The sequence below is a fragment of the Salarias fasciatus genome, chromosome 1, assembly GCF_902148845.1.
Source record: "Salarias fasciatus chromosome 1, fSalaFa1.1, whole genome shotgun sequence".
In the NCBI taxonomy this organism is placed as follows: Eukaryota; Metazoa; Chordata; class Actinopteri; order Blenniiformes; family Blenniidae; genus Salarias; species Salarias fasciatus.
The window spans coordinates 7164096-7236184 of NC_043745.1; the positions used below are offsets into that span (position 1 = coordinate 7164096).

Below are 72089 nucleotides of genomic sequence, written 5' to 3' on the forward strand. Positions count from 1 at the left end.
AACCACTGGCCGCTGCCAGCAGGGGGGGATCAATCCATGCAACATGCATGTTCACTGTACACTGTGGGACGCAGTGGGAGGACGACCTCCCTCTGCTGCCTGGGTTTAAAAAAAGAAGAAGAAGAGGAAGAAGACAAGGAAGAAGAGAAAGAAGTGGGGATCCGTCTGTTCAGCTCAGGTACAAATATAGATCTGACGTCTATGTTTGAAGGAAAGAAACGCTCCCCAGCGCGGGAATGTAAAGGAAGTTTAGGATCGAACGGCAGCCCTTTGTCCTCCTCATCTCAAATATGGCTGCACTGCAGTGGCTCTCAAGCCGAGGCCCGGGGACCCAGCGAGGGGCGCCAGCGTGGTCAGTTGGAATCGTGTGTGTTCAGGGTGTAATCTGTGGGGAACCAATCAGATCGTTCAGGGTGAAGACGGGATTTGGCTCTTTAAATGCGACACTTCAATAAAAAATCTGGATTTTATGATTCCAACATGATAATTGGTACAATTGCCCTGCGAACTGTACGCAAAGAGCCACTTGTGTCTTTTACAGACTTTCAACCTTGGATAGAAACTGAAGTTTCTCCATTTCTGCTGGTTAAGAACTTTAATAATCATGGGAGAAGAGTAGAGAAAACCCCAGCAGGTCACACCCTGAACATGTCAAAGAAAAAAAAAAACCTACAATAAGTCACTTTCTTGAGAGAGTGTCCATCGCATGAGGGGTTAAGCAGACTTTTACCGCAGGCCTGATTCCTCCTGCAGGGACGCAGGAATTACGGAATGCATATTAAAACTCATCATTGTTCCGTTATTTGGTATCGTTGGTTTGGAGGATTGCTGCTGAATTTGACAGTTTTAACCCATTCAGACCCGAGACGTCCCTCCATCAGAGGCAGCAAGGTTTTTTAACTGTTTGCCTTCGTATATAAGTTTGTAAAACTTTGGACTTTGAATTTGGGAATAATATAACAAAACATTACTGGTAATCGATCACGACTGTATCGTGTTACATTATTACACTAGAAACAATTATTGTGCTGTAATGGGAAAAACCAACTAGTTATGATGATTATTTAATCAAAATTTACTCTAAAATATTCATTTTCAATCAAATATTTCTGAATAATGCTACCATCTAAAAAGAATTCATGATTTAACATGAAAAGATTGGCGTTAAAATGTCACATTGATCCTTTTTGAGCAATATTTAGCTTTTTTTCATATAATAAATTCAAAAATGAGATTAAAAGACCTGTCTTGGTGTTTTCTAACTGAGCCACAGCTTTCTAACGTCTCTGTTATTTCAGCAAATATTCGATCGGTGATGAACGAAACTGGCCCGACGCGACCTGCGTTGGATTTTAGCGCTCGCCGTTCCCTGCTTCAGGCTGCGATGGATTTCTCTGTAGCTATGGGTCTCGCTGCTCCGGGATCAGAAGGGACTGTGTGAGTGACACTGCGTCTGGATGGGCTGAGGAGGGTTTACCGCTCGGCCCGGCGGCCCGGGGCTGCGGCGAGGCGGCGCACTGGTCAGAGGTCTTTGAGCGACTTGACGGACTTGGCCAGGTTGCCGTAGAACTCGGACATGCTGGAGGGGAAGAAGGAGTCGACCACGGAGCGTGGCAGCAAGCCGCCCAGGTCCGTCTGGAAGAAGCTGAACACCTGGGTCTTGTTGGGCTCTCTGGGAAATGGACGAAGCAGACAATCACTACACGTGGCAGTTAGGGTGAACCAAACACCACAAAGCCACCGAATCGCTCCTGTTCTCCAATAAACTCTCAAAGCAAACAGATGAACTTCCTCGAGCTCAGTGTTTGTTCTCATCTCAAATATCATCAGGGTGTCTATTGATTAAACATTACTTGATATCTCAAATCAAACAGTGATTTATGCCTCATGACTTGAGTTTGTGGTTGTTTGATCACAGTCTGTGTCTAATTTAGTGAAAACTGGATGAGATGTGTACAAGATAAGAAAATTCACAATGTCAGGAAATCAGAGGCGCCTTCAGATTGATTCTTCTGAATAAAAAATAATTCTTTTTCTGTCAGTCGAATAAAATCTTTCACCTAGTTAGGTCGATGATTAGAGGGATTTATTTCATATTTAAAATGGGTTCTTTTTGAATCTTCAGAGCGTTAATGCATGGCAGCATCATCTATCACAGTACAGTCAGTATTATGTGACAGGATGGGATACACTGTGCAGCTCTTACACTGAAACAACCAGCTAAATGAATAATTTCTACTTAAAGATGTCTGTTTAGCTCAAATTTAAAGGGAACAAAAGGCTGCTGGTGTGACGTCTTTGCTTATGTTAGATCAGCAAACTGGAGAAATCCCACAGGAATCCTTCCATTTCCAAGATATCTATCGTTACATTCTTGGCTACTTTTACTTTTAAAGGATATTTCTTAAATGCTACTCCAATTACCAACATTATTTGCAAAATGCTATGATAATTAATCAGGTAATGCATTATTCTACAGGTACGTTGTTACATTTTTGTCTTAATGACATTTAAAAGGAGCAGCTGCGCTGTGGCAGATACAAAGATGCATTCGTGTGTGTGTGTGTGTGTGTGTGTGTGTGTGTGTGTGTGTGTGTGTGTGTGTGTGTGTGTACCCTGAGATTGGCACACAGATGCAGCCACATGAGTGGTTGAAGCCTCTCACGTAGCCGGACTGAGGAGGACAGCTCTGGTGAGTCACGTTGGAGGCTGGAATCAAACACACACAACACACACACAGCTGTGAGTTTCTTTGAACGTGGGATCAGAAAACACACATTCCGCGCTGCTTTCCGTCTTTCACATAACATTTCATTATGCTGCTTATCTTACAACCACATGAGCCTGAATTTTAATTCAGATTAACATTATAAGCTGCAGCCTGAACATTAAAGCTGGAAGTGACAGGTTTCTGTCACACACCACCAGGATCACACACACACTGCTGCTGTGTTAAAGCCACTAATGCATCAGGCGCTTTTCACTCTGAAGTCATTCAGGTGTAAAGGTAAACACAGCTCTGTGTGGAGAACACACTGCAGTTTGGCTTGATGTAAACCAATGAAACTCAATCTGCCAGTGGACCCTGACTGCTTTTCAGACAACTTCTACTTAAAGGAATATACATGACCCCATTTACATTGATTAAAGATTATTGCTTGGAAGGAATTTAAGGTGAGAAGATTCAGAGAGAAGCTGTGATTCTAAAGTAAATGACTTCCTTCTTTTGAAGAACTCAGTGGATCTAAGAAAACAGTAGAAGTGACAGATGAGTCACTCCGGCCTTGTTTGACGGGGAACCAGATAGTTCTGATACCTCTAATTGCACCTTAATGTTGTAGTTAATGTAACTTCTGTATGCAAAAGCAATAAAGTGTCTCCACCTGTGGATATGATGTAGACTTTATAAGGCTAACACAAACGCTTTGTTCTGATCGGAGCATAAACATGTCAGATATGGTAAAAATGGTTTCATGGTGGCACTATAACAGCATTCTGATGTCAAACAGTGACATCTAGTGGTCTCAGAGGGTCTGAACAGGTATACTTTTATATACAAACTGCTTCTGAATTTCAAGTTTACAAAACTACACTATCAAAACAATGTTGGTGGATTGATTTGACATTCAAGTTGTTATCGATCCATCTTGATCGTCTGTTCATGTGAATGTCCGTGTTCTCGCCATTGTTAGTGTTTTCCATTATTGTTCTGTTCCCTCGTGTGTGGTTCTATTATAAAAACCATCAACAGCGCCCACTGGTGGCCCGACATGAAAACTACATCGTTTTAAGCATCTCTGCCAATTCACACATTGTGAACACATTGTTTTCAAAAAGTTACCGTGGAAATACAAAACTTTTCTTAAACAAAAATACATTTTCAGCCAAACAACTAAAAAAATAAAATAAAATAAAATAATAATAATTGTGTCCAGAAAATACAGACCTCATATATGTGAATAAAAGCAATTTACTCGTTCTGTAGTTTCCATATAGAATACTGCATGTTTCGGAAAAGCTGCATTTTTGCTCAGGCTGCTTACAGCTGACTTCATTATAAACAAACATATTTAGACCTGCAGCATCTACGGACAAACAAATAACATCAAGAAACCTCAAACCCAGCTCGAAATCCTACCTCAACTTAAAGCCACTGATAAACAAAGCGTAGAGGAAAGGAGTCGTCGTTACGCACCGTTGGATGAAATGCTGCCGTCTTCGTATTGCTTGATTAAAATAACGTCTACAAAGTCGCGTGGAGCGATGATGCCCATCGCTGCTGAGGGCGTGACGGTTCTGCAGACAGAAATGTCCTGCCAGGCAAAAGGCAAACAATCAGCGCTCACATCATGTGCGCACGTGTAATGCTGCATCCAGAAAATCAAGCAAAAATTCACAAAATGTGAAAACAAATGCATGATGGTGGTAATAAGAGATATTTGAACAGGTCTGAAGCTTTAACACAGCTCACCTCTGTGATTTGCTCCAGCAGCTCAAACTTCTTGACGTTGTTGTCCCACTTGACTCGGAGCCCGTTGGGGACCGGCTTCAGACACTCCCACACCTTGTCAGGACTGCCGTTGACAATCCCCTCCCCCTTATAGCTGCAACGCAATCACACCGAAAACACACAATCACACCAAACGACACAAGACCCGATGAATCAGCTCCATCCTGCTTCAAATGACATGGATGCATTCAGAAGTTCAGTGATGTCTGATTTTCAAACTAACTGACGATAACTTAGATTTTTTCCAAAGCTGCTGACACCACACTTTTCCAGAAGGAACTCAGTGAAGGCCTCCATAACGAAGGAGAGCCGAATGAGGGAGCTGAGGTACAAGTGAGGAGGAATGGGTGCCCCTCTCCACAGTACGATGGAGAGGGGCAAAAAAAAGGTGCAGGAAATGTGCAGGAAATAGGTGAAAACCCATGTGCGAGTGGCAAGGATGACGACTTGGCAGTGGTCGAGTGTGCACCCACGACTACTGCGGTGAATGAAAATGTCCAAATATACGGGGAATGAGCAGACGAACGGAGAAAAGACAACAGGGGAGTGTTCATGTGGGTTTTAATATGCGCCGGCGCTGCGCCACGGCCACTGTCGGAGTGACTGTCACACCAAGCAAAGAAATGGACTAAAACTGTGCAACAATATGGAGCTGAAAGTGAGCAGGAAATGGGGTGAATCGTGTGCATGAAATGAGTGGAGTGTGCAGGAAAAAGGATGAAAAGTGTGCAGGACAAGGGTGAAAAGTGAGAAGGAGATGGGTGAAAAGTGAGAAGGAGATGGGGCTAACAGTTTGCAGAAAATGGCCAGAAAGTGTGCAGAAAATTAGCTAAAAGTGAGCCAGAAATGGGCTGAAAGTGTGCATGAATGGGGCTAAAAGTGTAAAGGAAATCAGCATAAAGCAAGCAGAAAGTGTTCAGGAAACATACAAAAAATGTAAAAGAGATGCAAAGAAAACGTGCTGGAAACAGGCTAAAACAGGCTGTGCAGGAAATGGAGCTAAAAGTGTGAGAGAATGGGTCTAAAAGAGGAAAACTTTTCTCACACATTCCCAGGGAACTCTGCTGAAGGGCGCCAAGAGACAACCACGTCATTCTGTTGAAGAAAAGAGAAAATTCAAAAGGACATCTATCAGGACTGTGAAATGACTCGTTCAGCTACATTTCTTTGACACTCTACAAAACTAACATGAAAAGTTTGGCCCCGAATTACATTATTATTGACACAATCCATTAAAAGACTGCCGTTTGTGTTAATAATGCCAAACTTTCTCCCCTGACGTTACCAGCTTTCTCCCACTGGGATGTTTTCTTAGAGAAAGCTACCTGGAGCACTTTCCTCACCCTGAAGTGGGAAGATTCCTGCTTGCTCATGAACGCATGGTTAGTCCCAAAGTCCAAAAGAGTTCATGAGTTCAAACTCCTAACACTTAGTGTATGTTTCTATGTCTCTCTACAAAGCTAAACAGGATAAATATGTCCAGAAGAAGTGTTTCAGCACCTGTTTTAATGCTCAGAATTAGAGAGGTGTACCTCAAATAAAATCCCTTCATTCCTCCCTGTCAGGTATTCTTCATAATGTAGGCCACAATAACGTGGCCCATTTCAAAGGATAACTCCCCAAAGCACCAGAGAACAGCGCGACACCAGAGGATCGGGGCCATCCAGAAACTGTAGAGTCGCATGTTTTCACTCCGACTTGTTCTCAGTGTCCAGAGATTAAAGCCAGAATTAACAGCAAATGACCAAAACCTGACTTCATCTCTCAGATTGTGAGATACAAACAGGAATCCGACCATTTCTGGAACTCTGCGGTGGAAGAATTTTGGCTTTTATCTAAAAAGTCAGCATTGTGATTTGAATGTGAATTTTAAAAAAAAACAAACAAAAAAAAACAAACAAAAAAACAGGTGATCCTGAAAATTCTGAGGCAGAAAATTCTGAATTCTAGGGGGGAAAAGTTACTGATCCAACTTTATTCTCTGAATTCTCAGATCACAGCAGAATTCTGGGGAGAGGGGCCTACTTCCCGACATTGTAGAAAGTGTACAGAATGTAAAGAACTATGACTTTAATCTCAGTTTGAAAAAAACTGAGGATTCTGGCAGAAAAAAAGTCACTATTCCTATTTTATTCTCAGGAATTTCTGGACATAACAGCCATAACTCTAACTTTATTCTGACAAACAACTATTACAGTTAGAATAACTCACTTTTCCAACTTTACTCGCTTGATCACAGTAAAGAAACAATAATCATAATCTCCTCAAAACAAATGAAGATCATTTTGGGGCAGAAAAACTCAGTAACCCGATGACAGGAAATGGCCAATACTCCCACTCTATTCTCAAACATCTGAGCAAACTTTGACGCAGAAGTGAATAAACTGAGAGGATGAAACCAGAAATCAGACTTTATCCAGAGAGAAGTGAGGGTGGGAAAAGACAGAATTCCGACCTAAATCTCTGAATTCCGAGAAAAAAGTCAGAATTCTGAGGAGAGAAAACTGCCAGTATCCCCACTTTACTGTGAAACATCTGACTAAACATTCTGAGAGAGAAAACTCAGAAATTTTACTTCATCCATAGAATTGTGAGAGTGGGAAATGACATAGTTCCGACTTAAATTCGGAGAAAGCAGTGGGAATTCCCCGAGGTTTTCGGGGCGGCCCTTGTCCTCCTCCGTCCAGCGGGGTGAGAGGAGTGGGCAGATCTGATTTGATGGCGTTACAGACTGAGATCAGAGGAAACATTTACCGACTTCTTGCAGACTTTCCAGCCGGACTCGTCCCTCTTGTAGCCCATCAGGCAGTCCGCCACGGCGGCCGCTTTGTGCTCGTAGTCCATCCTGCCCCGGGATGAGGTCCCTGGATCGAGTCCCTGGAGGCTCGCGCTCACCTGTGCAGGTGTTTACAGCTGCCGGGAAAGAGAAGGCGACGCGTCTGGAGAGAGAGAGAGGCTGGAGAAGGCGGGCAGCGGGACTCAGGTGGGACCAAGCTAGCGTTAGCCACAATGAATGAACCGCAGCATCGTCGGACGAAGAGGAAGCCAGCCGGCGGAGAAACGCGTCTTCCAGGCCGCTGTCAGTCACCGCGGACACACGCTGGGAATCCTCCGAGGCCCGGGCACCGTGACAGCCGGCACATTTCACTCGACCAGCGCGTTAACAGCCTCAAATAGTCCAACGGAGTCCCTGAAGTCCGAGCGGCATCGAGACATGTCACGCCACCGCGACAGGAAATCAACTTCCGGTCCGCGCCTTCAGAGTAAAAGCCGCCCCGCTGAAAGATACAGTGAACGGCGTGAACACGCAGCAATTACAACGTTATCAAAGGAAGGTAAAAATTGTTATTTAAATTAGATTTAGAAAAAGAAGGAAGTCTGGTGAAAAAAGGGTTATTCCCATTTTAACTTCCAGAATTCCAAGGGGAAAGCATGATTTCAACTTTAATATCAGAATAAAAAAAAAAAAAAGAAAAAGAAAAATTGCATTTAAACACCACTTTGATTCTGTTATGGGTTTGGGGTGGGATCAGTGATGTACTGCTTGCTTCAACAAAAAGGCACATTTAACTAACCTAAAGGCTAATACTATTTTTATTTTGAAGCACAAAACCTCGACTCTCTGACTGTTTCCTGTTGTTGCTCCACCCCTTAACACAAAGCCTGCTGGGAAATGTAGTTTTCACAGATGTTTCAATCCACATGCTTTATTATGGCTGAAGGAAACCCAGTGTGATCATGTGAATTTTATATATTTTTACAGCTGCGAAGGTTACAGGACAGGAAACAATTAAAGTGTTTTTTTTTTTATTCTTAGCGAAAAGCTGGTTTAAAATACAGCACCACATAAACAGAGACACAAAATCACACCCAGAGTTATACTCATTGTGCTTTCAATGCAATAAATACCCATAGCGTACAATATCTACACAGTTCTGCCACTGAAGCGCTTCAACAATAAATACGTTGAGGAGGAATGTCAGACATTGGAGCAGACCAGCTCACTGGACTCAGCGGTATTGAGATCAAAGTTGGTTTTTGATTTCTTTTTGCCCATCTTTCCTTGCCTGGCCTCAGATTTGAGATAGCGCTCCTTGTTGTGGATGACTTGGATGTACTGGTCAGTGCTGCTGTTCTGCTGGTCGCTGCTGGAAGCCAAGGAGGCCGAGTCCGACTCGGTCAGCGGGGTCTCCAGCTTCGTCCTGGCTTTGGGCTTCACGTAGGACTCCCCGTGCCGGGTCCTGCCCGGGGACTGACTCTGCCTGGCCGGGGAGTGGATGCGACGCTTGGCTCGCACAACAGGGTCAGCCGCTCTCCCGCTGGCCTGAGAGCGACAGTGTGGCTCTGCGTCCCCCCAGTCCACTTCTCCCTCGCCATCTTCCTCTTCGTCGTCTCCTAGAGCTCCGTATCTTCCTCGGGCTGTGAGGCCATCTTTAGCTGTGGCCACGGGGCCTTCCCCACGGTCGCCGATGTAAAACTGCGTGGACTGGTGGAGGTCAGACAGGGAACGGGGTCGATGGGCTTTTCCCAGTGCCATCCTCTTCCTCCCTTTCCCCTGCCCCTCCTCCTCTTCCTCCTCTTCGCTCAGATGCTGCTGTGACTGGTGTGAGCGGGGAGGATGGGGCTGGTGGTGGGCGGGGCGCGGCGTGTAGCGCCGGACGTTACGCGGGTACAGCTCCAGGATCTCCGCCGGCTCCTCCATGAGGTAGTGGCGAGGGATCCGCGTGGCCGAGCGCAGCAGCTTCTTCCTGGGCTCGTGCTCGTTGACGATCACGTACCGGGTGGTGGGGCCTCGCCGCCCCCCGTAGCTCTGTGCCGTGATGATCCCAGTGGCCTCCAGGGGAAGGACGGATCGTATGGTCTTCCTGTACAGTGGGTCAGAGTGGATGCTGTCAACATAGTGAGATGGGGGTTTGTACGCCATGTGGTGGTAGGATTTGGACCGGCAGGCTCCACTGGGACCACCAAGGAACGGCCTGTCATGAGAGATGACAATAAAAGCAGTTTAGCTTCTGATTCTGTTGTTATTTAATACATTTTCAGGCATCTCAGGACTGCATGAAGCGTTTCACAGGCATGTGTTCATGAGAAATGTCTGCATCACCTTGCAACTTATGATTCTGACCGAATGAAAGCAAACGTTCATGTTAATGGGGAAGAGAGATGAACGAGAAAAATGAGAAATCCTAAATTATGGGTGATCTTTTGGCATGCATGTTTTCCCAAATGCATCCTCTTGCTGTCTCTATCATGCTCATCCGTTTAACTAAGAATCAGGTGGCTCCACTGTGCCTCCACTGAGGAGCCTTGCTGTTGTGTTAAAACTCCTGCTTTTAGTATAGTCATTCCAATTATTTGCAAAGTCATCCCACCAAACATATGGACCTTCTGTTGGGCCACTTGCCGAAGGTTTGACACCCCCAGTCTTAAACATGCTAACAGAACCGTATGATCCAGTAAAGCTGGTATCTGTGAGGTTTGTGTCCATGCCAGAAGCCATTCCAGTAACTTACAAGTTGTCAGTGGTTTCCACAGAAAATTACTCTTAAAAAACAGAACTGAAAACAACATTCTGATTACTCTCCTTCACTTGTTGCTGACATCAAGGAAAAAAATCATTCTATATTAGTCTAGTTTTAGTAGTTTTCAGAGTCTAATTCATTTTCAATGCGATGCTCAGATTATGAGTCATTATGTTCAGACTACTGCATCTGGAAACCTCCACTACTACAACAGGAAATACACATGTAGTAATGAGTGTGCTCACATTAAAATGTAGTTTAGTCAGAAGTACTGGTGCATTCCAGGCAAAACTGCACTATTGACTTAAGATCTGTCCGTTGCTTGATTTAAATAAGCACACAGATTAGTGACAGTCATTGATGTGCATTCTTGTTGTTCAACAAATGTTTACACATGTTGTCAGGAACGCCTACAGTGGGGAAAAAGAACATCTAGTGCTCCATTCACAGTTTAGGAGAAACTAGCTGCCGGCTGTCTGTGAGCATCTTTGAAAAGAAGAAGTGAATCATTTTTCACCTGCCAGCAGTTAGTTTTAATGTAACAGCTAACCTTTCGTCACTTTCACTTCTGGTTGACATTTATCGTCATGGCTTAGTGCAAGGCTCTGTTCGCTCTACAACTTTTCCAAGTGAAAATCTTTCATAGTAGATATGACAACAGAGCTCGGAGCCACTTTTTGAAAACAGCTCCTAAGATGGAACATTTTGAAATCTCGGTTGAAATGGGGTGAATCCAATTTTTTAAGTGCTGCTCACACACGTGGACCACAACCGTAGCAATTAATTCTTCAGCACGTGTGTGGGTGACTGCACAATCATTTAGACAGGGGGCAAAACTCTTCAGTTTATGAAGCGACGTTGGTGAGTAAGAAAGAAAGCAATTAACAGTTTGGACAAGGAAAACAACTTTTACATCAATATAAACGCTCTCTAATGGAGTCAGATGTCTTTGCTGAAGCCTCCAATGTACAACGTTCACACATGTTTCAATGCAATTTGTATTATCCCTGAATTTAAAAGTTAAAGCTGAGAAGATAGCATGGCCCGTAAAGTCACAACATGATAAACAATCCATTCAATTCTATCAAGCGTTATAAAGTTAAAAAGGTAAATTGTAGTTGCTTGAATTTTGTGATTGTTTGGTTACCACTGTGGTGATCAGTTAATCTAATACTGAAAGACCATTTTTAAAAATTAGATTCTTGCTTTAATGGTTTGGATTCATATACACAGGCCAGTGGTTATTTTTCCTACCTTGACATGTTTCGGCTGCCAAGCTGCAGCCTTCCTCAGAAGTGTCCGACATTGGACACTTCTGAGGAAAGGCTGCAGCTTGGCAGCCGAAACATGTCAAGGTAGGAAAAATAACCACTGGCCTGTGTATATGAATCCAAACCATGAATACAAAAAAAGGCCTAATGAACCTGATCGGACTAGATTCTTGCTGAAAATCTTTTATCTAAAGTAGACGTATTATGAACAACATGAGCCCTGAAGATGTTCTTCTTCTGTAAGACTGATAAATGCCAATCTGCTCCACTGACGTCGGTCAGAGTGTGTGTGTGGCACCTGTTGGGGATGTGCTCCAGCCGGTGTCTGGGCAGCACGGTGACGGCCGGACTCCTCACAGACCCGGCCATGCTGCCCCTGTTCAGGTCGGACCGGGACGCCGACTGGGTGATGGTGCGGATGCTGTTCCCGCGGTGGACGGGGGACTGGAAGTTGGCCACGCTGCCGTTCCTGCGGGGGGACGGGCTGTGGGTGGACGCGTCCTGGCTGGTCACGTCGCTCTCCTGCTGCTCGGGTTTATTCTCGGCCGCCGCCTCGGGTGCTTGCAGCCTCGCTGTGGGAGAGAGGGAGTCACGAGGTCAACGCTCAGCATGAAGTCAAGCAAAACACTGGAGAGGACCGAAGAAGTGTTCCCAGTACCTGCAGCCATCTGGAAGACTTTCTTCTTGTCCTCTGTACGCTCCTGTCACCAGCGTAGAAACAAATCCACCTTAATACACACTCTGTATCATCAGATTCTAATATTGATGGACAGTTGACAATCGTTTTTTCCCTTGAGAACCACAAAATGACTTCAAGAAAGGATGTGGCTCTAATTTTTATGACCTCATATGATTTTGCAAACTTATAAAGACTTGTCCAAAGGTCCCAAATCTTTCTTTGAGGACTACTGTCAAAAAGACTGATTATAGTCTTGACTGATAAATGGGCAAGTGTCCTGGCCTCAGACGGCTGGGGAAACAAAAGGTGGCCAGGTGGTCATAATGTTATGGCTGATAAACAGCTAAACTCACAGTCTGGAGCTGCATCCTCAGCTGGTTGTTGGTGAATTTGAGGGATCTGGCGATGGCCTGGAGGTAGTATATCAACATGCTGAAACGCACATCCATACAAAGAGTCAAAACGGCACCATGACAGCTGGATTAATGTGTGTGTGTGTGTGTCGTGTGTGTGTGAGACGTGTGTGTTCTTACAACAGCAGCAGCAGCCCCGGCAGCACGACGACCGGGCTGGTGATGTAACTCATCACTTTGCTGAACCACAGTGGGAAGTCGCTGGCCACAGTCTCAGAAATGATGTCGTAAATCTTCTCCTGGCCGCTGAAAAACACCATTCATGCAATCCGTGATAGCATTTTACAGTCACACATCTACATACAAGCATGCAGACACGGTGGTGCATTTATTTTCAGCAAGCTGGATTATTGTAACGGCGTGTTTACAGGTCTCAATGAAAAATCTGTAAATCTGTGTATTGCTGAGCTTCAGTCTCTACTGGTTGCCTGTTAGTCAAAGGATCCACTTCAAAATGTGACTGCTGTTCTATAAAGCTCTGAATGGTCTCAGGCCTTAATGTATATAAGATTCACTGGTAAAAATGTTTGATAATACAGTGTCAAGTGAGTTTACCTGAATGGTCCACAGTGCTGGGATGGTCGGTATCTCACTATGGCAAAGATGGTGGGCAGCATACACAGAAAGAGCATGAAGAGCAGCATAGCCAGGTAGAAATTGTTTGATCTGAAACAGCAGAGCACAGATGTCAAGGATTTAAGGTTAAGTTTCATAAAAGTACGATGTTTGGTTCAAACTAAAGGGTCCTTCAGGGGCCAAATGCGGCCAAGTTTTGCCAAAAATAGGGTAAAAACTGTAAAATCAGAAAAACACAATAAACCAATAAATAAAGGGAATTCCATGGTTCAGTGAATGTAGACTCTGAAAAAAGTTATCATTATTCCATTTTTCATAAATTCTACTGTCAACAGATGGAATTAAATGCTATTGTTTATTGAAATAAATTCTGCAGCTTTTAACAAGGGTGTTTCCCCAAACTCTGATGGTGAGGTTCGTTCAGGAGCCGTGAGGTTTCTTTAGCTCTCACTGCAGCATCTTCACACCATCAGGGCTACATTTCTGTTGTGTTCTGATTCTGTGACATTCAGAAGTTACTTTTATTTGAAGAACACAGTTAATTTGTACTTTACAACTCTCACTATTGAAGCTTACCCTAAAGGCCAAATCTGAGTGTCTGGTTGGTCAAGTTTTGGCCTGCATGCCACATGTTTGACATCCCTGCAATATTAAATGTTGCTTTTCCTCTTGGGATAATAGTTGTAGTTCCAGAGTCACAAGCATCCAGGAGACTTTTGACATTGTTTTTCAGGAAAAGCCTCCTTTTGATTCTTTGAGCCATTTAGAGATGGAATGTAAAAGATTTTCCTATATCGACAGAGAAAGTGAAAGTCTTTCCAGTTATTAAAACACACATCATTACTTTGTGGGGCGTACTTTCCCTCCACAGTCCCAAATAGTTGCATTTTGAAGTATTTTTCAAATAGCCTTTATATGAACGTGAGGGTGCATGTGACTGTTTGTGTTTCCTGGCCTATTCAGGTACCGCCTTTGAGAAAAGCATCAAAATTAATGGATGATTTCATTATTCTTGTCCAGTGAGGTATCACTGCTGGAACTACATGCTATTTTTTCCATTTAGCTACTTCTGCCTGACTTTTCATTATTAAAACTAATATTTTCCATGTAATAAATCTGACTTTTAAAGGCAAACTACTTGAGCATTTCTTCCAGATCCTTGATATCCAACTTAAGGTACATGTACTTGTAAGTTCTTTGTCTTTGGAGTGGTCAAAAACACCTTTTGGCTTTTCTATTCTGATTATACTTTCTTATTCTGGTTTATTTGCACTGTGAACGTCAACCAATCCTTTATGGATCTGCATTGTGCTCCAGCCTACAGAGCAACAATATGAAGTATTGATCTGTGGAAAAAGGTCTCTCGTTGACCTTCATGCGGCTGCACCATGGAGTTCAGTCACTTTGTGGTGTCATGTTGGTGAAAACCTGGAGACCAATGTCAGCAGTTACTCAGGTGCTCTTTTCATTGAGAGCTACTGAGACGTCACAGTGAAATGTTTCATGTCTAACAAGAAAGGCTGAAGAAGAAAGAGAGGTTGAATAAAACTCGGTGAAGAGTTGAATGTATAGGCCCCATATTTCAAAGTCTGAGCTCCAGCTGTCTGTCCTGAAGATAGATCAGAGCTGCAGTGTCTGTTTTGTTCTTTAACATGAACAGTTCTCCCCTTTTTGCTCATATTAATCTTGTGCTGGACATTAGGAGACATTTGGAACGAGAAAAGATGTGAAGTTATGCTATGTTATCTTCTGTGCAATATGTTGTTCATACCGCCAGCAAACTGACTTCAGTTTGACAGACCAGCCTTTATTGAACCTTATCTTGCTGACACAGCGTCACCTGAACCAGCCTGACTCCTGTTCTCCGTTCTCTGAGCAGAATGTGCAAACTAGTGGTAACACTGTCTGTTTTCTCTGGAGTTTGCATGTTCTTGCTTAACCTTCGTGTCTTAGTATTCCAGCCTGATATAACTAACATATAAATCATCAGAAATAAAAAGTCTTACAGTTACGGAAAGACGATTTTTGAGCCACTCAACCATCACTGTAGAAGTGAGCTTTCTTCTTTAGTGAATGAAATTCCTTCTTCTTCTGGACAAAAAAGCAAAGAAGCCCTGACTGGTCTACTTTAATGGTGCAGAGACAGAAGTGTCCCTGCAAAAACACTGGCTGCGTCTTCCTCGTTCCAGTGTGTCGGCACTCTAATTATGAGTTAGGGGTGTAAAGGAGTCTTACTTATTGCTCCATTAACAACATGTCGCTATCAAAGCGGCTCTCCTGCAGCAGAGCCGAATTTAATGGCTGTCACATGAAATGTCCTCTCAGCTGAATACTGCTCTGTGTGTGTGTGAGAGTGTGTGGACTGCCTGTGTGTGTGTGGCTGCTCGGATTTTCCACCACATCTGGGAGTGACTGATAAGGACTGAAAGAGGCAATCACAGCCGTGTTACATAAATCAGAGCTGGCGGAGCGCCCCGGGCTCATGTATATACATGTATGTAAGTAAGATGCATGCACTTGACTGTGGAAGTTCACGTCGCAGCGGCGCTGGAGGAGGGCTGGAACACAGCCAGTGACAAACTGCTGCTGATGTGTAATAATGCAGTCTAATCTTTATCAAACAGAGGATCAGGTGTGTCAGAGAGGGCCGAGCACAAGCTGTGAGGAAATCTGCATCGAGCACGACGGCCTGGCTCGGACGTCCACGTACAGATGGAGGGAAAAGTGTGTGAACCCTATGAAAGGTTGTTTTCTCTTACTAATGGAGATAAGAGGCAGTGACACAAATATGTAATTGATGTAACTGAAGAATAGAAATATTTGTACTTTTCTCCTGCCATTCTGGACGATAAAAAAGAGCTTATCTACACAATCCATCACAACTTTTCATCATTTCCAGTTATTGCTTGTTTTTATGTCATGATCAAAATTATAGTAACGACTGTAATTTCATGATGGAGGATGGCGAGGGCATCCTGGTGATCCCAGTTGACAGGTCCTTCCTCTGCCTATTGCCGGCCAATCCTGAAGCTCACACACACACACACACACACACACACACACACACACACACACACACACACACACACACACACACACACACACACACAAACACACCCCTACACTCACCTTTAGTCACCCATTAACTCAAAACATGACTTAGGATAGAAAACTTGGGCGCTAGTTGCTCTGTAAACGTCATATGGAGGTTAATTGAGTTTAATATCACTTCAAAAAGATTAAAATAGTGTGTATGAAGCAGTTTATTAGGTTTAGGTTTGCTTTTCTTCTTTTTTGTAGATCCTTAAAACTGGAAACACACATCAGACAAAAATAAGTCTGAAAGTACAGCTTTTAGGGCTGAAACTACATAATAGATTTTAATCTGCTTGAGGGGTCAGATGTGGGGAAATTAGGTCAAAGTCAGAGTTTGACCTTCAGTTTTGATGGACAGGTTCAAGAAAATGGACCACAGGAATGGAAAAACAATAAAGATATCCTATCAGTGAGTGTGTTTGCGTGTGTGTGTGTGTGTGAGACCTGGAGGCTCTGAAGACCTGCTGATGGGGAACGTTACAGGTGAGGACGGCCCAGCTCCTCAGATACATCAGTCCGATCAGCTTCAGCACGTTGAAGGCGGGAAGACAGGGAGAGAAAAACGCTCCCATCCTGAGGGCGGAGGAAGCAGAGAGGCGTCTGTATCGCACACCCACCCAACCACCGGGGTCACACCTCGTAAAGGAGGCGCTCGCCGCTGCCCGGTTTCACTTCATTATGTTTATAGCTGCAAGGCGACGGGTTGGAAATTAGTTGAGAAAATACGGTGAAGCCAGGCAGAGAGGTGGAATAGAGAGACTCCAAAAGGCCACAGTCCTTTAAACAGGGTCCCAGGGAGCAGACAGGCCATTAGCACAGGATCAGCTCTCATCGCATTTAAACTAAAAAAAAAAAAAAAAAAGAACTCACCAGATCATTCCCTGGTTATATATGAGATGCAGAACATTCTCAGCTATTTTGAATTCTCCATATTCAGGCTGAAAGACAGAAAAAAAAAATCAATTTGTGTTAAACTTCGGGATGAACATTACAAACGTCATTAAAAGACTAGTAGAAACATTAAAACGGAGAGTATCTCAAACTTATTGAAAGGATTTGTTTGATTAATAGCTTGAAATGTGAAGCAGCACAACAGACCATCAAGAAAAACTAGAGAAACTAGCGTTAGCCCCAAAGTCATGGTGTCAGGGTGAGTCCATAAAAACACCCATAATGCAACAGCTTTAGGAGAGGCTCTTTTTTTTTAAGATTTCACTGTATTTTGCACCAGAGGATTTCATTAAGATTGATCTTATGTTGAGATTGTACTAAATTTCCACAGTTCTTCCTTAGCTTTCTGAAAATCTAGACATTTTGATCACAAATACAGTGGAAGCAGCAGTAACCCGGTTAGCAGTGTTACAACACAGAACAACTTACAAACTTGCTTTCTAAATCCCAGCAGCAGCAGTCGCTCAGGTAACGAACCACCAGGCCTCTGATGAAGTCGATCAGCAGGATGCTGGCCACGGTGAAGATCATGTCGATGATGGACAGCTTCAGCATCTCCTGGAGAGAGACCACAGGCTACAGATCACACTGGAGCTTTATTACACCATTTACACCTTCAAAGGCAGGAATGATTTGGCCACATGTAGTTGGAACTCAGAAATAAAGTAGACTAGTTCATATTACAGTCAGAATAACTTGTCAGATTGTAGAAATGATCAATCATGTTGACTCGTTGACTCTAGAAGTTTTCATTGAATGAAAAATTTGAATTGAAAACCTGTCCGACGTAGGTCTCCCAGCACTGATCCTGCTGAGACCGGGTGTTCTTCTCAAACAGACCCGTCTGGTTGGAGACCAGCCCGGAGCTGCTCCGGCTCCTGGCGGCGCCGCCGCCGCTGCTGTTGGTGGCGTCCAGCACGGTGGTGATGGTGGCCATGGTGCTGTTGTGATGGCCGGAGATGGAGATGTCCGACACCAGGGTGGAGAGGCTGTCCGCCTCGGGCTGAGAGATGGTGGCCAGGAAGGAGCTGGAGTCAGTCCAGTTTGCTGGACTCACTGGGACCTGGAGGAGACAAAGACTACAGTCCAGCCACATCTGTACTGTTTATACACTAAATACAGCACATGGCTTCAGTGTGGAGGCAATTAATCCATCAGTTGACCAAAGTCCATTAGTGCAGTTTCTTCAAACTGAGGCGTCAAAATACAGCCACAGATGACATCTAGCGCAATGCCAACATGTCTTCCACAGGTCAAATACACCATCAGAGTGTGTCCAGGTGTATTTCTGCATACAGCATTGATAATGTTATTTTCCTGTCGCCTATATGAGGACAGCATGGTTCAGGATCCCTCTCACCTAAGACAGCAGAGTTATTACACAGGAACAGTCTAGTTGTTACTCTGGTTGTCAATTTAGTTTCAGCTTCTTTATTTTCATTATGATGGTTTTCTGTTGCAACACCACCAGATGGCAGAGTGAGTGTCCAGGTTTGGTTCTTTTTAGGTGAAATGAAGCGGTTTGGTCCAGACAGCCGTGGAGTGCGACGTGACGTCGCAGGTGGACACTGAATTGTCACCGCGAGTGATGTGCAGATGAAGCTTCATGAAGCTTCATGAACCGCTGTCTTTATTTTCTCAAGCCACTAGATGGCACTATTGGTTCTAATATAGAGGCTGGAGGATTGGCAATGAAGTGTGCTCTCTAACATTTCTTTCACAGATAGCACCATCTAGTGGCTTCAGATAAAAAAAGACAGAGGTTCATGAAGCTTCATGAGGCTTCATCTGCACATCACTAATCGCCACACCTCACAGGGAGTCAGGTCTGATTTTGGCAACTTTTCAGTGTTTCAAGAAAGAAACAGACCAATTCATCTACATCAAACTGTAAGATATTAGCATAAAGTTTCAGCCTGTTTGTTCCACTAATACAGTTGCACATGAGCCACTCTTCACTCACCGCAGAGCTCATACTGTTCACTTTATCCAGCAGGGCAATGATGAGGCTGTACAGATTCCCCAGGTATAAAACCAGCACTCTGGAAACAAACACACAGTTAGCGTGCGGCGGGATTGTCGTCTGCCTTCGGAGCGCCGCAGGCGGGGTTTGCTCAGAGTACCTGGCCAGCTGGAATCGAAGGGATGTGCGAGGGTGGTACATCTCCAGCTGGGACACCAGCTCGAAGGCGGACGGAGCGATCATAGTGATGAGAGAAACCACCACACTCACCTGGTTAACCAGGGGTCAGAGAAATATCAACACAAGTTAACTGAGTCGACGAGAGAAACGCTTGAAACGTTTGGCCAGAGCTAGAAAGGCTGTCACAGCGCATCTATAATGCTGTATTTATAGAACGTATTATAAAAACATGACATATTGAAGATATAAGTTGAAAAAATGAAGCTTCCGCCGGTGTTGAGAGAACGTCTTCAACAATCAGCTCTCCTCTTTGATGGGCTCCTTTGAACTGGATCACATGTTGGATAATCTAATCAGACTAATGAGGATGAAGACGAGGACGTCAGCTCCGCTCCTCTACCTCATTCTTCTCCCACAGCGTCAGCTCCGGCTTCTCCTGCTCCAGCTTCTGAGAGCGGTCCACCACGAAGTAGATGATATATATGCTGCCGGCCAGCGACAGCAGCACCAGGATGTTGGCCAAGATACGCAGACTGATGAGAACCGCCCTGAAGAACGACAGGCCGTTCTAATAAGACAATCATACGGCATCAGCGTTTCTCAGGTTTTGGTGGTGAAAGGTTCTGCGTGATCTTTTGTGTGATTTGTGTGACAAAAAACAACACAAAACTAATTCAACAGTCTCAATTAACTTAATCTTATATTGGGGGCTTTCTTGCTCCATTTCTTTACTCTTATTGTTCAAATTTCAATGATCTTTGAGGCACTTTTTAATCATAAAACCTGCGTTTAAGGTGCTTCACAAAGGTTGACTGATTCAAGATGAAACGTCCCAAATGTTACTTTCAGAAAATACACAGCAAGCTTTGGGAAAAATATTTTTTAAAAAGCAGGCAATATGGAGAGCAGACACTTACAGACTTGTATCTTTCTTCTTTTCCTGTTCTTCCACGATGGCTTCCTGTTCAGAGAAAAACACCACATGAATTAATCAGTCAGCTTTTCCAATCATAGCATTCTGGTGTCAGAGCAGTAATTGAGAAATTATATAAATTGATGCCATGTTTAAGTGTTTTGCAGCTACATTTTATTTTCTTGCAAGCCAACAGAGCATGATTTATGACCGTGACGAGCTCCTAATTGAATAACAGAAGTGCCACACAGACAATCACAGAGGCCATTTATTACATTTATCACTAATTAGCGCTTCAACTAAAGTTCAGTGATTTGATTTGCTGCCCGCTTATTTTGAGAGGTTTTATGGCTGTTAGCATTTAATGACCACACTGAATGAGAAATATTGACAATAAAATTCACAAACATACATTTAAAAAAAAAAAAAACATTACAGTGTATTTACCTTACAGTAAGTTGTACTTCAGATTCTGGAGCATTCTTTTAGAAATATGCCTGAAAATGAGCTCTGCGGGAAACTGGAGTGAATATTTGAGATCAACTGTGATCCAGAGATGGCTGTGTAAGTGTGTGTGTGTGTGAGTGTGTGAGTGTGTGTGTGTGTGTGTGTGCGTGCGTTTTTCTATCCTTGTGGGGACCAAATGTCCCCACAAGGATAGGAAAACCTGGCACGATGTGCCTTGTGGGGACCTTTTTCCAGTCCTAATGAGGGGAAACAGTGTTTGCTTGACCATGTTGTTGTTACTGAAAAAAGTAAAAGTGCAAAAACATTTCTTTAGGGTTAGACTGTGTTGTGGTTTGGGTTAGGGTTAGGATAAGGGTCAGGGTTAGGGGCTAGTAAATGTATTATGTCAATGAGTGTCCTCACAAGGATAGAAATACAAACCTGTGTGTGTGTGTAAGTGTATGTGTGTGTGTGTGTGTGTGTGTGTGTGTGTGTGTGTGTGTGTGGTTTATTGTACGTCTCTGACCCGGATGTTGTTGACGATTGCGGCTCCTTTGCTCTCTGCAGCCTCGGGGTTTCCGATCAGGTAGTCCCAGGCACAGAAAACTCTCCAGCAGAAGGTGAAGTTCTCGTCAGACGCGCTGGCCAGGCTGAGGCGGGAGTTCTTAGCCATTCTGGATGTACACATGTAGTCAAATCATACGTTACCAATGAAATGTTGCTGTATGCATTTGGAAAACGTTTGAAATCGGCTGAGTCGCCGTGCAGAGGGTGGTAACTCTGTACAGAGAACCTCGGTGACCGGAGGGCCCCTATAGAAGAGTCTGACGCCTCCCAGCAGACAGCTGTGAACAGCAGGAACGCTGCTGTCAAGCTGTGCTCGATGCTCAAGGTCACATGAGGAGTTGTTGAGACATGGACATGTGGTATCACACCTCCATTGGTGTTGACTTTTGCTTCATTAAATTGTGTGAGATGAGAAAAGCATTATGATACACTTCTGCTAAAATGTACCACTTTTATCATAATAATATCACTGTAGCATGAACTTTTTACAATTTTCTTGAATTTCACCCAAAAGCCAAACATCACTAAGTTTCAGTGAGATGTGTACGAGTGGAAAGCAGACTTTAATGGAATGCTGGAATTTATTCCAGATATTTAGATTTTTAGGTGGACTGTGTCTTTATTGGATTTGGGAATGGATGTTTTCAGAGTCTGCGTATTTTAATACATATTAGCCGCAGTTTGACTTCTAGTGATTAAACTTACAAAGCATAATGGTGAAAATATGTAATGGCTACAATGTTTCTATGAGGGTCATTTTCAGAAAAAATGTTCGACATCTATAGATATCAGGAGGAAAAAAGATGTGAGATTTAGCTTCACTTAGTGCAGCTCTGTGTCTTCTTCATATTTCTATTAGCTGGTAAAACATGTTTTGAGCACATTCTTATCGAAAGATTTCGTTTTAAGAACAGTTCTAAGGTTTCTGCTTTATTAACACCATTTTCTGTTCCCTCACATCTGGATTAACAGCAGAGAAACAAGCTTACTTCCGTAGCAGAATGATGAAACTGTAAGCAAAGACGGCCATCCCAACCAGGAAGTAGGCAAGAGGTAACCGGTATCCTGCACTGCCAATTTTCCTCACTCTGCCGTAGTAACCGTAGAACAGCACCGAGTATTGCAGGTAGCCCTGTGGACGGTCAAACACAGCACATTCAGTTCAGTTACAAGGTGGCACATGAATGAGAAGCTCTTCTGTGTACTGAACTATGTACCCACTTAAGATCCCTATTCTGAATATTTGAATGTGTTTATTCTGATATGAGCCATATTTGTGCTGTGGGGAATCAAGATATGTGCTTTAAATAGTGAAAAAGTTGACTAAAGAGCACAAACTTTACAGTAGACACAAGGATTAGAAATTTGCTGCAGCTGTGAATTCCCAAACTGCACTCTGAATGATCAGCCATAACATTATGACCACTGCTCAACACTGTCTTTTTCTACCTCACCAGCTCTGACTACTTGTGGAATTGTACCGACGTCTTTGTTCCATTTTGTAGACTCAACAGAACTAACAGATTGAGGCAAGGATTCCATAAATGCCCAATTTACACAATGTTTTCAAGTGAAAACAGAAACATTTGGTTGTCCATTTACATGACAACAGTGCACTGAGCCCCTGGAAATTCAGCTTTTTGAAAATGGCTCCCAAGGTGGAACTTTCAGAAAACGCTCCAACTCGCTCTCTGAGGAAACAGAGGGAAATGCTGCTACTGTGCCTGTGCACCACGGTCATAGAAACACTTCTTCTGCACATGCGTACACATTTCTACACATTAACAGAGTTGAATTTTTTTGTGCAGATTTGTTTAACAGAATGGCAAAACTTTATTTACAAATGCAAACTCTGAAACTATGTGCAAACATTCATTTGTAGATGCAAAGCATTTATGGCATTATATTGAGCCCATACAATAACAGTGTTTTCCTCCAAAGTTTCATGACTCCCAGTCCATATCCTCCTGGACTCGGTATATTTAGAGCTGAGTCACCATTGTTGATGTCTCTGGTATATTGTTCTGTGTGTTCACATGTGTGGGATTTCATTACAAAACCAAACAGCAGCGCCACCTCGTGGCCTGGCATGCTAACTGCATGGGTTTCTGTCGCTTCCGTAAACTGATGTCATTTTCAAAATCTTGTTGCACAAATGCCGACACTTTTCAGAAATGAAAAAGCCATAACAATGAGTTTTCACTGAGAATGTTGTCTAAACGGGACCTAAAGATCTCAAGACGTGCTTGGTGTATGTAGCACCTGATGCTAGTGGATCTTTTAGGTCTTGGAAGTTCAGAGATGGCACCACAATGGATCAAACGTGTTTTCTATCGAATTACAATTGGAAGTATTTGGAGGAAAAGCCATCACCTCTGGTTATTGACCGGTTATAGTTGTCTCCTTAAACCATTTCTGAACATTATTTGACTGAAAGAAGACACTGCCCTCAGGAAATACACTTTCCATGAAACTAAACAACCCCTGAACAAGCGCACTGCTCACGCCTTTAATCAAAAGACTAACTTGTAATTTCCAGACTGGACTGTGAACATCTCGAGAAGCAGTTGCAGTCTTTTGAGGACGGCAATTTACACATTTTTGAAGACTGATTGAGAGAGGAGCCAGTGAAGCCATGAATGTGGAAAATACGACCATCTCTCCTCCATCTACAGCAGCGTTCATTCTTCTCTCCCAAACTAATTTAAGGCTTTAAATTCAAAGGGTCATGATCAATCAGAAGTGGCTTCATTAAACTCGTTGTTACTTCAACAGCTGCAGTGAAGGTTACTAAAACACAAGAGAAAATCAGTGAGCGACACGCTGAGTCCTGTGGCCCATTAACATAAAAACCCCTGAGTAACACACCCAGAGTTTAAATACCTGAGCTCCCCACCACAGTTAGTGAAGGGAGCAGCATGAACTGATGGCTCCACGTGAACGAGGAGACACTCTTCTTCCAAGATGTGACCAAGTCCAGGTGACAGATTTCCATAGTCTGCACGTGATCGATGGATCGGCGTCTTACACACACCAGACCATCCACATGGCATCATGTATCAGATCATACCCTTTTTTACTCCACTCTAATGAACTGTTCTGTTCTTATGGGGATCATTGGTGGTTTTAGCTCTGCTCAGTGGCCAATTTTGTGGAGACAGGGTTGTGTCTTCTGTGGCAGTGTGAGCCACAGTCTGCTGGATCAGACCACAAGAGGGAGCCTTTCTAAGTGCCATGTTAGATTAACTTGTTTGATTTTTTTAATTTCTATTCTTGCAGCTTAAAAAAATACTGACCACCATAGACGGGGAACAACACAGAAATACCATGACACTTGTTTTTCATCAATCTCAATCTCCATCATTTCCAGGAAGCGCATGCACTCCATGTTATAGGACAAAGCATATAACTGATAATAGCCCTGATGTGAAATGTCTTGTAGCTATAGGGCTCTCAGAATGATGTCTGCAGCAGCCTGGGGCTTTAACTCAGCTCTAAACTTCTGTAACAAGTGAAGAGGGAGAAGATTAAATTGCCCCTGCAGTAGAGGTCAAGGTGGCAATAAAATAATGCTCAAATAATGGTTCATTGTATCTCTAAGTAATGTGCTATTGACAGAACAGTAAAAGGAAAAGGAGGCTTGCCCCAAGAGACCAGATGGTGTCCAGGTCCTGGGCTGAAGCCAGATGCTCTTTGGGGATGGTTTTACTCCTCGTTGTTCCAAACGGAGCTCCTGCCAGCAGCTGCGGTGCACAAAAAAAAAAAAAGATCAGCTAAATGCACTGTAATGCGAAGACGTTCAATAGACTTGCTGTACGTTCACTTTAAGTTTTCTTGTGGTTTTCTAGTCCAATGCCGACACACAGGTGAGTTTAAGGTCTTTGAATGCTAATTTGCTTAGTTTGCACCAACAAGTCACAGTGTGAACAGGCCAAGCCCGTGGTGTGCGACATGTAATGCAATCAAAAGATTCATTTAATGATCAGAGATTAGGTTTAGGCCTGTACTAAGAACTAAAAGATGAATAAAAATAAATTTGGCAGAGTGGAGGAGGAAAAAAAGTGCCACTGGATCTTGCATTGCGTCTGTGGTCAAATAATTCAGAGTCAGACGGAAACATAAAATGTGACAGATCGTCCATGATGTTTGATGGTGGATGATATGACTCACTAAGCTGAGATGAGACGAAGACGGGATGCGTGAGAGCAGATCGGGGAAGGTAGTTCTAACAAACCATGGAGGGAGTGCGAGACGCAGAGGAAATAAATGGAAGTGTGAGATTAAAGCAGGAGGGGATGATGGGATAAGTCATGTCAGGGGAAATTGCTTGTGTCTGCATGTCAGAGACGGACATAAATCCTCCAGGTTTCTTTTTTTTTTCCTGCTCTTTGTCTACAATTTTCACTTTTAGTTTGTAAATATTTCTGTGATCTGCACTGATCAACACAGGAGACTTAAAAACCTACCTCTGGTAGGACGATGAAGGCTCCAGTCATGATGGTGAGGACGATGTTGATGCCAAATAACCAGCGGAGGAAGATGAAGTAGGAGGCCACGCCCGAGCCAAAGTGACCTGAGGACGACAGGAAAAACATTTCTGTGAAATTCACATGCAGTAAGTAGCTCATAGGGAAAACAACCCAAGTCTTTCTCAAACACAGACATTAAACATCCAGCTGGGAAAAGACGCTCTAGACAGTTAAATGGAGTTTGATGAGTTTGAATACAGGAGGTCCAATAAAGTCATTTACATTTTGAAAGAATTGTTAGTTTGCTTTAATATTTTCACAACAAACAGAAATAGTGTACAATAACAAAAAAGGAAAAAGTAAATAAAGTTTGAGTGCTTTAAAAAAAAGTCAAATGACTCTTTTAAATTGAAAGTTGTCTTTGTCCAGTCATGTAAATGTACAGGTGTATCGTTATCTCTTTTAATCTTCCACAAAAGCAGAGTCATCCAATATTTGATTTTCACAGTCAATAGGTGATCTTTTGTAGTAGTTTCCTGTCTATCACAGCCATCATGTCATTCCTGTCCAAAACCCTGTAAACCTCTTGAGAGTGTTTGAGAAGAATGAAATGGAGATGCCACCACCAAAAAAAATCAAACTAGAACTATGGTGCCACTGAAAAGTGCAAACAGAAGAATAAATGGAGGCCCGTGGCCTGAAACAGCAGATGGAAATAAACCAAACCTCCAAGCGAAACCTGAAAGAGGAACAGAGACCTGAGAGGACAGTTAACACCTGATATCCAAAAACCTGTTTCTACTGAAGCGGTTCTATAACGAGGCTCTGAAATCCAGTCACAACGCCGCCACCAGAGCTGTGTGTAGTTATTAAATCAGGGTTTTCTTGGTTTTCCCAGCAGCACTGTGAATGTATGACGGCTGTGTTCAGTAAAGACATGGCACATTACAACTGTGTGTTCTGTAGTGTTAAACATAACAAGTTTGAACGTTGATACATGTTTCACAAACATTTTCATGCCACTACAGCTGATCTGAACAAAATCAGTCTGAAACCTAAAATAATCTATTGCCGACAGGCAGAGCTCTTTTGCTGAGCTGGTAAAACTTACTTTCAATCTTCTTGATCCGAACTTCCCAGGGAATGAAGAGAACCACGACGTTGTAAAGCACCCGGGAAAGTTTCTTCAGCAGCTGCAGAAGAGGAGCCAAGATGGAGGACAACGTTTTGCTCTAAGACATTTGATTGGATTTATGAATGATATTGAATCATAAGCATATGAATTTGTACAGCTGATTGACGTTATCGTGCACTAAGCGGTACTGGTGTGAGACGGATTTACAACATTTTGAAAAAGTTCCACTTCGGGAACCATTTTCAAAAAGTGGTATTTTTAGTGACTCAAAGCATCACTGTGCAACTTAAGTTTTCTATTTTCATTTAAAAATGCTGCCGTGTAAATGAAGCCTTAGAATTATGAAGAACTCCATGTAAAAGACTGAGAAGAGCTACACTGGATCCATTTGCTTCCTAACTTCAGTAACGGAACCACACAGACGTCAACAGAGCATCATTAAAACACACATTTCTGATTGGTTGGTTCATATTTTAAAGTTTCAGGAAAAAAAAAAAATCCATGCTGTATGTTTGGATAGTCCGTTAAAGGAAAGAGTTAATGACTTTATTACACTTTTTACAAATTGTCTGCAAACTTTAATGTTTTGGGGAAATAACCTTCACAATCCAGAACGTGTTGTGAAGATGCCCTTGTCTGTCTCATTGTGAAGTGATACGATGCGACCCCAGAGCTTTTCACACAACTGAGCTGGCGATTGTTAATCAAGACGGGGTCGGCTCAGTGATTCTGATTTTCAATTAAGTGGGAGCCAAACAGAAGAATTAATAACTCATCATCAGACGGCTCACTAAAAGTCAATTTATTCTAATGGGGTCTGAGCTGCCTGAACACTTTAATTAAACTGAGCTATAACAACAGCTCATAAATTCAGTGGCGCTGTTGTGCTACGGCTGCTCAGCCATCCCCACTCTGCCCGTCCTCCGCACTGTAAATGTGCACAAATAACACATTTAGTGCAATAAACATGTGTATTTTGTAAGACGTCTAAGACCTTTCTGACACCAGAGTTTATATGGTGGAAGAGAAACCCAACATGTTTTATTGCTCCGGCTCTGACGGCCAAACTGCTGCAGTGCAGTGAAATAACAGAGAGGCTCCGATCAGCAAACAGGCGGACGATCAATAAGGTTGTAGCAGTACACTGGACAGCTACTGTGGAGCTTTATGTTTAATACAGTTTATATTTCTGCCTCATTTTTGTGACTTTTGGGTGCGTTGTTGACCAGATCTGTCAAAAAAACTCTTTGAGGTCTTCTGCTGACATTCTGGTGATGAGCTGGTCCTAAAGGTACAATAAAACACCAGCATACAGTCTAATACAGTGTTTCTCAAACTTTTTGAACCAAGTACCACCTCAGAAAATACTAGGCTTTCCAAGTACCACCGTTATGACCCCCCCCCCAAAAAAAAAAACAAATACAGAAACAGCTCTCTCTCTCATATTCTCACCCTCACACACTTTCTCTCTCTCAATTTAATTCAATTCAAACAAGCTTTATTGGCATGACAAACATACGTTCACATATATAGATTCTCTCTTCTCTCTCTCTCTCTCTCTCTCTCTCACACGCATGTTCGTTGCTAACGTTAGCAGATGCCGGTGACACTAGCACTCGTGCTCGCTTCACTGTGGTCAACTTCAGTTTCAACAGGGCTGCTAGTTGTATCTTCCTCCTGTTCTGCACTTCTTTTCCCAATAGCTCCTGTTTGGAGCCACGTTTGTAGAGTTTTCAAACCTTTCATTACACCTCTGCACGCTAGCTTGACATGACGGTGAAGCTAAGCTAGTTTAATCATGGATGACGTATGTGCGCGCTACTGCGTGACTGAACGTGAGCACGTCGCAGTCCAACATGTTATATTAGAGGAGAAAAACTGAATATGAATTACAGTTGATCTGATGCATTTTAATTTTAAGTTATTACGTATTTTTGTGGTATAATTTGTTTCTGAACGTTTTGACTTAACTACTTTTCAAAGAATAAATATATTTGTGATTCCCCCACGTACCACTAGAGGGAGCTCACGTACCACCAGTGGTACGTGTACCACAGTTTGAGAGCCGAGGGTCTAATAGATCAATAAACAACACTTTCTCTACAAAAGGTGCATGATAGGTGAGATACGTGTTTCCACATGTCGACCGAAGCTTCTGAAGATGTGTGTGAAGATGGATGGATGGATGAGGAGAGTGCTCTTACGTCAGCTCCAGCGGTCTGGTAACCTCTGGTTCTGGTCAGTCGGCCTTCATACTGCAATACAATCTCTCTGGCTTGTCTGTGAAACACACAGACACACACACACACGCACACACACACACACACGCACACACACACACACACACACAATATTTACACGCAATCTGTACTGTGGCCAAAGCGTCTTTAATCATGAACTGTAGAAAAGTAAAAACATTTGACTCATAGTGAATATCCTAAGTGTAGTTTTTCGAGAAACACTCCTTTGAGCAAGTTGGGCGTCATATAAAGAGCAACACTCAATCAATGTTGCAAAAGATCTGTGATTTCTTGCAACAAACACCGATTTCATCTTCAAATAACTTTTAAGTCAGTTTTAATGAAAGTTTTTATGTAAAAAATTTCAATAGATGCAGTGTTCAGCCTTTCACTTTGGCAGAATCAACCTTTTGTTGATTCTATGCATAATTATTCTCTGCTTTTACACCTTTTTTGTCTTAAAAATTAGATTCAAAACCTTCCATCACTCCATTTTGGCGACTGCTGAACAGGATCTTTCTACTTTTGGCTCAACTTATGAATAAATATTGACTCTTGTTATCTCCCCACCGGCCGTGGTTTAGGGTGTTTTTAGAGTCTACTGAGAGTTCGAAACAATCAAATTTCCTGCATTAATTCTAAAGAATTAAAAGAGACGTCTTTGCAGTGGCATAGTGAGGAAGTAGGAATACTCTCCATCTTAGCCTGTTTTAAAGCGGCCTTCGTGAAAATTCCTCCATATCATTTGCATTGATACAGCGATTCTTTCATGCTGGTGTCCCAATTAAAAAAAGAATCGCCCTTTGAGGAGGAGGTTTTGACTCGCAGATACAAAAAGCACTCGCAGAGATGTTTCCTCAACTTCGAATTCCACATTTATTTAAACAAACCAAAAACACTCTCCGTGGTTGACTTAACTGAAAATATAACGAAACAAATCAAATCTTTCTATCAATCAATGTACTGTCTGCGGTTGAAAAACTGTCTCTCTCCTTCCACACCTCACCAGAATCCCTCACACCTGCGCTTTTATCCTGATTGCAGGGAGGAGGGCCTGACTGGGAGGAGGAGAGATACAGAGTAATAATTATCTACAAAACAAACACAATCCTTAATTTCTTTTTCCATAACTTATACATATGTATCAAATAAACAAATTAAATTTACTTTCCTAATTGGCTCCAACATGCATTGTCATTGTCATAATTTTGTATAATTCATCACTTAGCAATATTTGCCGGGTTATGTCCCGCCCTGCTCTGCCTCTGACTGGTTAATGTAAACGGCATTCACTGATTTGATTGGTTAATGTCTGCGTTCACTGCAGCAGGAGGGCTGACGAGCCAATCAGAAGCAGAGGAGGGCGTGTCATGGCTTCATCATCCTCGGGGCAAGAAAAAAAGAGTCAATCTGCTTCTTTAATACTGCCGAGTGGTGCATCATGGGGGATTTGTAAATGTATGAATGAAAGGAGAGAAAGATGAATGGGTGCACCACTACACCGCCACACTGCGGCTGAGACTTCGTAAAGCTAACAGCTGCAGGCAGATCTTATAAAAACAAGCCGCAGCAGCATCCCGCCTGCTGTGCCATGTTGTTACTGTTGCTCACAAATATCGTTCATGCAGCTTGTCGTGAAGACTGGATTAGTTCAGTATTAATGGGACGGTCCGTCAGCAAATTAGTTTAATAAAAGCGCAACTCTTTAAGAGCCAAGAAACAGCTCCGTCTCAATCTCCAAGTAAAACAACTGTCACTAATTTCATAACAGTAATCAGCTACCTGCATATTACCGCCAAAAGTAGAAACATGACTGCGGCGCATTGCTCAAAGCTTTATTCCGACCGCTGCTGTTTGTGTGACACAAAGAATGCACAACGAGACATGACAGTTCAGTGGAAAACAGGAAACCTCTCCGGGGTCAGCTGCATAATGAGGAGCAGGTTGTTGTGAAACGATTACGTTTGATGCGTGAGAGTTAAACATGACGGAGACACCTTGAGAAAGTTTTGTTGGGTAGAAAACCGTGACACTTGTGAGAAGCTGGTGTGTGTTTGTCGTCTTGCGTGTTTGATTTGTTCGCTGCGTTTCAATCATTTTGTGTATTTAACAACATGTAGCTGCCTTTGTAATTCCATTTTTTTTTATTATTATTATTGTTTACCAGCCTCAGCAGCACCCTGGCCCCTGTTATTCAGCCATTTAGGCCGGGGTACCATTTAAAGTGATCGACTGTGTACAAGACGCAGCTGTAACGCTCTCATAAATACAGACACGTCGAGCTGCAGACAGAATATATCTATTCTGTTTTCACGCGGGCACCTGTTTTCTAGTCAACGCCCATTTGTGCCCGGTTAGTCCTTTCTAAATAGTGGACAGTTTCATATTTTAATCTCGGCAAATAACCGTCTCGTTCTGTAAATCACAGCCTAAACCAGCGCGCCTCTGGTCCAGTCCGTCCAGAGGCAGTCACAGCAGACCGCTCTGCTCCCATTAAAGTTTATCACCTGGAGAAGCTTCACACCTTTACAGTCTGAAGAAAACCTGCTCATCCGGCCACCGCTCTGGGAACAATTCGGAGGACGATCAACCGAGAAGACGACACGAGTCAAATACATTCATACATCACTCAGTCTGTCCTGGAAAACTGCTTTCAGAACCGCAGAATCAAGTTCAGGGAGAGGTGTTCGACCCCAAATTCCCAGCAGAAATGATCAAAACTAGGAGGTAAATGAAGTCAATGATTTGGGGCCAGAAATGCAAGCTGCTGTTGCAGCAGCAGTAATCAGAGATATTCTGGCTGAGATTGAAGAGTGTGTAGAAACGCAGACTTGCATCCCGTCCCTGATGAAGGTAATAAAACCTCTGCGGTAATAAACGGCCCGTATAAAGCCTGTTATCCGTGGAACATACTCAGCACATCTCTATCAGCTCCAGCTCTCCGCGCTCGGCTTCTTCACTATCAGGGAGTGCACGTGCACACGCACGCATACACGCACGCACGCAATTCAGGCCTAATAATTAAGGCGCATAAGATAAACTGAGGACCCACTGACTTCATTTCAGAAAAGTTTTAGGTTTACATGGAAACGTTTTTTAAAACGACGTCCGTTTACAGACAAATAGCATAAAAGCTGAAAATGGTGCAGCTAGCATGCCAGGCTACAAAGTGGCGCCCTTGGGTTTGTACTGGGTGTTTCGCTTTTGTACGTGCTCAGAGAACGATACTCTATAAACACGAACAATGGCGAGATGACGGACAATCAAACGGATGGACAGATGATGAGACTGGATTGTTAATCTGGGTGAATCTCAAATATAAAACAATTAAATTCCAGGAGAATCTGGACTGAGAGATTCCACCTTTTCGAAAAAAAAAAAAAAACATGTTCAGTGGCTCTGAGCTCTGTCGTCTTGTAAACAGACACAAAGTTTTCTGTTTTCACGTGAAAACATTCACATAAAGGGCATTTCATGGTAACACGTCGCAAAGACGCTGCTGCGATGCAAAACCTCCGCATCGCTCGACGTGCAACTCCAAAAACTTGTAAGAACGTGTGGGAGCGATGCGGACGACAAGGGTTGAGGAAAACTGGACGAAGATGAGGAGCGTCTGACTGAAGAGGTCTGAAATTCTCACCAAATCTACAACAAAACCTACGTGCAACATTCTTCCTACATTTTTCAAATCTCTTGTTGCATTGTTTGAAAGAGCTGTTTCAAATTTCATTGTATTTTGTTTACAATGACAATAAAAGAATTCTGATTCAGAATTATTTCTCTAGAGATTTACTAAGGTGATCAATGTCCCTCAAAACACTCTTTAACATCACTTTGCAGCACAATACTAAAGACACAGAGCTCCAAAAGGTCAATGACGACAAAGGAAGGACAACGACACTCAGACAAAGGAAGCCACATGAACAGATGAATGAAATGACTGTTACCAATGTTGCCAAGTCTGCTGATTTTTCAGGCCCGTTCATATGTAAAGTCACTTTTAAATGTTGGAATGACTTTTTTTGGCTTCTTTCTTTGGCTCCGTTTAAACAACAGAATTTTCAAGAGAAAACACAAAACCTTTGTGGCATTTTGCTTGTCCATTCACAGGACAATGGTGCCTTTTTTTTTTATTTAAAAATGCTTTGTCTCCATTTAAACAGGAGAAAATGCAAATCCTACTTCTCAAAACAAGTGTCAGCTAATCAGTGTCAAAGGAAATGGCTCTCTTCATGTAGACATGTCATCTCTTTTAATGCTATTCAATAAATGGTCCACAGGAAGCTTGTTTTAGACTCGCTGGACTGATGCTGGAGTCAGAGCAGCGAGCGGAAGAGCATTGCATGTGCTCAGAAGAAGAGCTAAATCAAAGTCCTCCATTCACATGGAAGCCTGCGGTGGTGGTGAGAGTCCCAGAGTCGGGCTCAAATTTATCTTCACGCCGATATACAACTCAAAAGACTGAATACACAGCAGTAAATCAGAGTGCATGTCTCCAGGGGCCGTGCATTCACGCTCTGCCATGCTGCCCAGACCGCCATGATGAATCTCACTGCATCGGCTGAGCTTTATTTCATCGATGGTGACGACAGACCAGACGTCAGAAACATGTAATTAAAGGATAAATGATGGAAAACTACGTTTCTGACGGTAGTAATGCTCAGCTGTGAGTGAATCTGTGGGCTGTTGTCGATAAAGTCAACAATATGCTGACTTGGTGAATGCAGGGATTCACACCACTATGATGAGGTGATTTCATGTACTACTGTAATATAGAGCTACTGTAATAGAATACACTAACACGTGCAACCTGTATTCTTAAGCATTTGAAACATTTATGTAATACTGAATGAAAAAAATACACCATTGTCTGCATTTTAATGCCCATTTATGTACAAAAACTCACTCATGTGCAGAAGAAATCTTTACTGTAGTCGTGGTGAGCATGTGCCGTAGCAGCGTTTCTTAAAAGTAACGTTTTCCCCAGTTCACACAGCGATGGAGTGAAAGTTCCACCTTCGGAAGAGTTTTCAAAAAGCTGCATTTTCAGTGACTCCAAGCGTGTAAACGGAAAGCCAAAATGCAACAAAAGTTTTCTGCTTTCACTTGAAAATGTCGTCATGTAAACAGAGTTTCAGTCAACAAGTTCAGTTCGGTTGAACAACAGACTCTTCGCACTTTCATATTCAAAGACACTTTTAAGTGTTTATTTAAAGACTTTAGTATTACTGAAAATTATTTATTTGTCCGTGTGTGTGTGTGTGTGTGTGTGTGTGTGTGTGTGTGTGTGTGTGTGTGTATAAGTGAAGCAGTAGACAGAGCTTCACAGGTCAGAGTAAACATAAGAAGCCTACTTGAGGACTTTGAGCTTGCGCCTCATTGGCCAGGGCCGAGTCCGGATATTGGCGATGATCTCTTTCTGGTACTGAATGTTCTGGAACATCTCCTCCGGGTCGTTGCTCTCCACTCGCTCATCCTCTTTGTCTTCATCGTCTGAAAGGCTTCACGATGAGACACAGAGGCAAAAATGAAAAAGCAGGACTGTTGCTACCTCATGAAGTCTGAACGGAGCGCCGGCGCTGGATGCTTACGTCGTTTTCTACATACCAACAAAATGAAACCGGGTTGATTGTCTACGTTTGTCACCATACGTTTCCTATCTGCTACTTGAAAGTGAAAATATGAAGAAAACCACCAGTAATAAAATATTTGAGAACCCAACAGTGACTTGGATGCAGAGCTTTGAATAGAATGCTTTTGACTAAAAAAAATGTATATATAGAGAAATTTTTGTCTAATGATTTTAAATTTTTGCAATTACTTAAAAAAAAAAGAAGTCATTTTCTGAAATGTTCTTTGTAAACTCATGGTATGGACTTGTTGATAAATCAGATTAGATTCCAAACTGCCTTTTTATGCTTTGACAACTTCAGGTCAATATTTTTTTTTGGTGAAGGTTGTTTTGTTGTGAGTGGAATGGGTCATCCAGGTTTTTCCTTGCATGGATTTTTTTTGTCATTATTCTCATTTTGGAGATCCATTTAAAAAAAAAAAAAAAAAAAAAAACAATATAGGGAAGATTAAGGTTAATATAACATGATCAGCCCGGTCCAATTTGAATTAATTTTATTGGTTTGCTTCAAGCTGTATGATAAAATTATTACTTCATTGATTGGGGTAAATAAAACCACATTTCAATGATGTGGGTGAAGCGTCAGTGCTCTGTTTTCATTTCCTCATTATGGTTCTCACACTTTTGTCTCTGGATGGTAAACAGAAAGGATCTGCTTCACAACCCCTCAGAACCAAGTTGGTTGCATCAACATAAATTGAAAACTGAAGAAACTGAAGCTCTATGTAAAATATCTGGGTTCCCATATATCTGTTGACAGTGCTAACCTTTCTAGATGTCTTGATGTCCAGTCAATGTCCAGTCTGCTAAAATAGTCAAAACACTCAGTTCATCATGTAAAAGAAAATAAAAATCTGTATAAGACTGTGACTTACTCTGTTTTATTTAACTGGAATTACAGTATATCTCATTTTTCAGTACAAAGCATTATAAATTTGGTTCGGTATATTTTTGAACCAGCTCTAGACCCATTAGTCTGATGCTATCTGCGTGACCGGGGTTAATTCTTGGTGTGAGACCAAAGCTTCCTGCGGATCCCTCAGGAGGTCGATGACAGAAGAACTGCAGACTGAAATGGATTTGTGGTGATTTCACTGTCTTTACTGGCAGTGCCAGTAAATGAAATAACAATCCATTTATCCACGTGTATATTTCACCAGTAGCAGAAATACACGCTGTGTCGCTGCGTCTGTCCAGATTTCTGTTAATGTTGCCTGACCGGGTCGAACCGCTGCAGTACAACCCTGACATTCAACCTGTCCATCGATGATGAAGAACTGACTTTTACATTTGGAGCCATGTTGCCACCATCAAATTTTAAATAACCGTGTTTTTTAAGTTACAACATGTTACATATATTGTTTGAAATTTGCAGCTTGTTTAGGGACATTTTACACATTTTCCCCAAATGCTGAGATCTGACTACTTTTACAGTGGTCCAGGCTGCAAACGAACCAGTGCATCAGTCTGTAGCACAATATTCACTTATTTTTACTCATTAATTAATTTTAGAAGGTGAAACTTGTGCTTTGTACAGTGCACTACAACATACATACTCTGTTTCAGTAAATGATATAAATGACACTGAACCACTTTATCTGGTGCAACATTCAGTCTCTGTCAGACACACTGCATTGAGTTTTCTTCTTTATTGCTTTACTTTATGCAGATTAGCTGCCTGATTCACTGAAAACAGATTTTATAATTCCTCTTATGGTCCATAAAAATCTCTTAATGCACAAAAGAGTCTCTGATTGTATATATTCCAGATTTCACTATAAGATCTGCAGAGCTGCTTTATCAGTGATAAATCCATCACCACATTATTTTAATTATTGTTCTTATCTAGACTTTTCCATTTTATTAGTTGTTTTTATTATTTTTATCATGGTTCTGATGGTATTTATGTTTGTACGGTAATATATTTTGCCTACTCTGTGAAGCTTATTCAGTTGGATTATCTGGATGAGAGGTTATTTTATCTATTTCTACTGCAGGTTATGAACATGTTCAAAGCTGTCACTGTTTAATCAAAAGTTTGGTTCATCTGCTGATTCATATCTATACGAATGAAGAGAAATGCTGATACAGCTGCAGAAATGAGAAACTAATAATGTGCTGCCAATGTTTTTAGAATTTCTCTTTCATCTCACCTGTTTACTTCAGGAATTATGTATTTTCCAAGTGGCAGTTTTACAATTTTATAGCCCTGTGCTAGTATTTTGAATTTCTTTTTCGTTTATATTTTAGCTCTTTTATCAGTGATTAGAGACTGCGGTTTACAGGTTTAAATGTACATATACAATTTTGCATACATTATTATTATTAGAAATACCTAGATATATGTAAGGACTCACATTGTAACGATTTTCATTCTACATACTATGTCATCATTAAATACTATTCTTCACAGTGCTTAGTTTAATTGCTGTGGATATTTCTGATTTGTGTGTACAGACGTGCAAGCTGAAATACTTTCTCCTGAAATGTTTTTTTTTGTAATTCCCACACACACCTTTTACTGTCTATTTTTTGTTTTTTTTTGTAAATTGAGAGGAAGCTGTCACATCAACACAGATAGCTTCCTTCCAGCTCCACTTTCCCTGAGATGCTCCCAGAAGTCAAACCCAGTGCCGGGAAGTGACAAGACGTGGAGATCCGCCTTCATGCCGACAGTACATGTGTTTCTTTATGTTTAAGCTTTGATTAAAGACTCAAACTCAATCATAACTAAATGAATAAGACTGGATGAGAGCGTCACGGCAGCACACAGGAAACTCTTTGTAGTTTTCTCTGGTGATTAGATTTCCCAAATGACTAATTGTATAACCTACAGGAGGCCAATTAAAGCTCAGAAAGACGACTCCTTTAAAGTAGAGACTCAGACAAATGAAGAAAGAGAAGCGCGAAGGACTCCCAGAAGTCCTGACTGAAGTGTTGAAACGGAGGCAGAAGGAGGGCTCACCCTTGCTGGTGGTCCTGGTACGCTGAATAAATCCTCCTGGAGTTCTTCCTGACGCTCTTGTGCCTCTTGGCAGCAGACAGAGACCTGCTGCTCCCCACCAGAGGCTCAGACACTATACTCATGCTGGCTGCTCAGTGTGTGTGAGCAGACGCCGTCCTGCTGCTCAGCCCAACTCCACTCCAGTGTGTGTGTGTGTGTGTGTGTGTGTGTGTGTGGCAGGAGATACCTGCTGCTCTGGAGCTGTACACACAGCAGCCCGGACTGGAACACACACACACATCCCATCAATCCAATCACAGCCTGGACTGGCTGCTTAAAGGGCTAGTAGCTGCACACACACACACACACACACACACACACACACGCTCAGTCTTGTATTTCTATCCTTGTGGGGACCGTCCATTGACTCCCATTCATGTCTAGCCCCTAACCCTGACCCTTACCCTAACCCTAACCCACACCACAACAAAGCCTAACCCTAAAGAAATGTTTTTGCACTTTTACTTTTTTCAGTAACAACAACATGGTCAAGAAAACACTGTTTCTCCTACTTAGGACCGGAAAAAGGTCCCCACAAGGCACGTCGTTCCACGTTTTGCTATCCTTGTGGGGACATTTGGGCCCGACAAGGATAGAAATACAAGAACACACACACACACACACACACACACACACACACACACACACACACACACACACATACACACACTCACACACATTAATTTCCTGCAGGCTTCCGGCAGCTAACCTTAACCATATAATCTACTTGTCAAACCTTGAGCTTAGCAAGTGAACTGCAGCAGCAGAAAGCCGTCTGGGGGTCAGGGGTCACTTTTCAACTTGGACCTGATTCCTCTGAGGGCTCAGCGGTCATCAGCCATGGAAGGAAACTCGAGTTCTCTCCCTCCTGCTTCAGGTTCTGTCTTCTCATGCTCGCTTGCTGCACCAGGTGTGGTCAGAAACAGTTATTTCCACCTGCACTGCAGTTCTACTGGTCTCCTTCAGCAGTGTGTTGTCCAGGAAGGTTCATGTTGACTTTCCTCCACACCTTGGTTTGGTGGCATCGGCCACATGATCACAGGTTTGATTGCAGCTTTTCTCCTTTCCTCTTTTGGTCGTTCCACCTTTTATGAGATTATTTGGTCATTTTTCCCACTTGTAGCTCATCTTTGGGTCAGTGGTGGCTTACTTTATTAAGTATAAAATTTTACCTGCAATTCTTTGTTGTTTGATTTTAGCGTATTTTTATTCCAGTCAACCCAACCCAGTGCACCGAATGAAAAATTGGAAGAACAAACAGTTGAACTCAGTCTACAAAAAAAAAAAAAAAAAAACACCTTAAAGACTGAACTAATAGCTATCAATAGTAGGAGTTATGATGAAATAGTAGAAAATAACATATAAATACTTCATCAATGACTAAAAGCAGTGGGCAACTGAAGCACAAATTTAAAAGACAGAACCCAGCTGAAAAATTCCAGGCAGAAATATCACATAATGATTGGCTAAAAGGGGGCAGAGCAGCCACAATGATAAAAAACAAAAATTCCATTAGTTTATTAAAAAAAAATATGACAACTTGTTACATAATTAATTATGTTGATCAAGCACGATTATTCTTTGCTTAAAGGTGCCTTAAGGAGTTTGCACGTTTTATGCGAAACAGCGCCCCCTGCAGGCCTTGGGCGTAATGCAGCTTAGTGAAAAACTCGTCCCTGTGGCTCACGTGCACGGAAGAGGGGAACTCCGTCTTCGCTCGTTTAGTAGCGCTCAAGTAAGATTTAAGTTTCTTCTACCTGGTGGAGTCTGTGTGGAGCTGTGGCAGTGCTAGAAGCCAGTCTTTTCTTACTTTCTGGAAGCTCCTGCTCAGTTGTTGCTCACTAAGCATCTGGCGGAGTAATGGCGGACAAAGCGAAACTGAACAAGCCGGAGCGCACATTACGTCATTCCTTTCAAATTCTCCCCCAAAAAATGCTGGTGCCGGACCGGCACTGCAAACTTTCAAGTGACAATTTAGCGCTGTTAGAGATACTTGTAATGAATATGTCAGGGCACATTGTACACATCATTAAAAATGTGTAACATATTTATGGTGGAAAATAAGTATTTTTAAGGTTGTAAAACTCCTTAATGCACCTTTAAAGTATTTATTTATTTTTCTGACATGAAAAAAATCAGAATGGTTTGTATTTACAACAAATCTTTTTCACTTCAATACCAGATGTAAAGATATTGATGTTTTCTTGTTGATTTCACAGACTCATTTAGTTTACGTTTGCTTCCCCTCACTGCGCTCAGTGCATTGTTAGTGGGAGGCGGCCCACCTCACACAGCCAAACCGCTATCAGAGCACCACAGACCGATCGGCCTGCCGCGCCCAGAAACCCACACCAGACCCCAGGGACACGGGGCGGCAAAGACCACCTACCGGCCCCCGACACCTCCCGAATCCCTCAGCCTGCAGAAAGAAGACTTCAGGCAAACCCACCGCTGTGGGGAGGAGAAACCCCTCACACACCATCCACACCCTGCCGCCATCTGAACCCCACAGCCGAGCTGACGGCGCGGAGCAGCTACAACGGCTTGGAAACCACCATCCAACCAGAGGAGGAAAATAAAATAAATCAAGTGTAACCAAGGCCTCCAGATCCACCGCAAACCTCTCAGTGGTTCAGTGATGACACAACGTGAATGGATGGAACCGAGCATGCGTTCAGCGGGTTATGAGGATGGTGTTCGGGTGAATAAAGTGTTCATAATGCAGGTACCATGAAAAGCCACTGGAAGTAGTCCCACTCAACTTTATACTTAAAATAAAACGGAACCTTTTCAGGACACACAAATGTATTGGTGTGTTTTGGTCCAGCCATGAGGAGCCTGCACGCTGCCTTACTCACCGCAGTAATGGTAGGATGTGCCGTCTGTTCAGTTGGCTCCGGACTCTGCCGGTTACCAGAAAGCGGAGGGGGGAGAGGATAACGGGAAGGACCACAGACAGATGTCTCATGTTTAATTGCTGTTTTAGCGGACTCTGCGGACGGCTTCTGGCCACTGTCACTTTCTCCCCCGAACACCAGTCACATTTTACAACTTCACACAGAAAACCTGCATGTTTAGCTCAAAAAGATATCTTGAGAGACTGAACAACAGCAGGAGGCTTGTAAAAAAGCATTGCAGCAAAAGCTTGAAATGTCTGCTTGTCAGGTTGACTGAATACAGGTCGGAGGAATCAGCAGAATAATAAGCAGAATTTAAAATATGTGGATGTTAACGGTAAATGTCTCAAACATGTCTTTTAGAGCATTCATTGTCATTTTAGCCTGTAGAAATTAGACATTTTAGGAGGTTAACAAAACATTGCTGAAACAATCACTCAGTTTTTGCAAACCTGGCTCATTAAAAAAGAATGAAACCAGGATGTTTATGTGCAATATTAATATTACAATCAGACAAATGACTTCAAATCAGACAACAGAAAGAAGACCCAAAAAACCCATTCCTTGAGGAACCTGTTGGAAAATAGTGTCAAACATTACTGGAAAAGAAGGTTGAATTGTTGGGGAGGGAGAGAGTCTGTTCCTTCTTCAGGCCTCGTTTCCACGACGCTTTCAAGTGAGAAGGGAAAATGTTTGTAATGTTTTGTGTTCAGTTTACATGACAATGGTGCCCGGAACCACTGTCAATGCAACTTTTGAAAATTCTCAGGTTCCATCTCCATGAAGACGGAGGACAATGCACATTTTCTGAAATGCTGCTACTGTGTATTTGCACCGCGGTTGTCTGCACATGCACATGCATTAGTAGATGGACAGAAGGTCATGACTCCCAGTCCATGTTCTTCTTGGTAGTTTTACAGTCGACAGTCACATGACAGCAATCCAACTCCGTCGTCTGTCCGTTCGAATGTCTGTGTTCTCTCATTGTCAAGAGTTATGGCATATGATGCATGTGTGAGTGGTTTCATTATAAAAACAAGCAGCAGCACCTAAGAGAGGCCCAACAGGAAAACTATACTGTTTTCAGCATAAACATTGCAACATTTTAAACATTGTTTTCAAAATGTTCCTGCCTAAATGCAACTTTCCTGAAAATGAATTGTAAAAACAAAACATTTTCACTTGAAACATCATGTTAATGGGCCTCATTTGCCAGTAGCATTGAACGACTTGTTGTCAAGTCAGCGTTACAAAAAGGAGGTAGTTGTTTTAAATTCTCTTACAAAATCCATCCATTCAGTCTATCCAGTCAGAGAAAACCGATAGCCTGACATATAAAAGGTAAATTCTGAAATTAGGCTCAAATTCTTCTTTTTCGTCTCTGGCAGGAAACTGAAAGCATTGAGAGAACCCAGAGAAAACATGCAAACTCCATACAGAAAGGCCTGACCCATGCTTTCTGAGAGTGTTTACCACGACAGCAACTGATGATGACTGAGCCGATCCAGCAGATAGCGACATGATGGCAGATGATGCCATTCAGGGAGAATTGAAGCTGATTATCAATGTTTCGGCTGCAGTTAGTGAACCAGCACCAGTTCACTTAGAATTCCACTAAAAACACTTTAACAAACTACCTGAGAGAAAACGTCATTGCCAGATCATTACAACCACGCAACAACTTTTGGAGTTCACACAATTTCAGTAGTGAATTTCTATTTACAGAATGTGCTTCACTAAAACGACGGCCTCTTCTCACGACCGGTCGAACTGAAAGGTCTGTTCCCCTAAAAAGCAGGCGGATTCACTTCTTGGATGTGGGTTATAATAAGTATTGACAATGCTGCAGTGCATCATGTAACCTGAGCTTTACTGTCCAAATGATCTCATCGGTCACTGAGCATCAACCTGAGCGGACGGCGACCTTGCTGCCAGTTAGAGGTTGGGCAACCAATCACACACGAGTACCATCTGCTGTTAATGGTACTGGAGCTGGCTGTCTGGACGCTGCACTCGGCGTGTCTTTGATTCATACCTGTTGTATAGCTTGTCCTTGTTGTCTGATGTTCTTTAGATTCTTTTGTGGTCACCTGTGCAGAGATCATCCGGTTTACAGTGGATTCAGTCGTGACGAAGCTGTGCAGTGAATCATGGAGCATGTGATTATAACCTGTATCCAGCTCCCCAGAGACCCCAGCAATCGTTTCAAAGCGCATTTGCTCATGACGATAATACGATGAAAGCTTCGCTCTTGTTGCTGTTAGAGCTTCGATCTCTCAGATTTTCTAAAATAGAATCATAATGGGTGGAAATGATTGAATTTATTTACACAAATGGCTTCTTTTCTTTTGTGACCTGAGCCAAGATGTTCTCAAAATATGACGTTTGTCAACACGATCATGTCCTTTGAACACACACACACACACACAACTGCTAAGTTCAGTTTCTTTCCCCTTTTGTTTAAAATCAATAAAGCTAAGTTACCTGACTACATGTGTTTCCTTTTGTCCAGTATGTGAGCACTGGATTCAGCATTTTGTGTTTCAGTAAGTCTGTGAGCTTTTCTACGTTTCCCAACACTTTTTCCCAGCAGTTCATCCTGTGTGGATGTTTTGTTCTTGGCTGTGGTTTTGTGTGCTGTCCCTCCACTGAGAGTCAGCTGGGATCGGCTCCTGCACTGTAACCATGAGATGGTATAGAGAAGGAAGATGGATTTTGATTGAATATCATTTTAATTTATACCACACTGTCAGCAAATCAAACCAATATAAGTGATCAGATATTGATCTGTACTGTTGATTTTAATTCAGTTTTATAAAACAGGAACAAACATACTGACCAACAGTTTGCTGCTGAGCTCTTAGTGCAGTTTAGATTAGGCCGCAGTAACAATGTAAGTCCTGTATCTCTCACCTATAAAACTCTTGAGTCTTGCTTTACAGCTGTGATTTTGTTAATGATCCAGGATAGCTTGGAGATATATTCCTGTTGAGACGTGAGGCAATTCGTAACCACATCCAGTAACAATTTAGAAAAAGATATTTATATATTTAACAAGGTGCAACAACAGCAAACAAACTGTGAATATTCATTTGTTAGACACTAATGCAAATGCATCATTTATATCCACCTCAACCCTCCCACATTTAAGGGAGAGAACTAAATCTAAATAATGCCCCAGCAGGAAATGATCAGTGGCATATTACTGTTGAGCTGTGCAAAGCCATCTGCTTAGGAAAACAAATCAATAAAATGTACCAGCGGACATTATTTCACAGGTCGTATTAATCAGCGGAGCCTTGCAGCAGACTTTACAGTACATTTCATCTGCCTCGGACTGGACTGAGCACAGCCTGACTGCAGACAAAGGACGCCCTCTGGTTGTGATCTCCAGCTTCAGCTGTTGGTGGAGAAATATGAAGGGGAACCACAAACGATATACATTAAGGCAGTGATTCTCAATCTTTTTCTTGAGGGACACAATGTTTTACCATTGAAACCTCATCTCCACCACTGTCTGTAGAAATATGAACAATATGAATTATCCTTTAAACACTAAAAGTGAAACACACCGAGGTTCTTTCCTCTGAGGATGAACTCTTTGGGTTTTCACTGCTTCACAGAGTGTTTGGAGAACTGGTGCCGCTTGAGCTTACACAGGTTGAAACTTTAATTCACCATTTTTTGATGGCAAAAGATGAGTTCAAGTGTAATCTGCCATTTACCATGCATGCCGACTCAATGTTTTTAAGACATAAAAAAAACAAGAAAATTAATCTTTGTTCCTTCAACACAGGATCAGGGGAAGCTGCAGGAGCGTGTGGGTGGTCCTGAACAAAATGCTTCACCACTTCTCTGGAAACTCTGGGAAGCTGAGGAAGAGATCAAGGAAAGGGAGACTGCAGATAGAAAGAGATTCATTACACACTTGGTCACAACGATGAAAAATACAGCATAACTACTGAAGCGAGTGAGAGAGATGAATCCTGTGTTAATTCTGAACAAACCTCTTTTTAATGTGTTGCTTTTGTCAAGAGAGGTATAACTCAAACAATCTGGAACACAATAAACAGTAAAGACACATTCAAATCAACAAAATTTTCACAATCAAAGCCAATATAGAAGCTTTTGATCAGGTTCTTTGGTTCTTTTGTTTATACTAATGTTGCTAAAGGACCACTCAAGTAATTCATCATTAAAACATCAAATGAGGGTAAAATACATTCTTCTGTGTCTACAGTTTGTGAACATAATAAATGACTGTTTCAGTCAAGGAGTGGATCTCAGGAATTCAGGATAATTTTCACCCCTCCATCTTCGATACAGCTCACATTCTGATCAGATTGATTCTGATCATACTGGAGCCAATCCCAGTGAACCACAGGAGAGGGCAGGAAACACCCTGGAGAGAGAGAGCTAACCACTGCTCCACCGTACAGCCTCAGAAAAATGATTTTTTAAAAAATGATTGTAGCGTCATCGATATGACACCGAGTTAAACCGCCAGAGAAGAACCAGGACCACAGGGGACGTTTTGAAGCTTTAATTTTCTCTCCAGTCGGTGAAAACTACAAAATACAAGAACATTCCCTTCAACAAATGCATCACAAAACAAAGAGCATCAGCTCTGCACAAATCTTCTCATCATCATGAAATAACACAAAAATATAATAGTGAAGCTATATGACAATAAATTCACACACTTACGGCATTGCCTTGTTCAAGATTCAAAGTGGATGGCATCAGATCATCACAGACATGTTGCTCAGCTCCGCATGCGTCGTTTGCGATCGAAACCGAAACCGGAAGTTGCGCGGGGGGAACCGGAAGTGACGCGGGAAAACCGGAAGTACAATTATTTCTCCGTATTTTTATACAACATGCATAAATAATGATGAAATTTGCACAAAGAACATCTCTGAATCAATATTTACACTTTTTAACAATTTTATAAACATTTTTTAAACATATTTAACCATTTTTTAATCACATGAACTTATTATAGAAAACAACTGCCTTCAGGGCAACACACTCCCCGCCTGGCCTCAGTGAGGCCACCACAACTTCCAACCATGAAATTCAGTCCTTCGGCAGAAGAAGAATAACTTCTGTCACTGGTCGCATGAAACTCTTGACACTGCCTTGATCGTTGACCTTGACTTCGACTTTCCTCACGTGACTGTCCCTCCCCGGGAATGTGGCAGTTACTCTGGCCATAGGCCAGTTGTTACGTGGGGCCTGTTTGTCCTTGAGTAACACAAGGTCGCCAACTTGCAGATTTCTGTGGGATACAGTCCACTTTTGTCTCGGCTGCAGTGACGGCAGGTATTCTCTCTTCCAACGTGTCCAGAACTTGTTGGCAAGAGCCTGAACCTGTCTCCATTGTTTGGAGTAATGGTCTTTGTCCAGGAAATCTCCAGGAGGGGGTAGAAGGCAAGATTTTTGGGTTAGCAGCATTGAGGGCGAGAGGATGAATGGGTTCTCAGGATCAGATGAAACGGGAAGGAGTGGTCTTGCATTTATGATTGCGGTTACTTCAGCCATGAATGTACACAACACTTCATGAGTGAGCTGTACTCCGCTTTGAAGCAACATTGAGTCGAGTATTCTCCGAGCAATCCCGATCATGTGCTCCCAAGAGCCACCCATGTGCGAAGCATGGGGTGGGTTGAATTCCCAGCTGCATCCTTGGTCCTTCAGATACTGTTGTAATGACCTGTCCATTCCCAGCTCCTTTGCAGCCCCAATGAAGTTAGTACCACGATCAGACAAAAGTTTCTGGGCAGGGCCTCTTAATGCAAAGAAGCGTCTCAGGGCATTGACACAACTGGATGTGTCCAGAGACTCGATCACCTCGACGTGCACAGCTCTCAAACTCATGCAGCTAAACATGATGGCCCAGCGCTTACTGTGAGCTTGTCCACCTCTAGTACGCCTGGTTGACACTGACCAAGGCCCGAAAACATCAAGGCCAACGTAGCTAAAGGGAGGACATGTTTTGAGCCGTTCAGGTGGAAGATCTGCCATCCGTTGCTCTTCCTGCTTTCCTCGTAGTTTGCGGCACACAATGCATTTGTGGATCACTGAGTTCACAAGTCTTTTGCCACCTATTATCCACAGACCTGCTGCTCTTGTTGCCCCTTCTGTCAGGTGACGACCCTGGTGCTTGACCTGCTCGTGATAGTGGCGAGTGAGCAGGAGGGAGACGTGGTTGTCTTTAGGAAGAACTACTGGGCTCTTTTCGAAGCTCTCCAACTCAGAGTGTTTCAGACGACCTCCAACTGATATGAGGCCATTGTCTAGGACCGGGCTAAGTTTCAGCAGGGGACTCTGTTTTGGAATTGGTTTACCAGCTTTGAGAGCAGACAGTTCTTTTTCAAAAGCGGCCTGTTGGGTCTCTTCGAGAATGACTTGTTTTGCTTGAGTCATTTCATCTGGTGATCGAGGTAAGTGACATCTGTGCCACCCTTTGCATTCACTGTTTGGGTTAGTGCCATTAAAAGATTTGGCAATGTGGATGAGAAAGGCGACTCCTCTGACCAAGGACTTCCAGGTGGAGAAGCGTTCAAAGTGCTTGCAGGTGAGTACTTGCAGGTGAGTGGCACAAGTTTTAACTTGTGGCCTGATTTCGCAGTCCTTTTCTGGTTCAACTAACTCAAAGTTTGTGCTTTCTCGTTGGGCCAGCGCAGGAGGACGATGCATGAAAGATGGACCAGTGAACCAGGTGGTTTTTGTGAGTTGAGAGACTGTCAGTGAGCGTGACGCATGATCTGCTGGGTTTTCTTCGGTGTGCACATATTTCCACTGCTCCGGTCTTGAGGACTGACAAATGCGCTGCACTCGGTTGTGGACATATGTGTAGAATCTCTTTGATTCATTGCAGATGTAGCCCAGGACTACCTTACTGTCTGTGTAAAAGTGAACCGCGTCAAACTGCACGTCCATCTCATCCTGAATGAGCTCAGCCATCTCCAAGACGGCAGCACACAGTTCAAGTCTTGGTATAGTGGGTTCTGATTGGGGGGCCAGTCTTGCCTTGCCCATGACAAATCCTACCTCGACTTTGTCATCTGGATGAACTACCCTGAGGTAGGCTACAGCGCCTATGGCTTTGGTAGAGGCGTCTGAAAATAGAAACAGTTCTTTGTGTTTTGCTTGACTGAGAGAGGTAGATGTGTATGCTCTCGGAATGTGGAGTTCTTTCAAGTCTTTAAGGGAATCTCTCCAAGCTTCCCATTTGCTTTGCTTGTCTTCCGGAAGTGGCGTGTCCCACTCCGTGCTTTCTGAAGTGAGTTCTCTGAGTAGAGCTCTTCCTTGGATAGTGACAGGTGCTATAACAGGCCCAAAGGATCAAAGACACTGTTAACAGATGACAGAACACCACGACGAGTAAATGGCTTGTTCGTGGTGGCCACTGAGAAAGTGAAGGCATCTGTCGGTGTTTCCCAAATGAGGCCGAGACTGCGTTGTAATTGTGTCTCTTCACCACCAAGGTCCAGGTCTTTAACAACCGCTGCACAATCTTCAGGGCAGAAAGCCTGCATGACTTCTCGTGAGTTAGAAGCGAACTTGTGCAGACGCAGATTGGACTCAGCGAGTGAGGCTTGTCAGAATCAGAATCAGAATCAGAATCAGAATCAGTTTATTGTCATTGCACAAAGTGCAACGAAATTTCAAGCAGCATCCGTGTATATATAAAAAGAACAACCAACAATAGTGCAAATTTAAAAGGAAAACATAAATAAAAAAAAAAAAAAAAAAAAAAATCTTGTGTTCTTTGGAGCAGATTGATTGCTTCAGCTGGAGAAGGCAAGGAGATCAGGCCATCGTCGACGTAAAAGTGTCTCTCCACAAATTTGACTGTGTCATCACCGTAGTCCTTTGCTCCTGCCCGAATGGCCTTGCGCAGTCCACAGACGGCAACTGCGGGAGATGGGGAGTTGCCAAACACATGGACTTTCATCCGGTAGTCAATGATCTCCTTGGCAACATCATTGTCCTTATGCCACAGAAAACGGAGGTAGTTTCGATGGTCTTCGCGTACCCTGAAACAGTGAAACATCTGTTGTATGTCGGCCATGATTGCAACGCTTTCCTTTCTGAAGCGAAGAAGCACCCCAATGAGACTGTTGTTTAAGTCAGGGCCGGTGAGGAGCACATTGTTGAGGGAGACATCAGAGTGCTGTGCGCTAGAATCGAAAACTACTCTGATCTTGTTGGGCTTTTGAGGGTGGTAAACTCCAAACGTTGGGAGATACCAACACTCTTCTCCTAGCTTTAGCTCAGGTGCTACTTCTGCATGACCATTGGAGAAAACGCCTTCCATAAACTCCACATATTGTTGCTGCATGTGGGGTTTTCTTTGCATGTTTCGCTTCAGGGATGAAAAACGACTGACTGCTAGCTCTCTGTTGTTTGGCATTTGTTGACGAGGCTCTTTGAATGGGAGGGGGGCAACCCAGGTGTTGTCGTCATCTCTGTACATGCCCTTATCCATGATCTCTATGAAGAGAGTGTCCTCCAGAGAGGGAGCTAGCTTGTTGTCATTCTCAGTTTGGTTGAAAACCGTCTGTCCCAGAGTTTGTTCCGTTACCCTGCTTGGCTTTTTCGTATGAGGCATTTCTTTGAGTTGCAGAAAGTTATCACATCGTCCAAAAACTGTGGGGCGGCCATTTTCGAGAACCACTGTTTTGAATGAGTTCACTGTAGGATCATGAACATTCCCTACACACACCTCCCCGACTATGACCCACCCTAAATCTAGGCGTTGGGCAAAGGGTGCATGATGAGGGCCGTTGACCTGTTCTCTGACCTTGTGTGCACGCAAAACGTCTCGCCCTAGCAGTAGAAGTATTTCTGCTTGTGGGTCTAGCTCTGGAATGTGCTTCGCTATGGACCGGAGGTGTGGCTGGTGCAGTACAGCGCTTGGAGTTGGGATTTCACTCCTGTTGTTAGGGATGTCCTGACACTCAATAAGAGGAGGCAGTGAAATTACAACTGACCCGTCCAAAGACTCGATCTGAATGCCTTCAGCCATTTTTCCCCATGTTTCAACAAGGCCGGAACATGTTCTTAGGTTGTAGCAAACAGGCTCGTTTTTGATGTTGAAAAGTTCAAAGAGCTCTGGCTTTGCTAAGGATCGGTTGCTTTGGTCATCAAGGATGACGTACGCTTTAACTGCTCTGTCTTTGCGCCCTTTAGGGTACACCTGTGTGAGACATATTTTGGAACAAGAACGACCCCACTGACTTGGACCACACACCTCTGTGCAGCTCGTGGATACTGCAGGGTTTTCTGAGTGGTGTTCTCCCTCCCCGCCATCCTCTTGAGCAGGGGCAGGAGCCTTGTTGGTCTGTGGTGGAGGACCAGGATGCATGACTGTGTCATGGCTTGTGCTGTCGCATTCAGAGCACTTCACTGCAGACTTGCAGTCCTTAGCAAGATGACTGTCTGAAGAACAGCATTTGAAGCAGATTCCTTTCTCTTTGAGGAAGGCCTTTCTTTCATCCAGCAGCTTGTTCCTGAAAGTCCTGCATTTCTTGAGTGGGTGTGGTTTGTTGTGTAGTGGGCAGTTCCTGTTAATGTCTTCTTTGGGGGGTGTAACGTTTGTTGTGTGCACGTAGATAGGTTTAGCTGAGTTAAAGTTCTTCAGGTTGGGTCGTTCTGGTTTTAAATGTACTTGGGTGTTTTGTTGGTTGAAACTTGGATCGTTGCGTTTCTTAGCCTCTCTGCAGATGAATTTACAGAAATATTCAAAAGGTGGGAAACAGCCTCGATTGTTTTCCTTATACTCTGAGCCTTGGGACATCCATTTCTCCTGGAGTCCATAAGGGAGTTTGTCCACGACTGGGCCGATTCCGCGAGAAGTGTCAAGATAGAGCAAGCCAGATAGGTATCCATCCTCCTTTGCACCTTGGATTTCCTGTAACAGATCCCCTAGTTCCCTCAGTTTCACATTATCTTTTGCTGTTAGTCTGGGAAAACTGTCCAGTCTCTGAAAGAGAGATTTTTCAATGATTTCAGGGGCTGCATAACACTCATGAAGTCGCTCCCACGCCTTCTGCAGCGCGACAGAGGGGTTATTGATGTACACTGAGCGAATGCGTTTCACCTGATTGCTTGATTCTTTTCCCAACCATTTTGTCATGAGATCAAGTTCTTGGGTTGGAGTGAGGTGGACCTCGGCTGTAGCACCAGTGAATGATGAGTACCATGCTCTGAAATTTTCTGGCTGATCGTCATATTGGTAGAGGCCTGAAGTAATTAAGTCACGACGCGCCATGTATTGTGCAAATGGCTCTGCTGGATGTGACACGCTTGCAGGGGTATTGTTACAAGGTGTGAAAGGGCTTGAGAATGGGTTGAGAGCCTTCTTTGTTTGTTCAATTTTTGGTTTAGTATCAACTTTGGGAGGGCCTGGCGTACTTTGGAAAGGTGGAGCAGAATATTGGGTGAACTTTGGCCTAGCGCTGATGGGTGGAGGTTCTGTATCTGAAGCATCATCTTCAGGTGGGTTCCAGGTTATCAATGTGCCCTCTGTGAGTGTGTTTTGGTGATAGATGGCTGGAGCTGGTGGGGGACCTTGAGGTTCAGGTAAGTTCACTTGAGACTGCACATATTCATTTGTTCTTTCTCTTTTTACTTTTTCTGATACTGATCTTCTGTTCTCAAATCCATCCTGTATTGCTTCTGCTTCCTCTAACACCTCTGCCTCAGCTACTGCTGCATCTGCTTCTCTGTTTAGCGTTAGCACTTGTAGTTCTGCATCGATCTTCAGTTTCTTTAGTTCACTTAATGCTTTTTCAATCTTTAGCTCTGCTTCCTTGCTTGCGTATGAAGCTCTCACCTTTGCAGCTTCTGCTTTAGCTCGAGCCCGAGCAGCGCTTGTTGCAGATGAAGCTGTGGTGCCAGATGAATTTGCTGCAGATCTGTTGCTGGCTGCCATTTTGACCACGATGAAGCTTGGAATGCTGCCTTTTCACTGTAGCGTCATCGATATGACACCGAGTTAAACCGCCAGAGAAGAACCAGGACCACAGGGGACGTTTTGAAGCTTTAATTTTCTCTCCAGTCGGTGAAAACTACAAAATACAAGAACATTCCCTTCAACAAATGCATCACAAAACAAAGAGCATCAGCTCTGCACAAATCTTCTCATCATCATGAAATAACACAAAAATATAATAGTGAAGCCATATGACAATAAATTCACACACTTACGGCATTGCCTTGTTCAAGATTCAAAGTGGATGGCATCAGATCATCACAGACATGTTGCTCAGCTCCGCATGCGTCGTTTGCGATCGAAACCGAAACCGGAAGTTGCGCGGGGGGAACCGGAAGTGACGCGGGAAAACCGGAAGTACAATTATTTCTCCGTATTTTTATACAACATGCATAAATAATGATGAAATTTGCACAAAGAACATCTCTGAATCAATATTTACACTTTTTAACAATTTTATAAACATTTTTTAAACATATTTAACCATTTTTTAATCACATGAACTTATTATAGAAAACAACTGCCTTCAGGGCAACACAATGATGTTTATCAATAAATCATTGTGTTGTAATGTAACTAGAAAAAAGTAAAGGTTTAGAACTAGCACACGATATTTTCCCACACTATTATTTTCCCGATGGCCTGCAAGCACCTTAACATTTACAAACTGCACATCAAATTGTTGGTATATTTATTATCAAGTATGATTTCTAGCCTCTGAAATGAGAATTCATAGGATCATAGTATAGTCATAGTTCAGCCTCTCACATGGAAAACACAAATATTTTGTTGCTTTTTGTTTGTGATTTTAAAACAAAGTATTCACAGATTTCCCAACAGTTTAACTTATTACGAATCATTGGCCTGTTTTATTAGAAAGACATGTTCAAAATACTAAAGCATGTCCTAAAGACAGAAGGAAACAAAACTGAAAATGTCTTGAAAAGATGTTTATACAAAGTTCAGGAAAGTGTAGGAAAATTGTGGATATGAATGAGAGAACATGTTGTAAAGTGATGTTAGAGAGAGATCAGTGTTATATGGTCAGATTCTGCACAGCCAGCTGATCAAGAGACTATAGATGATATTTCCACTTTGTGATCACAACAGAAATTCTTTTCCCTTCTCTTCTTAGTAAGAGGTCCACACAGTTCATCTTTTTTAATTTGTTGCTCTTTATTGCTGATGCACAAAACCTGAATAAGATATCTTTTCTAAGAAATTACTGAAAACATTCTCTGAACACACCCGGCACTTCGACACCACCTCTTTTGTGCATTTGCCACACGTGTATCTGCAGCAATCCACGCAGCGCACGGTGGCGTGATTCCTGTTGCACTGATATTTCACCTGGCACTTTGACCTTTTACCTGGGCCAGGTGTGGGAGGTTGTTCTCGAAGAACTTTTTCCTTCTTTGCCTTCTTGGTGTGCAAATGTGACTGAGCAAGCTCGCTTGCAAGCTCCACCAGGAAGTCCACACATCTCTCCTGCAGCCCAGTGCAGGCCTGATGCAGCACCTGTGCATTCAGCGCTGCAACGTCGATCATGTTATAAAACACTGCGACCGGCCATCGACGTGTTCCTGACTGCACAGTGTACTCTCGCAGCATCTGGTCCATCGCATCCACGCCACTCTTCATTCTGTTGTAATCAGTCACTGTGTTTGGCTTCTTTTTCTGAGTTTCCCCCGTCTGGACCACGCTGTGCACGGTGCTGAGGATGCAGACGGTCTACTGACGTTTGGGAGAGTAAACCGTCAACGTGGCACCAGAGGCTGAAAACACCTTAGTGCTGAATTCCTGGTGGTCCAAAGTCAGCACTCTGACATTCAGGCTTTCAGAGGGTCAGACTTTGTAAAGAAAATAACAACACTGGATTTTTGTCATTTCATACAGATATGAGTTCATAAAACAGAACAAAGTTTGGTTGTTAGGTTGCAGGAATGCGTCTGTGCACACTTGAAATATGTGAATTAACATTTATGAAAGAAGATTTAGTGATAAAATACAATTGTAGCCATGGAAACAGCAGGTCTGATGAGAACTTGTGACAGAGGCAGTCAGTTCAGGTTTGTTTTGCACACTTACATCCCTTTTATATGTCAGGCTATTGGTTTTCTCTGACTGGATAAACTGAATGGATGGATTTTGTAAGAGAATTTAAAACAACTACCTCCTTTTTGTAACGCTGACTTGACAACAAGTCATTCAATGTTATTGGCAAGTCGCACAAGGTATTGCATGGTTATTTGCAGAATAGATATAGGTATCATGTGCACATATAAACTTAGTTTTATCCAGAAGAATATCATAAAACAAGTACGGCAATGAAACACCTACCAAAGAATACAAATCATGTTTTAAAAAAAACACTATCAAATAAAAACTTAAAATTCAATGACAGTTTTCCATGAGGGCCTTTGAATGTGCAGTATAGGAGAAAGGATTTCTAAAACCCCTTTCCCACTGGCCAAAAAACCTGTTTCAACCCGCTAATAATCGGCTCCTCATGGCAGTGTGAAAGGGTTTAATCGGCATTTAGACCTGGGTCTTTCAACTCTGCAATCAACCCGGGTTTTAGCGGGTCAGCTTTCTATCGGCTTTTAGTGGGAGGGACACATCCGGGAATTTACATGATGACGTTGACGCAGCGTGGCTACGTTAGCGCGCTAGTTGTTGTTTCTGGACACAGCGTGAGATATCCTTCGTCAAGATGACCCACCATTGGCGAGATAGCGAGACCAGAGAGCTTCTCTTGATCCGTGGGGAAGAGGAGATTCCGCTGCGTTGTTTACTTTCGTTGTGCTCCGTCGTGCTGATGATGTCATCAATGTGGGACACCATCAGCGCAGGTAAACGCAGTGGTGCGGCTCGGCAGCAAGCGGTTAGACCCGGGTCTGCAGGCTGTGGGAAAAGAGTCTAAAAGCCGATTTATAGCGGGTCGAAAACACGGGTCGACCCGCTAGTTGCAGTGGGAAAGGGGTAAAACGATTCACAGATGTTTCAATTGCTCTGAGAAGAGTCCATGAGAAGAGGCAGTCTGTGTCCATCTAACCACATTAAGAAGATGTCAATGTATTGTTGCCTTAACATTTGTTTTCCATTCACAGAGAGTGAGACACTGCATTGGTTTGGAAGCCCACAATGTTATGCTAACATAGGAGCTTCTGAAACCAGGGGGGTTTGTTAATTATCTGGTCTGGCGATCAAGATGGGCTCCTGAAACACAATAAGGAATGCATTTACAATGCAAAGCTTGGTTCTCTCAGGACGACACAATATTCATGTGTAGAAACTCCAGTCAGGGATGTCAGCAAGACACAATGACTACGTTTTCATGCAGCTAATATTCGGGTTCAGGTCAATATCTGGGTTTCTGAAAACATTCGGAAAACCCGTTTACATGCTTTAACAGACAGAGAGTTACCCCGTTTACAAGTCAGCGCATTCAATCGCGATATCCCTTTCCAAACCACGGTGCACAGACGACGTCATGACGACACTGCGTCATTTCCTTTTACACAAATCGCGTCATTTCCGCTTCTTCTTCCTGTTCCCGAAGACAAAAACATTAGTGGCACAGGCAGCAGCAAGATGGATGATCAGCTCGTAGCAGTCGCCTTTGTTACCGCGTTAGTGCTGGTGCTGACCCAGCAGCAGTACCTGACGCTGTTGTACTTCATGTACATTTGTAGGAGGAGAGAACGGGAAGAACAAATATTCAATTTGTCTAGAGCTGCATTACACACGTCCACTCCACGCGTCACTCTTTATGTATTTAATTTTTTGGTTTGTTTTTGTGTGCTTATAGGCTGTGTAGATGGAAGCCACATTCCTTGTTTGCCTCCAAGTGATGGCTACAGGGACTTCATCAACAGGAAGGGATGGCCCTCTTATATCCTCCAGGCAGTCTGTGATGATAAATACCGGCAAGCCTTTTGTTATATATTTAAGCTTTTATGATGTTAATGACTGTACATTGTGCATGATGCTGAGATACGTTCTCCACTAATAGAAATCCTACAATTGCGATATATGAAGAAGTTATTGTTGTGCAATTGCAATGAAATCCACTGTTGCATAAACAAACTTACCCCATAAAAAAAGTTACATGCATACAATTGTATTCCTAAGGTTCAGTAATGTTACATAAGCATAACCCCACACTGATTAGGGAGCTTTGTGATTTTTTTCCCTCAACTTAGCAGGCCGAATTACATTTTGATTAACTATGATATTTTTGCGACAGCGTCTGGCATGTGAGCTGCAAAATGCCTGGTTCTGCACATGACACCAATGCCTTCAGGCAGTCTGACCTGTTCCGGAATGTCCACCTCCTCCCAGAGGTAAACTGTGCATGCACACACCAGGTGACGTCATGTCTGGTGGTCAAATATGACCAGTTAACTTGTAATTGACATTGATCTTGCCAGATGTGATGACATCACTGTATTATGTTTCTTGTTGGTGATTTAGGACAGTAACGGGGAAACCGTTTTTTTGTATTCACTTTCCCTTTTTAGAGAACTGTGCAGATCGATGGGCAGCATGTGGATTTCTTCCTGCTCGGAGATCCCACGTACCCGCTAATGCCCTGGTTCATGAAGGGCTATCTGCAATCTCCAAGGCTGACACCACCGGAGGAATCATTCAACGTGTATTTGAGTTCTGCTAGAACTTGCATTGAGATTGCATTCGGCAGACTCAAGTCTCGTTTCCGCTTTCTCCTGAAGTGCAGTGACTTCCATTTCACTTTCGCTCCATACGTGGTGGCAACATGTTGTGCTTTACACAGCTTTTGTGAGATGGAGAAGGAGCATGTGAATCCTCGATGGGCTGAGGAGGCAGCATCTGTGGGAAGGCAGTTTCCGCAGCCAGCGGCACAAGCCAACAGCACAACAGACACTGCAGCCACAGCCATCAGACGGGCACTGACCGATGACCTGGCAGCACGTGTCCCGCTCCGTAGACGCTTGTAGAAGAGACACATGGGGGAGAGGTGACAGGAGAGAACATAGAAGAGTGTGGAAAGAAATGAGAAGTAGACAGAGAAAGGAGGTGAAGTGGATAGATCAACGCCACCGATTTGTAGCATTCATAGCAAATTGCTGTTTTTGTAAGGTGTTCCACCGTGTATCTGCTCAACTTTGTCTAATAACTTACAAGCCTTTTTGTTTACCAAGAGTTGGAGAAGATATGACTAGCTGAGTTTTGTGTTCTAATACATTCGATGTTCAGTACATGCAAGACTGCAAGTAACAAGGAACTTTGGACACAATACAGCACCACTTTTAGAACTAGGAGGACACATATTACCTTTCTATTGTGGTGACAGACATGACAGTATTGTCTTTTGTGATGGGAATTTCAGACTTGTAATTCAAATAAAATGTTCAAATGACATAAAAAACTCTGGTGTTGTTTTTACAAATGAGGCTGGTGCTTTGGTGGAGCGCGAACAACCTAGAGCTGAACACGCTCAAAACTGCGGAGATGACAGTGGACTTCAGGAGACAGCCCTCATCACTGTTCCCCCTCACCATCAGTAACTGCCCTGTTTCAACTGTGGAGTCCTTCAAGTTCCTGGGAACCACCATCTCGCAGGACCTGAGGTGGGAGACGAACATCCACTGCATTCTGATTCCAATTCTTTTGTCAATATGGTGTTTCTTGCAAAAATCTCAGATGTGTGGAACAAAGTTTCTCAGCACACGTTTAATGAATAAAAAGAGCAGCTAAATTGAAAAGCAAGAATTACAACTTTTTTTGTATTTTTTTTTTCACAAACTCACTTTGGGGTGTACAGCAAACAAAGGGAAAAACTATTTACAAAGGAAAACACACTAGGGTATGGCGGACACTAGAGTTGATGAAATCTCCGCGATTGCTGTTCTTCTGCATCAGCTCCGTGCTCTGGTGCTTTTGGCTGTGCATTCTGCTGCAGAGGAGGAGGTCGGGGAAGGCCATAACTCTCGTAAGTGTACGGAGTGTACAATGTCTGAGGTTGAGGTGGAGGTGGACTAAACACCGGTTGGGGATGAGATGGTTGATTAAGTATGGAACCTAACCATGTCAAGAGTTGGTTCACCAACAGTCCTGTGGAGCGGGTAGTTTCAGCGATTAGCCGGAACAGGAGTGCCTCATCCCGAGCATGGCTCAGTTCCCTCTGCTGCTCCAACCACAGATGGTGCTCACGCTGCATACTCCACAGGAATTCTTGCTGTTGTGTCAGCAAAGATGTTCCCCGGGGCCTGGACCTTCGACTTGACCCATCTGAAGAAGACAAGACAGACCTTAGCTTGCAACATCACTCCAAAGGGCCTACGAAATATGAGTCTGAGAGACCACAACTTTGGGCATCCTACTGGGACCCATTTTACCCAAATAATAAAATGTTAAGGTTTTACCTACCAAGACCGGCTGGTGTAGAAGTTCGAGGATGCACCGTAGCATGTAAGGGTTGTGAACACTGTCCGCTTCTGCTAGGCTCTGCATCTAGGCACAAAGAAAAAAAAATGTAAACGCTTTTTTGCAATGTTGGAACACAAACTTTCCTGAAATTGTCACACACCATATATGTAACAAAACTGTTTGTTCCCTCCAATGTAGATCGTGTCAGGAGGTGGTTTTGAGTGGCCAAAGTATGTACTCACATAAGAGTAATGTTGGGGACGCATTGATGGAAAGATCCAGCTAACGCCGGGAACGCACTGGACGCGGAAGCGTAGCGGAGGCGCCGCGTGCGCCGTGCGCATCTCCGCGCCGGTGCTTGGCTGTTCGCACTGGAGGCGTATCTGCTGCCTGCGCTCTCCGTGCCGGTCACACATCGGCTGCACTCGGCTGGCTCCGTCAGCTCTCGGTTTTCACGTTTGTTCCCTGTTCCCTCTGTCTCGCTCTGCCAGTATGGATGTGTGTGTTTTGGTGACCTGTGGAGAGACATTTTCTCCTCCTGTCCTCTTTTTTTCTGCATCACGTGAATGTCTGTCGCTGTGTGTGTGTGTGTGTGTGTGTGTGTGTTTGGGTGCGTACATGCGTTTGTGTATATGTATATGTACACGTATATGTCCGTTTGTGTGTCCATCTGTCTTGTGATTAGACCCAAGTGACAAATTATAGACGGACGAGCAACACCGTCCGTAACTAATCGTCATTTAATTTGTTATATTTTGAAAATTGACCGGATTCTCTTGCCTTTTCTGTTTCCGACTTCCTGTCTGGTCCGATCTGCTTGATCCAGCTTGACATATGGCGCTCCCTGCGCGTTCGGTGCGGCCGGTTAGATAGGTTAACATGGGAGGCGATCAGAAGCGCCGTGCGCGGCGCTTCCGCGTCCAGTGCGTTCGGGCCGTAAGGCATGACCCGGAGTCATGTTGTCTGCGAATACTGTCCCCCGTCACAGAGGAGACATGACCCCTGCTGTGACAGAGACGCAGCAGACTTTGAAGCTCTCTAGAACAAACGAGAGGAACTTCCTCCCCCAGCAGGAGACCAGCACCATTTGACGGTCCCACAGAGCCTCAAAATGGCTGCCCATCTCCTTCACCATGTGCCAGACTGATCTCCCTCGAGAACAAAAGAACTATGGCGTCTGTTCCTCACCTCCTCACAGCGGAAGAAAACCAGATAAGGGTACAGTACCACCGTCCCACCTCACAAGGGCGCTTGTGAGGCTCCTGCCCCAGAGCAGAGGAGGGAGGACCCAGATCACCGTCTGATTGGCCAAGCAGACCCTGGGGGCGGGAGCTCCGCCCGCCAGTCAAATAGACGTCATCAGAGGCGCCATCTTCAGTTTCAGAAAAGGTTTTTATCTAGGAAGGACGTGCGCGTCTCTCCAACGGACTATACCCGGTACCGAACGGACCCGCTGGCCGGGACTTTTTGGGACCATCCTTTCCTCCACTGTTGCCCCTGTCCCCAGCGGAGGAGACAGAAGCTGTTCTTAGAGCGGACCGAGACACCACCAGGACCACACCGCTGCATCAGCCTCTCGTCTCCCCCTTCTCCTCCTCCTGCAGCCGAACAAGAACCAACTGAGGACCCGGACAGAGGAACCGGAACCTCTTTTCCTCCACGTGGACTTCCTCTCCAAGAACTGACACAGACACAGACGGCGGCCAAAGCCGCGCCAAGCTTCCGCCACACCAAACACTCCTCACCAGAACACCATAGGTGACCTGGGTAGGCAGACAGCATAGCTAGGAGTGTTATTCTGCTTGTGTTTTTATTGTGAAACAGGACTGAAGCTCGTTCATGATATATGCACTGTTTTCTTTCTTCATCTCGCTCTCTTTCTCCTCGTGCGCCCCCGTGCGCACGCACTTCCTCCTCACATCAAACCCGCAAGAAGCCGGCTAGCCGTGCATCTGTGCTTGTGAGATAGGAAGACGGCTCATCTTTCCTCCTCTCCTCTCTTTACTAACCCCAACGTGGTGAATTCCAACGCGGTGCAAGGGCAGCCGGTCGCAAGCGCACAGGTGCCAGACCTCGGGCCATGCACGACACGCATGCGCCTGCCTTATCCCCGTTCACGCGCCACCCGCTTCTGCCCCACCTCCTCCGAAAAGACGGGGGTTGGAGCGGACTGAACCGGGCTTCCCACACACCCTCTTCCTCCCTCCTCTCCGCTCCGGCACAGGAGCGACATCGCCGGATCCCCCCCCCCCCTTTTCTTCCTCTTCTCCTCCGTCTCGACTCACACCCCGTGCAGCAGATCCGCACACCGACCTCCACCAGCCGGGAGACCAGAACTCCGCTTCTCTCTCTCCTTCTCTCCCTCTCTCTCTCTTGCTCTCTCCGTCTCTCTCTCTCTCTCTCTCTCCGCTCTCCCTGCCGGGAAGCTGGACCGGGAGAGTCGCACCCTCACTCTCTTCGCGGACCCCCGTCCCGGGACTCCGAGAGACCCCCCCTCCGCCTCCATCCACACACCACACGCACACACCCACAGCTCGCGGCTGGTCACCGGACAGAGCAGACCGAGCCCGAGTCACACACCCACTCACACACCGTACACACAGCCGGCCCCACCGGGCCATGCTCCGAACTGGTTAACACTCCTCCTCGTGCGTCTCCAGATGTTCTCACACACACACGCGCACACACACACGCGCACACACACACACACACACACACACACACACACACACACACACACACACACACACACACACAACTTGCAAGTTTTGAATGTTCTGTTTGTTGATTAGATGTGTTAATTAGTAATAGACATTGTTAATAAACGCTCATTAACTGAACTGGACGATTCATTCTTGTGTTTTGTGACAAATGCCCATGGTTGGAAAGCCTGTGCTCGATCTCACACCTTCTCTGATAATTTAACGATGTTTATCCAAAGATTAACCACCAGCTTAAAGTATCTTTCCATCTTTGAGACTGAAAATTGGTAATGAATGTTCCTCTGACGAGGTGGTGCCCTGGAATTATTAAATAACCCACAGGTTATTTAATACATAATTCACAACTGCCCTCAGCTCATTTTCTGTAATTTATCCATTTCCAGTAATTGGTAATTTGTGGCATTATGGATTAATTAATAACACCTGGTTAATCAATAATTTAATGGTTAAATCACTCTGTGGTCGACTCCATTCCCAAATGGCTGATTTAACATTATTAACGAATAAATAACCGTTTATTCTGATAAATAATAATTGATGTTGGGTTAAATTACTTGGTGCTTCACTTTAAACAGTTTATTACGCCGTAATTGATTGTTATGGGTGATCCACTGTTAATGACCTGCAATTATTAATTGGTAGATGAAAATTTACTCAAATTAATAAGTAACTAAATTACTTAAAGTAATCCATTACTTCCAGTAATCAATACTTTAGTAATTTATTCCCATTTACCAATCGTAAACCCCAACAGTAACATAACATAAAAATAATTTGTAATCATGTGGAAGTTAAAGTGTCAAGCCTAACAATTACTCCAGCGAGAGAGAGAGAATAAAATCAAAGTACTTTGGAGAAAACTGAGAACTGGGTGCCAGCGTGAAAGTGAGATTTCTGCCTCAGTAGTGATATAGAATAAGCAAAACAAGAACTAAAGAAGGTGAACATCATAGTAATTACAATACAAATGATATAACGTACACACACACTTTATATATATATATATTAGGGCTGTCAAAAAAAACGCGTTAATTGCGCTAATTAATTTATGTAATCAATCTCATTAAAATTTTTAACGCAGTTTAATGTATGTGCATCATGACAAGCCTCACCTTTACCCGCGGGTGGTGGTAGTGCACCCACGTGGAATGCAAGCTGCCTGCAAGCTGCCAGCAACAGAAGGAGAAGAAGAAGAAGAAGAAGAAGAAGAAGAAGAAGAAGAAGAAGAAGAAGAAGAAGAAGAAGAAGAAGAAGAAGAAGAAGAAGAAGAAGAAGCCTCACCTCAGCCTCGGCTTATCGAGAAGCTTTTCCGGCACTACAGATTGTTTATCTGCTCCTATATTACGGATTATTTAGAGAAAATTAAGCACATACACTGTCAGTACATTATCATTAAGTATTAAAGTTTATTTAGCCTTTTTTTCCTGTTTCTGAATCGCGGGGGCGGCGCCGGAGTGATTAGTTACTTTCACTTCTTTCTGCAGATCTTCTCCTCCCTCCAGACAGAGTCTGCTCTCTCTTTCCACGAGTTTTTCATTCTTTCGGTGTCTTTAAGTGCAGCCATCAGGCTGGAGCTCCGTCTTCTTTCACTTTTACCGTCATGTTTTGTTTGCTGTGGCGCTCTGGCGCATGCATAGACTGCCGCGATTGTGCAATGCGGTCTCAAAATCTGGCTGTTGCGCGGACGTCCGCGGACCCTAGTGGACAGGAATTCATGACGATTTTTACGTCACACGGACCAACGCGCACCCACGCGGACATGTGAAGCATGGACGGGCAGCAGACAGGAGGCAAAGGAGGCCTGGCGTCAATTCATTTATCAACACAGAAGAAGAAAGTAATATGGAGGGAGATCAGCCGGCTGGCCCCATGGATTCTACTCGTTTGATTAAAAAATGTTGAAGCAGTTTTCTGTTTTCCACACAAAGAGGAACACTGGCTAAGAATGCTCTGTTTAATTGTGCAAGAAAAAAGTGTGGTATCTCTTAGTTTTACTTTTCTTGTGGTACAACATTTGTTACAGACCTGAAAATGTAGCTCCTGCCAAAAACCAACTTTAGAGGGACTGCAGAGGGAGCACTGCACACACAGACATTATGTTATGATGTGCATGTTTTAGTTTTTTGAATATTTATTTTATTTGGAGCCTTAAAGGTGCCTTAAGGAGTTTGCACGTTTTATGCGAAACAGCGCCCCCTGCAGACCTTGGGCGTAATGCAGCTTAGTGAAAAACTCGTCCCTGTGGCTCGCGTGCACGGAAGAGGGGGACTCCTTCCTCGCTCATTTAGAAGCGCTCAAGTATGATTTAAGTTTCTTTTACCTGGTGGAGTCTGTGCTGGAGCTGTGGCAGTGCTAGAAGCCAGTCTGTTCTTACTTTCTGGAAGCTCCTGCTCAGTTGTTGCTCACTAAGCATCTGGCGGAGTAATGGCGGACATAACGAAACCTAACCAGCCGGAGCGAGCATTACGTCATTCCTTTCAAATTCTCCCCCAAAAAATGCTGGTGCCGGACCGGCACTGCAACTTTCAAGTGACAATTTAGCGCTGTAAGAGGTACTTGTAATGAATATGTCAGGGCACATTGTACACATCATCAAAAATGTGTAACATATTTATGGTGGAAAATAAGTATTTTTAAGGTTGTAAAACTCCTTAATGCACCTTTAAATATAAAACACATCACGTGTTAAATATATATAATCATGTCCTGTCATTTTTTGTTAATGCAATACAGGAAAAAAGGTATATTTCAGACATAGTTGGAAATTGCGATTATTTGTGATTAATCATGATTAATTAATTTGTAAGCTGTGATTAATCTGATTAAAAATTGGAATAATTTGACAGCCCTAATATATGTATATGTGTGTATGTGTGTATAATTATATATATATATATATATATATATATATATATATATATATATACAGCCTGAAGCGATACTGGCACCCCGGCCGCAGCCGGAGCTGACTTCCTCATGCCAAATACAGAGCAGCGGTGGTGGCAAGCGGAGCATCTGAATGAATGAATGAATGAATGAATGAATGAATTTATTTATTTTTCGAACATGTATAAAAAGAAAAAAGATAAAAAGGAAAGTTAATGCAAATCAAAGAAAAACAAAAAAAAAACAACATAACAGCACAGTTCGAAAAAAGGAGTAGTAAGAAGTAAACACTTTTTAGAGATTCCTACCCCTTTTTAACTATTAACAAGTTTTAAAATCATACATCATAGGACATCACATAATATATGTATACATATACCGTGCAGATATCCCTATAAATACATAATATATACCCACACATACCATATAGTTATCCCCATAAATATATACTATATAACAGAATAATTATAATATAACTACAGTATAACAGCAATATATCAATTTCCACTATATGTATAATACTCAATACCATTTGTTATCATCATCCAGAGTTCCAGACTTCCTCCTCCATATACTTATTAAGAAATATTTTTTTGTACTTTTTTTTAAACAGATTTATGTTGCTACTTTGTTTTATTTCTGTCTCCAGACTGTTCCACAGAGCCACTCCACAGCTTGACATGCACATACTTTTCAGTGTAGTTCGAACTTTTGGTTTTTTATAGTTCAGGTCTCCTCTTAGATTATAACCACCCTCCCTTTCCGCAAACATCCCCTGTATATTTTTTGGCAGTAAATTATTTCTTGCTTTGAACATTATTTGTGCTGTTTTGAATTTGACCAGATCCATGAATTTCAACTAGTGTGATTTTATGAATAGTGGGTTTGTGTGGTCTCTGTATCCTGCATTGTTTATTATCCTTATTGCTCTTTTCTGTATCGTGCATATCGGCTGTAGAGTGGTTCTGTAGCTGTTTCCCCAGACCTCAACACAATAAGACAGATATGGCAAAAAAAGTGCGCAATATAAGGTGTGCAGTGACTTAATGTCCAGGATATGTTTAGTTTTCCACAGTATTGATGTGCATTTTGCCAGTTTTGCTCGTATGTAACTCACATGAGGTTTCCAGCAGATTTTGTTGTCCAGAATCACGCCAAGAAATTTAATTTCACTTACTCTCTCTATTTTGTTATCATCTATTATAAGTTCTACATTACAATCCATTCTGTGTCTCCCAAACAGCATGATCTTTGTTTTACTTAGATTTAATGATAATTTATTTTTATCAAACCATAGTTTTAATTTATTCATTTCTGTTGTGATGGTCTCCAAAATCTGCTGCAAATTCTCAACGGAACAAAAAATATTTGTGTCGTCCGCAAACAGAATAAATTTCAATAATTTAGATACACTACATATGTCATTAATATACATTATGAATAATTTTGGTCCTAATACTGACCCCTGCGGTACCCCACATGTAATATTCATCAGTTTTGATTTATGATTCCCTATCTGTACAAACTGTTGCCTGTTTCTTAAGTAACTCGATATCCAACTCAACCCCACTCCCCTAATACCGTAGTTATCTAATTTCTTTATTAATATATTATGGTCAACGGTATCAAATGCTTTCTTTAAATCCACAAATAGTCCTATTGCTACTTTTTTATTGTCCATACAGTCTGTGATTTCTTCTATTAATTCCATTAATGCCAGAGATGTTGATCGGTCCGTTCTAAAACCATACTGACTGTCCGTTATAAGTTTGTGCTTTTCAATAAATTTATCCAGTCTGTCCTTAAATAGTTTTTCCAGTATTTTGGAGAATTGGGGGAGTAATGAAACAGGCCTGTAGTTTGTGAACTGATGTCGATCTCCGGATTTAAACAGTGGTATTACTTTAGCTATTTTCATTTTGTCTGGGAATGTACCTGATTGAAAAGACAAGTTGCAGATGTAGGTGAATGGTTTTGCAATTCCTTCAATAACTGACTTTACTGTGGACATGTCTATATCATTCCAATCTTTAGAGAATTTGTTTTTACAGTTTCTTACATTCTCTACAATTTCTCTTTCATCAACTGCACCTAAAAACATTGTATTTGGATTCCTGTACCCCATGTCTTCTATATTCCCCTTTTCTGTCGTCACCAGTTTCTTTATTTTTGCTGCTAAATCTGGTCCCACATTTACAAAGAATCTGTTAAAACCATTCACCACATCCTCCATATTGTTAATGGTCTTGTTATTTTCAATATAGTACTCTGGGTAATTTATAGTTTGAGATCTACTTCTCACAATGCCATTGAGAACATTCCACATGCCTTTAATATTGTTTCTATTTCTCTCCAATAATGTATTATAATATTCTTTCTTACTTGTCCTCATAATGTTAGTTAATTTATTTTTATATTTTTATACTTTTCCTCTGCCTCTATAGTTCGATACTTTAAGAATTGCCTGTATAAGAAGTTTTTCTTTTTACAGGCATTTTGCAGCACCTTTGTGACCCATGGACTATTTGTGTGTTTTTGTATAATACTGTATTTCCTAATAGGACAATATTTGTCATATAATGTATTGAATATAATTAGAAATTTGTCATATGCTTTATCAATATCTTTCTCTTTATAAACCACATTCCAGTCCTGTGTCATTAAGTCATTTTTAGTGCCATCATGGCCTCTTCTGTTTTCACTCTTATATATTTATAATTTTTGATATTCTTCTTCCTACTATAGTTACGGTAATATACATTAAAAATAGGCAGATGGTCACTAATATCAGTTGATAGTAGTCCGCTCTCAATATTATTTTCCAAGATGTTAGTGAATATATTATCAATTAAAGTGGCACTGTGAGAAGTGATCCTGCTCGGTCTGGTGATGGTTGGATACAAACCCATACTGAACATTGAGTTTATGAAGTCATCCGTCATTTTATGTTTCTTTGGATTTAAGAGGTCAATGTTAAAATCACCACAAATGTACAAGACCTTCTGTGTTGATTTTATGAACATATTTTCCATCCACTCTTTGAAGACTTCAATGCTTGATCCAGGAGATCTATATATACAGCTCACCATTAAATTTTTCATTTTTTCATGACATATTTCTACTGTAATGCACTCGAGAATATCATCAACAACTACAGTCATTTTTTCAATGATTTTATATTGCAGAGTATTGTCCACATATATTGCCACCCCCCCCCCCCCCCCCCCCCCCCTCCACTTTTGTTCTTTCTGTTGATATAATTAAATTCATACCCATTCAGCTCAAATTCTACTCCCTTCTCGTTGTTGATCCAGGTTTCTGATATGGCTATTATATTGAAAGGAGTATTGAACTGACTTAGATATTCCTTAATTTTGTGAAAATTTGCATACATGCTTCTGATGTTGAAGTGAATAATTGATATCTTGTTCTCTTGTTTGATCATTGTATTGTATAGATTTTCAGTGTAATAACGGCAGCTGATATTGATATTGTTGAAAAGATTATTTTCTGGATCAATGTTATTTTCTATATCTTGTGTTTTATGCTCAGTATAATGGAAAGTGTCCAGTTCTTCGGTCATGATGATCTGGTATTTAGTCCCTGAGTTTGATCATTCCTTGCTTTGTTTAGCTCCATCATAGTTTGTCCAGTTCTCCGATATCTCGGATAACCAAAACCTTGGCCTCTTCCGGAGATCCCTTCAGCTTGATGAAGATTTTGCAGTTCTGTGTCCAAGTTCTTTGAATTTTTCCTTGCTTCCTCAGGAGTCTCGCTTTTTTTGCAATGTCCGCATTTTTCTTCGTTAAGTGCTCATTCAGGAAAACATCTGTGCCTTTAAGTTTCTTGCCTTGCTTTAACAGCTGCATCTTGTGCTTTCTGTTAATAAACCTTATTATTACGGCCGGTTTGTTGTTTCTCTTGGGGAGAGGGTGACATGCTTCAATGTCTGTGCTTTTTACCTCTATCCCCTTGGAGTGCAGGAACTCCGTCACCTGTTGCTCCACAGAGACGGCATCCTCCTCGCTCTGCTCCTCTCCGTCTCCTCCCGTCACGGCTCGAGCGTATGACCGGGGTTTAATCTGAAGCCCAGTCACAATGATGTTGTTAATCCGAGTGTATTGCTCCAGATCCTCCACTCGGTTCTCGAGAAAGGCGATCCGCTTTGCCTTCTCTGCGTTCTGCAGCCGCAGAACCTTAATCTCCTCCACCAGGTCCAGAATGTTCTTCTGCTGCAACCTCACAGCAGACACTTCCTCACCCAGAAAATCGAGGGATTTTTTGATGTCCTCCATCTCCTCGATCGTTGGCACTTTCTTGGGTGGCATCGCGTTTGTTGTTATTACGCGGCCGGCGGGTAGCTTCGCCGGCTAGATGAGCTAGGTAGCTTAGCTTGGCTGACCCAGCTACCGGCTTCGCCGGCTTTCCAATGTCCATCTTCCTCAAATCGGTGTCGCAATACAGTCCGTGGTCAAAACCAGTAGTCTCCACCATTCAGTCCGAGGTTCGTAATCCAAATCAGTTGTCGGTATGGGAAAAAATGTTCATAAACCAGGGACGATACACGGAGTAAACACAAGTGACAGCAGCGACCCGGAAGCGACCCGGAAGCGGTCAATCTCAATCTTTATTTGTAAAAGTACTACTCATATTCATAAAAGTGCTGAACAGTAAAAACAGTCATAAAAACAAAAAAGAACAAAACCCGCACCATCGATCAGTATGCGCCCGCGCGGGCACACATACACACAGACAGCCGGGTGCACACAGGACTGTGGGACAAACATCAGAAAAATCCTGCCCACTGTGCAGGAGACGGTGTTGAGGAGGCTATGATGTTTCTGCTGGATGTTTTGTGTTGCATATTTGTACCAGCGTGACGCGTCCCGCGAATGAATTCACACAGCAGTGATAAAACTCGTGCATCTAGCGTGGCGCGGTGTCATTTGTCACGAGAATGCAGGGAATGCAGTCGCGTTAAACGCGTCTGGTGGAACCCCCCCCCCCGTCCGTGGATGGACGCGCGCGTGAGCCGGAGACCCCTTGGCCCGCGATTGAAGGGCCCAAAGAAAGGGCCCCAAAAAAATGGCCCGCCACCAAATCTAATTGCCGACCCCTGCCATACTGGGTGGTGGTAAGCTACTCCTGTAGCCACAGCTGCCCTGGGGCAGACTGACAGAAGCGAGGCTGCCAATCTGCACCATCGGCCCCTCCGACCACCACCAACCATTCACTCTCACAACTTTCATACTAGGCAAGGTGGGTGAAGTGTCTTGCCCAAGGACACAACAACAATTGGTTTGGGCTGCTTTCTATTCAGTTAAACGGGTTTCAAATTGTTCACGGGGGACTGGGAAGTTGATACTGAAGAGCTGCTGGACGGGATAGGTCCTTTGAACTTTTACCCATCGCCGAGGGCCAACGACTCTATGAAAACATAATCAACAGAAATTGTTGTGGCTCCACATTTCAGATTATTTCTAGGTAAAGTATTCATAGCAGACGGACAGCATGGTGTTTGAGAAATAAAACTTACCAGCATCAGGATCAGGGGTCCGCCCAGCTGACTTGTCGACCATCGACTCCATCATGATTGCTGCTGTGGCCAACTTGAGAGGCCTGGCCCTCCGGTACGCCAGCCTGTCCCCAAGCACCGAATGTAGCAGGCCAAAGTATGGACTCCGAGGCCGACCAGTGCCACTGCGTTCCAGTTCCAATCTCTGGTTCCTGTAGTCCTCCTGAAGTCCTTCAAGCTCACTAAGGAGCTGCTCGACGCCCCGGTTGTATCTGGCTGCAGCCATCTCTCTCTGGATCTCGATGAAAACCTGCTTGGTCTGAGGTGCTTTCTCAAGTTTTTCCTGGACTTCAGCTGAAGACCACAGTGTCAGGAAGCACTTGGTCTCCTCCTCAGACCACTGCTTGTTGTTGGATTCCATGTCTGTGGTGTAGGGTTGTATGGTGCTGTGATGGAGAGGCCTCCCCACCGGCTCTTCGCGCCACACTGTGCCGTCTTTTGCCTCCTCTGTCGGCCCAGTGTGCGTTTCCAGATGGCTTCTCTTTCTTGGTGGGGATGACGTCTCCTCATCTGTAGGGTGGACGTATTATTGAGATGTGAGCCGTGAGATATCCAAATCCATTTCAATTACAATCCCAAAACAACTCAAGAATACCTCTTCTGCTTTGATTTAAGATTGATCCATTAACCCAGGTTTTATTTTTTCCCTGAAACATAACTGCCACAGTAAGAAAATGAAAATACAATGTTTGGAAACTCTTACCAGAAAAAACTTCAGAGTCTGAATCCGGCTGAAGGTCTATGTCTTCTCCCTCTGAGTCGCAAGATGTCACAGATGAAGTCTCCTCATCTGTAGGGTGGACATATTATTGAGATGTGAGCCGTGAGATATCCAAATCAATTTGAATTACAATTCCAAAAGAACTCAAGAACACCCCTCTGCATTGATTTAGGATTGATCTATTAATTTCGGTTCACATTTTTTCCTTAAACAGAACTGCCACAAAAAGAAAATGAAAATAGGATGTTTGGGAACTCTTACCAGAAGAAACTTCAGAGTCTGAATCTAGCTGAAGGTCTATTTCATCTCCCCATGAGTCACAGGGGTCAATTTGGTTCAGGATCAAGTCCAAAGCCTGCTGAGTGCTGGAGGGCTGCATCTTCGCTTCTTGCATGAAACTCTTGAAGACAGTGACTCTTACATGCTGTGAACGAGCCTTTTATCCACTTCAGCTCCCTCATTTATTCATTGCTCACGCCCATGCTCATTGTTGACGCCCACTTCCACCCTTCCACCACACCACACCCAGGAGGCCTGCTTTCACATTTTTCATCTATCTGTATACCTACTCTTTTTTTGAATTTATTTTCTTATTTTCATTGTTTTCATCAGGATTTCAGTGTTTCTCAGCAATAAAAGTAAGAAATGTGTAGATGAAGGTTCATTTTATTGAGGCTACTCAGATCAGCCTGTGTCAACTTGCAAACTTGAGATGTTCTGCTCAGCACTGACATTCAGACTTTCAGAGGGTCAGACTTTGTAAAGAAAATAACAACACTGGATTTTTGTCATTTCATACAGATATGAGTTCATAACACAGAACAGTTTTGTTAGGTTACAGGAATGCGTTTGTACACACTTGTAATATGTGAATTAACATTAATGAAAGCAGATTTATTTATTTAAAAAATTGCAGCCATGCAAACAGCAGGTCTGATGAGAACTTTTGACAGAGGCAGTCAGTTCAGGTTCGTTTTGCACACTTAAAACATTTACAGTCACACAAGGTATTGCATGGTTATTAAAAAAATGGATATATACATCATGTGTACACATAAACATAGTTCTATCATGAAGAATATCAAAAAACAAGTATGGCAATAAAACACTTAGCAATGAAAAAAATCATAATATAAACACTATCAAATAAAAATTTTAAATTCAATGGCAGTTTTGCATTATGGCTTTTGAGTGTGCAGTATGGGAGAAACAAGATTTCTAATAGGTTCACAGATGTTTACAGTTTCAATTGCTCTGAGAAGAGTCCATGAGAAGAGGCAGTCTGTGTCCATCTAACCACATTAAGAAGATTTCAGTGTATTATTGCCTTAACATTTGTTTCCCATTCACAGACAGTGAGACACTACATTTGTTTGTAAGCCTACAATGTTATGCTAACAGAGGAGCTTCTGAAATCAGGGGGGTTTCTTATTGTCTGATCAAGATGGGAACCTGAATCACAACAAGGAATGAATTTACAATGCAGAGCTTTGTTCTTTCAGAACGACACAATTTTCATGTGTAGAAACTCCAGTCGGGGGTGTCAGCAAGACACGACGACTCTCAGCCCACCAGAGGTGTCAGTGACCTCCACAGAGGCAGAGCATAACAGAAGAAATGGGTTTCAACCATTTCCAGGGAAACCACTTGATAATTACCTTTGTCTGATACTGGTGGGTCACAAATGAGGAAGTGGGAGGTGAAGGGTCTTTAATATTATTGTTAATGTTCCAAAGGGTCTGTTGTTGGCTGTTTCTCTGTAAAAGTGCTGAGAAATGACTGTTGCATTTGGCAGTGCACAAAGTTGAAGTGAATTGGTCTGTTTTGCTGCTACTCCAGTCCCACATAAAACCATATCTACTCTGTACACAGAGAATTGGGAGATTTTTTTTTTTTTTTTAATTTATTTGAGTAACATGATAAAATAAAACAAATCAAAATCACATCAACAAACAGAAATACAATGGTGGTACTCAAAGGGAGCAGGTGGAAGTTCAAAGAACTTATAACAGTCCCCCCCCCCCTCCTGCACAATCAACAATCCAAAGCAGAAGGAAAAAAAAAAACAATTTACACAAATAGCGTGCTCATTCAATTTAAGGATAGCAACAAAAAACTGCAAACAATTTGCACAGTCGTGTACTCATTAAGTAAGTCTTTCTCAGGTGTTAGCCATTTAATTCTTCTGCATATTTCCGCATAAAATAATTTTTATATGTCTTTCTAAATTGCCCCAGTTCCTTACAGGTTTTAATATCATTTTCTAAATTATTCCATAGGTCCACACCACACCTGGTTATACA

The 72089-nt window shown here is 42.9% G+C and overlaps 2 protein-coding genes across 2 annotated transcripts; both read right to left on the reverse strand.

The window, feature by feature from the left end:
• Positions 1–820: 820 nt before the first annotated feature.
• On the reverse strand, positions 821–7716 carry stard5 (StAR related lipid transfer domain containing 5). The gene is made up of 6 exons (XM_030099143.1): positions 7265–7716; positions 5556–5605; positions 4472–4604; positions 4196–4313; positions 2616–2709; positions 821–1672 (listed from the first exon to the last, which is right to left on the reverse strand). Exons 1-6 carry the CDS (start codon positions 7352–7354, stop codon positions 1522–1524), a joined length of 636 nt encoding a protein of 211 aa, XP_029955003.1. The 5' UTR covers positions 7355–7716; the 3' UTR covers positions 821–1521.
• Positions 7717–8455: 739 nt separating this feature from the next.
• On the reverse strand, positions 8456–37651 carry tmc3 (transmembrane channel like 3). The gene is made up of 22 exons (XM_030119291.1): positions 37530–37651; positions 34287–34433; positions 28897–28972; positions 26669–26750; positions 25555–25661; positions 24733–24831; positions 22078–22220; positions 21048–21195; positions 20079–20122; positions 19562–19709; positions 19142–19251; positions 18971–19060; positions 17797–18070; positions 17448–17576; positions 16938–17005; positions 16512–16640; positions 12951–13061; positions 12516–12641; positions 12336–12414; positions 11962–12004; positions 11602–11875; positions 8456–9486 (listed from the first exon to the last, which is right to left on the reverse strand). The coding sequence occupies exons 1-22, from the start codon at positions 37649–37651 to the stop codon at positions 8490–8492; spliced, it is 3546 nt and encodes a 1181-aa protein (XP_029975151.1). The 3' UTR covers positions 8456–8489.
• Between the last annotated feature and the right edge of the window lie 34438 nt (positions 37652–72089).

What these genes read in the sequence shown, in the direction of transcription:
- tmc3 (XM_030119291.1), bottom strand. Translation starts at nt 37,651, where the DNA reads ATGAGTATAGTGTCTGAGCCTCTGGTGGGGAGCAGCAGGTCTCTGTCT. An exon ending in TCGGATCAAGAAGATTGAAA is followed by an intron (nt 25,662 to 26,668) that starts GTAAGTTTTACC and finishes TGTCGTCCTCAG; the next exon opens with GTCACTTTGGCTCGGGCGTG. An exon ending in TGAGGATGCAGCTCCAGACT is followed by an intron (nt 12,005 to 12,335) that starts GTGAGTTTAGCT and finishes CGCTGGTGACAG; the next exon opens with GAGCGTACAGAGGACAAGAA.
- stard5 (XM_030099143.1), bottom strand. Translation starts at nt 7,354, where the DNA reads ATGGACTACGAGCACAAAGCGGCCGCCGTGGCGGACTGCCTGATGGGC. An exon ending in TGCTGGAGCAAATCACAGAG is followed by an intron (nt 4,314 to 4,471) that starts GTGAGCTGTGTT and finishes TTTGCCTGGCAG; the next exon opens with GACATTTCTGTCTGCAGAAC. An exon ending in ATCTGTGTGCCAATCTCAGG is followed by an intron (nt 1,673 to 2,615) that starts GTACACACACAC and finishes TCCATTTCCCAG; the next exon opens with AGAGCCCAACAAGACCCAGG.